General features: G+C 47.1%; 4 protein-coding genes across 10 annotated transcripts in view; 3 read left to right on the forward strand and 1 right to left on the reverse strand.

Moving 5' to 3' along the window:
- The window catches only part of nudcd3 (NudC domain containing 3), a 7,391-nt gene extending 6,181 nt beyond the window's left edge, over positions 1–1,210 (reverse strand). The window contains exons 1-2 of the mRNA XM_056290527.1: positions 844–1,210; positions 342–658 (exon numbers count right to left, since the gene is read on the reverse strand). Of these exons, the coding sequence (XP_056146502.1) occupies positions 342–658; positions 844–1,041 (515 nt within the window). The 5' untranslated portion in view covers positions 1,042–1,210. The remainder of the gene's footprint in view (positions 1–341; positions 659–843) is intronic.
- Positions 1,211–1,429: 219 nt separating this feature from the next.
- On the forward strand, positions 1,430–3,524 carry mrps24 (mitochondrial ribosomal protein S24). Of its 3 annotated transcripts, none has more exons than XM_056290528.1 (4): positions 1,430–1,494; positions 2,400–2,477; positions 2,666–2,777; positions 3,197–3,524. In XM_056290528.1, the coding sequence occupies exons 1-4, from the start codon at positions 1,453–1,455 to the stop codon at positions 3,478–3,480; spliced, it is 516 nt and encodes a 171-aa protein (XP_056146503.1). In that variant the 5' UTR covers positions 1,430–1,452; the 3' UTR covers positions 3,481–3,524. The 3 variants fall into 3 exon arrangements, with proteins under 3 accessions (XP_056146503.1, XP_056146504.1, XP_056146505.1); XM_056290529.1 differs by having other exon boundaries at positions 2,403–2,477; XM_056290530.1 differs by lacking the exon at positions 1,430–1,494 and adding an exon at positions 2,194–2,217 and having other exon boundaries at positions 2,403–2,477.
- A 9,762-nt stretch (positions 3,525–13,286) lies between these two features.
- LOC130121771 (cGMP-dependent protein kinase 1-like) lies at positions 13,287–50,089 on the forward strand. Of its 5 annotated transcripts, none has more exons than XM_056290654.1 (20): positions 13,287–13,482; positions 13,676–13,811; positions 15,782–15,848; positions 16,015–16,114; positions 21,107–21,220; positions 26,322–26,427; positions 28,372–28,435; positions 29,201–29,278; positions 29,827–29,921; positions 33,084–33,149; positions 35,646–35,720; positions 40,833–40,929; positions 41,062–41,201; positions 45,401–45,490; positions 46,450–46,591; positions 46,773–46,936; positions 47,424–47,546; positions 49,322–49,384; positions 49,498–49,564; positions 49,802–50,089. In XM_056290654.1, the coding sequence occupies exons 1-20, from the start codon at positions 13,287–13,289 to the stop codon at positions 49,901–49,903; spliced, it is 2,085 nt and encodes a 694-aa protein (XP_056146629.1). In that variant the 3' UTR covers positions 49,904–50,089. The 5 variants fall into 5 exon arrangements, with proteins under 5 accessions (XP_056146629.1, XP_056146633.1, XP_056146632.1 ...); XM_056290658.1 differs by having other exon boundaries at positions 13,700–13,811; XM_056290657.1 differs by having other exon boundaries at positions 13,287–13,478; positions 13,690–13,811.
- A 7,839-nt stretch (positions 50,090–57,928) lies between these two features.
- Positions 57,929–61,544, forward strand: stc1l (stanniocalcin 1, like). The gene is made up of 5 exons (XM_056290485.1): positions 57,929–58,040; positions 58,262–58,404; positions 58,504–58,611; positions 59,965–60,068; positions 61,250–61,544. The coding sequence occupies exons 1-5, from the start codon at positions 57,929–57,931 to the stop codon at positions 61,542–61,544; spliced, it is 762 nt and encodes a 253-aa protein (XP_056146460.1).
- The last annotated feature ends 10,545 nt before the right edge of the window (positions 61,545–72,089 follow it).

Raw genomic sequence — 72,089 nt, forward strand, 5'->3', positions numbered from 1 at the left:
TGCATCTTTTAAAAACATGGCAGCGTTGTAAGATGTGTTTGGTCACGCGTGCATGTGTGCGTGTGTGTCTGTCCACTAAGGCCTTTTCTGTATTTACTACTAAGAGAATAAAAGACAAAGGAAGCTGCGTTACATCTGTGGAGAGACAATGACACGTTTCATTTGTCACATACCTCAGCAATGTCTTTCAACATACTTTTTAAATGGAAGAGAGTGTTTCCTGTCCTTATAACCACCTGACAGAGAGCATTAGATGCAAAGCAACACGACCATATCACATCAGATTAAGCGAGACGTGGCCCATGAAAGGAACTAGAAACACAACAGATGTGGCTACTCACGGTTCTCCCGTGTCTGTGCTGACTCCAGCTGCTTGGTCTCGCCGGGGCCCCTGGGTAGGACTGCCGCTGCCGTGGGCCTGCCGCGGAGTTGTGGCTATACTCGGGCTCGCAGAGGAGGGAGGCTCCGTGGCGGCTGAGGGAGCCGCTTCTGTCCGAGGGGCTGCTGCGTCCTCTTCTGAGGCGTTGTCCTTCGGCTGTGACGCGACTTCCGGCTCTGGCACTGCGGGGGGCCCGCTTCTAGCCGGGCCCCTCGGCTGCGGCTCTCTGAGCTGCCTCTCTCTGTCCTGCTCGGCCTTCCGATCAAAAGTCCTGAACGTCTTTACAGGAAACAAGGCGTGACAACAACAGATTAGCAATGGGTTTCACCACACAACACACAACCCAACATCACACGGCTCACATCACCCGGGAAGCGTTTTCACAGAGGTGGCCGTTCAACCCTCAACGTACAGCTCAACGTACAGCTCAACGTACAGCTCAACGTACAGCTGGACGGAATCACCTTTAACACCATCTTCTCGGCGACACCGGGAGGGAAGCCCATGCGGTCGCTGGGGCCCGACAGCAGGCGAAAGAAGTCCGTCTTACGGTACAGGAACCCGAAGTAGACGTGGAGGAAGTCCTGGACGTTGCCGACATGCTGCAGGACGCCCAGCAGCGCGTTGTCGTACATCTCCGTCATCTCCAGCGGCGACGCCATTTGCTTCGCTCCGCGGCCACTTCCGCCGAGCTCGCGAGAGAGAGACCGTGCGCCGGAAGGCAACGGGGCGCGTGGTTAAACCGTCGCAAACAGCCGATAACGTGAGAGAAACGCACGGGCCGCTAGTCGCTCACCGTTACCTTCGCGAGACTGAGTTTACACATCCGGTTGCCGCACGTTAAACGTGTCCGGTGCACACGCCGGGTGAATCAGCCGTTCCGCGTTTCATCAGCCGACATCTAAATGCTAAATAAAACTAAATGAAACTTGTTTTGCCAGTTTTCCTCGCAAGTATTCAAAATACCCACCGAGCGCATGTTTTAACCGCAACGACAATGAAATCATGGGGGGCCGGCTGAGAGTATTTCCCATGATCCTTTGGGCTTTGTTTTGCGAAAGAAAGAAAAGAAGATGGCTGCGCCCTTGAGCGCTGCGAAGGCTTTGCCGTTATTGGTAAGGGCACACATTTATCCCTGCATGTGAGATGAAGCTTCAACACTCGGTTGGCTTTACTGTATACCTTGTGACTCGGAATTCCGTGTAATTACAGCATCTTTATGTCGTTAATAAACCACCACCACCTCGCCCGGACTAGCTGTGTGGCTAGCATGAGAGCTAAGGGTAGCTAACGCAGGGTTGTCTCGCTATTCCGCTTGGTGTTGACAGCCCGGTCTGAACATTCTGTCATGTCGACTATATTGCATGCGGGATTTGTTTTTCAGGACTGTAACGTCCATCATTGTATTTCTTCGTCTCCGTTTCACTGAAATACTTTATGCTCGACATCATCTCATAACCTACCAATTGAAATAATAATAATAAATTAAACTTATATAGCGCTTTTCTAATACTCAAAGACGCTTTACAATAAACGAGGTGAAACAAGACGACAGATAAACATAACACAGGCATACAGGGGTGGATGGGAAGGGGGCAGACATACAGGGGTGGATGGGAAGGGGGGCAGACATACAGGGGTGGATGGGAAGGGGGGCAGACATACAGGGGTGGATGGGAAGGGGGGCAGACATACAGGGGTGGATGGGAAGGGGGGCTACGAGAGGGAGAAGCAGCAGCCACACACGACGCCAGCAGTACTGTCAGACTTGGACAGTTACAAAAGAGAAAAATGTGAAAGAGACGAGCGCTGTTTGTTGAATTGAATGAATGCAACATGTACGAGGAGCTGACTCTAACGAACTGGTCCTCGGTCCTTATTTACAAATTGTTTGCGCTTGTTTATAGGCTAAAACGTATCAAATTACTAGTTAAGTGTCAGTATTCATCATAACCTGGCCTATTAGGTATGAAGAGGGGCTAAACTTGACACCTAAATAATTGTCCTGTTCCCTCCCCAGAAGGCCTACGCCAGAATTAGCATTTTATGCACCACTTCAGGGAATCGAGCCCTTCATCTCACTCCAGGATGCTGCAAGGTAAGGGTTTGTCTGAAAACATGTCAGTCTGGAAAGATAAAACACATGCGTCGTAGTAAAATTAGTTCAGTTTCTAAACTGAACTGATATATTTCTATCAATAACTGCCGTTCTGCTTCTCAATAAGACAGGAGCCCGCGTCTTGCAGGACTACAAACTCATTTTGACATCGTTTCTTTTGTATTTAGAACCAAGCAGCTCGTATCCGTGTGGGAAAAGGAGACAGACCTTTGACCTACGAACAAGCGTATCACCCTCATGACATAGCACACTATAAAGGATGGCTGTCCCAGCACACCAGTGAGTTTCTGTAAAAATCTTCATTGACGTGATTAATAACTACAAATGAAAATAGTCAGGTCTAGAAAACTCAAAAATAAAGGGGTGGATGCCAGCATGTTTGCTGACATGCCATTTTTAAAAACCTCCAGTAGATATCGATTTGCTGAAATACACATAGTTCACTGAAAACTGATAGTGAGCAGAGTCTTGGGGGTCACATGATGGACTTTAAGGTGGCAACAAAATTGACCAGTTACTGTGTTTTTGAATTCAAAAATCCGAGAAATGTTTCAATCACTACTACTCAGCAAGCTCTGGTGATACTTACAAGTCCTGACTTGTATGTGTTGAATACAGAGTTCACATTCTTCTGCTTTTAAAAGTAGTGTCTCATTGCAATTGTGTCCAAACGATTTTTCCATTTTCTTGCCCCTTAGGTAATCTACAAGGAGAGGAAGGAGCAGCTGAACGAACAGTAGAGGATGTGTTCATAAGACGCTTTATCTTTGGAACCTTTCATGGCTGTCAAGCTAATGAGCTTGTGATAAAGAGGCGGGGCAACATGCTTATAGTGTGTGCACTTATGCTGCAGAAATTACCACCGCAAAAGTTTTACTTCCTGATAGGCTATTCTGAGTCACTGCTGTCTCATTTCTACAAATGTCCTGTGAAATTAGAAATTCAGACACTGCAAGATAAGGCAGTTTACAAGTACCTCTAATGGATAATTTTGCTGAAAAGTAGTCATTAAATTGTTTTTCATTTGTTGAGCCTTGACTTTTGGTTTTTGTAAAGACACTTCCAGTGAAATTAACTTTTGGTTGGTCCTCTTTGGCAAAAAAGACCAATAGGTGAAAAGCATTTCTAGTGTTCCAAAGCAAGACACATATAATTGACATCCATCTTAAAGGTACGCTGTTGTCCTGGATAGCTTGTCCTTGCTCAGTGGTTTTAGTTTTATTATATGGCAGTTTTGTTTAAGAAGTGTAATAACACATTTAAATCCCTATGATTTGTATTGATGTTTTTCATAGTGCAATCATTCACATTAAGGCAAATGTGCCGTGTCAGTGCAAGAATTAAGGCAAAGATTAAAGTGTTCATTCATATAAAGTTATACCATGTGAAATTTATCTTTAATTCCTTTGAAACAATTTGACAATATATTTCTCACAACACACTTGATCAGCCTCACAATATAGCGATAAGCCAAAACATTTAAAACCACCTGCCTAATATTGTGTAGGTCCCGCTCGTGCTGCCAGAACAGCTCTGACCTGTCGAGGCATGGACTCCACAAGACCTCTGAATGTTTCCTGTGGTATTTTGTACCAAGACGTTAGCAGCAGATCCTTTAAGTCCTGTAAATTGTGAGATGGGGCCTCCATGGATTGGACTTGTTTTTCAAGCAAATCTCACAGATACTCAGATCGGATTGAGATCTGGGGAATTTGGTCAGTCTGTGGCTATGTAGCCCCATACACAGCAAGCTAGGATGCACTTAATGTTATGAACCTTGTCTGTCACAGCCAGCATGAACTTTTTCAGCAATTTATTTTATTTATTTATTTTTTATTTATTTTATTTTATGTTACTACTTTATTGATCCCCGTGGGGAAATTCTTCCTCTGCATTTAACCCATCCTAGCTGTGTAGCTAGGAGCAGTGGGCAGCCACTGTGCAGCACCCGGGGACCAACTCCAGTCTGTCTTGCCATGCCTCGGTCAAGGGCACAGACACGAGAGTTAACCCTAACATGCATGTCTTTCTGATGGTGGGGGAAACCGGGGCACCTGGAGAAAACCCACACAGACACTGGGTGAACATGCACTTCCACACAGAAAGGACCTGGGATGACCCCCCCCAAGGTTGGACAACCCAGGGGTTCGAACCTATGACCTTCTTGCTGTGAGGCGACAGTGCAAACCACTGCACCACCGTGCCGCCCACGCTAATTTAAGCTGCAGTCAATCAAATCAATGTTATTTGTATAGCCCGATATCACAAATTAAAAATGTGCCTCAGTGGGCTTAACAGCAACACAACATCCTGTCCTTAGACCCTCTCATCGGATAAGGAACAACTCCCTAAAAAAAAAAAACCTTTCACAGGGAGACAAAATAGGAGGAAACCTCAGGGAGAGCACCAGAGGAGGATCTCTCTCCCAAGATGGACGGCGTGCAACGGATGTTGTGTTTACATTAGCTGCTGTGTGGGATGGGACCAGACGGGCTAGCCTTGGCTCCCCACATGCTCCCCACATGCTCCCCACGTGTTCCCTTGCTGCCTAATGTATCCCACCCCTTGACAGGTGCCATTATAATGAGATAATGTTCACTTACCTGTCAGTGGTTTTAATGTTTTGACTGATTGATGTATTTTTTTTTTCAAGCTTGAAAAAGCCCTTTAGCAAAAACTGTAAAACTTGATCAATTACAACAAATCATCATAAATCATACCAGTAATATCTAATCTTCATAGTGAAACGGCTACACTACTGTATCCATCTCTAACTTGGAGCAATGAAGCAGTTGTAGGATAGGCCAAATGACTTCACATGGCTTCCTTTTCTCCTTCCATCACACCATTTATCCTCCCGAGTAAGTCTGCAAACACGAGACATTGTAAGATCCACTTTTAAGAGACTGAGCAGTCAACCTCTGCATAGGTTCACTCAGAGACATTACATCAAAAGAGCGACCCCTATGGGCCAGAAACGGGTTTGGTACCATGTGTTTGTGGACAACTTTGTTCGTTCAGATTTTTTTTAGATAGTATATTTCACAGAGAGATTCCAGCATCATTAATGGGCTCTTTAAAACGTATAATGTTTGCAGTTCTCAAACCACTGTACTTTGCAGAACGTAAAACAGGCTCCCAGCGCAGTTTATCTGTGAATACACATTACTTTGCTACCCATGGATCAGCTGCAGTTTCCACAGAGCTTCACGTGTGTTGAGAGACAACATTTAAACTCCTGGCACTGTAAGATGTACAAGTGCCACTTAGAAAAACGTTTACCACAATTACAAAACTACAGACATGCCTGCTGTACAAGTTGCCTTTGGGGGGTCCACATGGTCAGATTTATTTTTGTCCCCATCAGACTGAAAATATGGATGTCCCCGTAACCACAAGGCTGACAGATTCATTGATTACCCCCCCCCCTTGTCTCCCCAATTGTTCTTGGCCAATTACCCCGCTCTTCCGAGCCGTCCCGGTCTCTGCTCCACCCCCTCTGGGAAGCTGCAGACTACCACATGCCTCCTCCCATACATGTGGAGTCACCAGCCACTTCTTTTCACCTGACAGTGAGGAGTTTCACCAGGGGGACGTAGCGTGTGGGAGGATCATGCTATTCCCCCCCCCGAATAGGTGCCCCTACCGACCAGAGGAGGCGCTAGAGCAGCGACCATGACACATATCCACATCCGGCTTCCCACCCACAGACACGGCCAATTGTGTCTGTAGGGACGCCCGACCAATGCGGAGGTAACACGGGGATTCGATCCAGCGATCCCCGTGTTGGTAGGCAATGGAATAGACCACCACGCCACCCAGACGCCCCAGTGATTACCTCATAGTGTCGTGGCAGCTGCTAGCCTTGCAAGACTGCAGCTTGATTAGTCAGGTAACTCACAAGAGCTGGCACTGTGGCTGGCCTGTGGGCCACCATCATCCTCCCATTCAGACCACACACAGCTTAAAAAGCATGAACGGGACCTCGTAGCTAAAGGTATCGATCAGGATCAGGGAGGCTGCCAAGAGGTCTATGGCAACATTTAAGGAGCTACAGGTATTCCTGGCAAGTACCCTACATGTGACAACATTCTCTTTTGGCTAAGTTTTGCAAAAAGATTGATCCAGTCTCCAAAAACCAGATGGAAAAATGTGTTGTGGTCTGATGAGACCAAGGCTGAACTTGTTGGCCATAATGCCAAAAGGTATGTTTGGCACAAGAACAGCACAGCACATCACCAAAAGAGCACCACACCCACAGTGGAGCATGGTGGTGGTGGCAGCATCAGTGTAACTCCCCCGAGGCACGGCGAACACAAGTAGCTTTCTTGAACAGGTTTAATGAAGTCTCCAAATCTCCATCAACACCGTGAAAACTATATACATGAAACAATACAATTAGCACAATTAACATAGAATCAGACCGCACATAACGTGGGCTACACATAGCGTACGCAACGTACCTCGTTGGCTGCATGCCAGAATGCGGGAATTGACCGCGGCCCACCCGAAAGTCCACGCGTCATCCCGCTAGGAAGCAGGCGGAAGTGCGCGACCGGAAAAGAAGGCGAAAACACGTCTCCCAAACAACGCGAGACCAGACCCAAACGCACACATGGAAATAATCACAAACAAATCAAACCATGTGTCACCCAACAACCAACGAACAAACAACGTACAAAACCAACCATGGAATCAACCATTGATATAAACTGTATGCACCATTATGACTACATTTACAATCAGGCTTTGGGGCTGCTTTTCTTCAGCCGGGACTGGGGTTAAGTCAAGCTCGAGGAATCGTGAATAGTCCCAAATACCAGTCGGTTTCGGCCCCAAATCTTCACGCGTCTGCAAGAAAGCTGAAGATGAATTGGAATTTCACCTTCCATCACGACAATGACCCAACGCACACATCCAAGCCTACAAAGGAATGGCTTCACCCGAAGAAGATCAACGTTCTGGAAAGGCCCAGCCAGATCCCAGACCTGAATCCTGTTGAAAATCTGCAGGGTGCATTTTCTACACAGCAAAGTGTGTTTGTTCAACTCATGGTGTGTGCCTTGGTGTATATGTAGGCACACTCCAGCCCTGTCTGAGGGGCTATTTGTTGTGTAACTTCAGGGAACAGTGTGTGTCTGCCCTGCTGTCAACCTCAGCTGTGTGTGAGTCTGCTGACTGCCTTGTCCTGCTGCCGGGCTTCTGCCTCGCTCTGGACTGGGAGGGGTCCTTTGCCTCAGAGGACAATTCTGGCATGACTACAGCAGTCAGGTTTCAGAAAAAGTTCTATATTCTGTGATTTGTTTTTCATGTGTTTATTTCCCTCGGCTGCCATCAAAATAATAATAATAACAATAATAATAATAATAACAATAATAATAATAACAATAATAATAATAACAATCAAGAGAATCACCTCATCCACCACTGGCATCTAAAAGACTGTCACATTCGACCACAAAGGTAAGTCGCCAGTTGACCTCTTTCTATGTCCCCCTCTCTCCTGTATTGTTTTACTCTCTCTCTCTCTCTCCTGTATTGTTCTACTCTCTCTCTCTCTCTCCTGTATTGTTCCACCCTGTCTCTCTCTCCGAGTATTGTTCTATTCTCTCTCTCTCTCTCTCCTAGTATTGTTCCACTCTGTCTCTCTCCTAGTATTGTTCCACCCTGTCTCTCTCTCCTAGTATTGTTCTATTCTCTCTCTCTCTCCTAGTATTGTTCCACTCTGTCTCTCTCCTAGTATTGTTCCACCCTGTCTCTCTCTCCTAGTATTGTTCTATTCTCTCTCTCTCTCCTAGTATTGTTCTATTCTCTCTCTCTCTCCTGTATTGTTCCACCCTGTCTCTCTCTGCTAGTATTGTTCCACTCTGTCTCTCTCTCCTAGTATTGTTCTACTCTCTCTTTCTCTCCTAGTATTGTTCCACCCTGTCTCTCTCTCCTAGTATTGTTCTACTCTCTCTCTCTCTCCTAGTATTGTTCCACTCTGTCTCTCTCTCCTGGTATTGTTCTACTCTCTCTTTCTCTCCTGTATTGTTCCACTCTGTCTCTCTCTCCTAGTATTGTTCTACTATCTCTCTCCTAGTATTGTTCTACTCTCTCTCTCTCCTAGTATTGTTCTACTCTCTCTCTCTCCTAGTATTGTTCTACTCTCTCTCTCTCCTAGTATTGTTCCACTCTGTCTCTCTCTCCTAGTATTGTTCTACTCTCTCTTTCTCTCCTAGTATTGTTCCACCCTGTCTCTCGCTCCTAGTATTGTTCTACTCTCTCTCTCTCTCCTAGTATTGTTCCACCCTGTCTCTCGCTCCTAGTATTGTTCTACTCTCTCTCTCTCTCTCCTAGTATTGTTCCACTCTGTCTCTCTCTCCTGGTATTGTTCTACTCTCTCTTTCTCTCCTGTATTGTTCCACTCTGTCTCTCTCTCCTAGTATTGTTCTACTATCTCTCTCCTAGTATTTATTTACCCTGTCTCTCTCTACTAGTATTGTTCTACTCTGTCTCTCTCTCCTAGTATTTATTTACCCTGTCTCTCTCTCCTAGTATTGTTCTACCCTGTCTCTGTCTCCTAGTATTTATTTACCCTGTCTCTCTCTCCTAGTATTGTTCTACCCTGTCTCTCTCTCCTAGTATTTATTTACCCTGTCTCTCTCTCCTAGTATTGTTCTACCCTGTCTCTGTCTCCTAGTATTTATTTACCCTGTCTCTCTCTCCTAGTATTGTTCTACTCTGTCTCTCTCTCCTAGTATTTATTTACCCTGTCTCTCTCTACTAGTATTGTTCTACTCTGTCTCTGTCTCCTAGTATTTATTTACCCTGTCTCTCTCTCCTAGTATTGTTCTACCCTGTCTCTGTCTCCTAGTATTTATTTACCCTGTCTCTCTCTCCTAGTATTGTTCTACCCTGTCTCTCTCTCCTAGTATTTATTTACCCTGTCTCTCTCTCCTAGTATTGTTCTACCCTGTCTCTCTCTCCTAGTATTTATTTACCCTGTCTCTCTCTCCTAGTATTGTTCTACTCTGTCTCTGTCTCCTAGTATTTATTTACCCTGTCTCTCTCTCCTAGTATTTATTTACCCTGTCTCTCTCTCCTAGTATTGTTCTACTCTGTCTCTCTCTTCTAGTATTGTTCTACCCTGTCTCTCTCTCCTAGTATTTATTTACCCTGTCTCTCTCTCCTGGTATTGTTCTACCCTGTCTCTCTCTCTTAGTATTTATTTACTCTGTCTCTCTTTCCTAGTATTGTTTTAATCTGTCTCTCCTGGTATTGCTCTACTCTCTTTCTCTCCTGGTGTTGTTTTACTCCCTCTCTCTCCCTCTCTCTCTCTCTCCTCTAGTATTGTTTTACTATGTCTCTCTCCTAGTATTTATTTACTCTGTCTCTCTCTCCTATTATTGTTTTACTCCCGCTCTCTGTCTCTCTCTCCTGGTGGTGTGTTACTCTCTCTTTCTCTCCTCGTATTGTTTTACTCTCTCGCTCTGTCTCTCTCTCCTAGTATTGTTTTACTCCCTCTCTCCCTCTCTCTGTCTCTCTCTCCTTGTATTGTTCTACTCTCTCTCTCTCCTGGTGTTGTGTTACTCTCTCTCTCTCTCTCCTAGTATTGTTTTACTCTCTTTCCTGGTATTGTTCTACTCTCTCTCTCTCTCCTGGTATTTTTCTAGTCTCTCTCTCTCCTGGTATTGTTCTACTCTCTTTCCTGGTATTGTTCTACTCTCTCTCTCTCTCCTGGTATTGTTTTACTCTCTCTCCTGGTATTGTTCTACTCTCTCTCTCTCCTGGTATTGTTCTACTCTCTCTCTCTCTCCTGGTATTGTTCTACTCTCTCTCTCTCCTGGTATTGTTCTACTCTCTCTTTCTCTCCTGGTATTGTTCTACTCTCTCTTTCTCTCCTGGTATTGTTCTACTCTCTCTCTCTCTCCTGGTATTGTTCTACTCTCTCTCTCTCCTGGTATTGTTCTACTCTCTCTCTCTCTCCTGGTATTGTTCTACTCTCTCTCTCTCTCTCCTGGTATTGTTCTACTCTCTTTCTCTCCTGGTATTGTTCTACTCTCTCTCTCTCTCCTGGTATTGTTCTACTCTCTTTCTCGCTCCTGGTATTGTTCTACTCTCTTTCTCTCTTGGTATTGTTCTACTCTCTCTCTCTCTCTCTCTCTCTCTCCTGGTATTGTTCTACTCTCTCTCTCTCTCCTGGTATTGTTCTACTCTCTCTCCTGGTATTGTTCTACTATCTCTCTCTCTCCTAGTATTGTTTTACTCTCTCTCCTGGTATTGTTCTACTCTCTCTCTCTCCTGGTATTGTTCTACTCTCTCTTTCTCTCCTGGTATTGTTCTACTCTCTCTCTCTCTCCTGGTATTGTTCTACTCTCTTTCTCTCTCCTGGTATTGATCTACTCTCTTTCTCTCCTGGTATTGTTCTACTCTCTCTCTCTCTCTCCTGGTGTTGTGTTACTCTCTCTCTCTCTCTCCTGGTATTGTTCTACTCTCTCTCTCTCCTGGTATTGTTCTACTCTCTCTTTCTCTCCTGGTATTGTTCTACTCTCTCTCTCTCTCCTGGTATTGTTCTACTCTCTCTCTCTCCTGGTATTGTTCTACTCTCTCTCTCTCTCTCCTGGTATTGTTCTACTCTCTCTCTCTCTCCTGGTGTTGTGTTACTCTCTCTCTCTCTCTCTCCTAGTATTGTTCTACTCTCTCTCTCTCCTGGTATTGTTCTACTCTCTCTTTCTCTCCTGGTATTGTTCTACTCTCTCTCTCTCTCCTGGTATTGTTCTACTCTCTCTCTCTCCTGGTATTGTTCTACTCTCTTTCTCTCCTGGTATTGTTCTACTCTCTCTCTCTCTCCTGGTATTGTTCTACTCTCTCTCTCTCTCTCTCTCTCTCTCCTGGTATTGTTCTACTCTCTCTCTCTCTCCTGGTATTGTTCTACTCTCTCTCTCTCCTGGTATTGTTCTACTCTCTTTCTCTCCTGGTATTGTTCTACTCTCTCTCTCTCTCCTGGTATTGTTCTACTCTCTCTCTCTCCTGGTATTGTTCTACTCTCTCTCTCTCTCCTGGTATTGTTCTACTCTCTCTCTCTCCTGGTATTGTTCTACTCTCTTTCTCGCTCCTGGTATTGTTCTACTCTCTTTCTCTCTTGGTATTGTTCTACTCTCTCTCTCTCTCTCCTGGTATTGTTCTACTCTCTCTCTCTCTCCTGGTATTGTTCTATTCTCTCTCTCTCTCTCTCCTGGTATTGTTCTACTATCTCTCTCTCTCCTGGTATTGTTCTACTCTCTCTCTCTCCTGGTATTGTTCTACTCTCTCTCTCTCCTGGTATTGTTCTACTCTCTCTCTCTCTCCTGGTATTGTTCTACTCTCTCTCTCTCTCCTGGTATTGTTCTACTCTCTCTCTCTCTCCTGGTATTGTTCTACTCTCTTTCTCTCCTGGTATTGTTCTACTCTCTCTCTCTCCTGGTATTGTTCTACTCTCTCTCTCTCTCTCCTGGTATTGTTCTACTCTCTCTCTCTCTCCTGGTGTTGTGTTACTCTCTCTCTCTCTCCTAGTATTGTTCTACTCTCTCTCTCTCTCCTGGTATTGTTCTACTCTCTCTTTCTCTCCTGGTATTGTTCTACTCTCTCTCTCTCTCTCCTGGTATTGTTCTACTCTCTCTCTCTCCTGGTATTGTTCTACTCTCTTTCTCTCCTGGTATTGTTCTACTCTCTCTCTCTCTCTCCTGGTATTGTTCTACTCTCTCTCTCTCTCTCTCCTGGTATTGTTCTACTCTCTCTCTCTCTCCTGGTATTGTTCTACTCTCTCTCTCTCCTGGTATTGTTCTACTCTCTTTCTCTCCTGGTATTGTTCTACTCTCTCTTTCTCTCCTGGTATTGTTCTACTCTCTCTCTCTCCTGGTATTGTTCTACTCTCTCTCTCTCTCCTGGTGTTGTGTTACTCTCTCTCTCTCTCTCCTAGTATTGTTCTACTCTCTCTCTCTCCTGGTATTGTTCTACTCTCTCTTTCTCTCCTGGTATTGTTCTACTCTCTCTCTCTCTCCTGGTATTGTTCTACTCTCTCTCTCTCCTGGTATTGTTCTACTCTCTTTCTCTCCTGGTATTGTTCTACTCTCTCTCTCTCCTGGTATTGTTCTACTCTCTCTCTCTCTCTCCTGGTATTGTTCTACTCTCTCTCTCCTGGTATTGTTCTACTCTCTCTCTCTCCTGGTATTGTTCTACTCTCTCTCTCTCTCCTGGTATTGTTCTACTCTCTTTCTCTCCTGGTATTGTTCTACTCTCTCTCTCTCTCCTGGTATTGTTCTACTCTCTCTCTCTCCTGGTATTGTTCTACTCTCTCTCTCCTGGTATTGTTCTACTCTCTCTCTCTCCTGGTATTGTTCTACTCTCTCTCTCTCTCCTGGTATTGTTCTACTCTCTTTCTCTCCTGGTATTGTTCTACTCTCTCTCTCTCTCCTGGTATTGTTCTACTCTCTCTCTCTCCTGGTATTGTTCTACTCTCTCTCTCTCTCCTGGTATTGTTCTACTCTCTCTCTCTCTCCTGGTGTTGTTCTACTCTCTCTCTCTCCTGGTATTGTTCTACTCTCTTTCTCTCCTGGTATTGTTCTACTCTCTCTTTCTTTCTCTCTCGGTATTATTTTACTTTGGCTCTTTCCATGGAGCAGTTTGTGTATGTGTAAACACATTAGTTCTGCAGAGTTACACATTCCACACTGCATTCTCCCTGCATGTCTTTCTGTCTGTCTTTGCCCCTGTCTTTTTGTGTAGCATTTTTGTGCGTGTGTGTTGGCCATGGCCGGGTCTGGGAGCATGGGCACGCTGAGGGATCTGCAGCTAGCCTTGCAGCTGAAGACTGAGGAGCTGAGACAGCGAGACACCCTGATCGACGAGCTGGAGTTGGAGATGGACACTAAAGACGACCTGATCAGACAGCTGCAGACGGAGCTGGACAAGCACCGCAGCCCCTCACATCACTCACCCAACTCCGTGGATGCATCAACTGCTGGTTTGTTGAGATGCACAATGGGCCTTCTACCTATGGCAGAACGTCATACACGGCTTTCAAAAAAGAATCATTGGCTTAGGAAATGGTGCACCAAACATTTCACAACAAATGTCACCACAACAAAAGACTGTTGCAAGTGAAAGTAAAGTTGCGGGTGCGGCATGACCAGCTTGTTTGTGTGTGTTGTCATGAGGCACAGTGCTGCAGTCTGCAGGAGCACCGGATGAGCCTCAGCGTACCAAGAGACAGGCTATTTCTGCAGAGCCCACTGCACTGGACCCCTCCCAGCTTTCACATGTTACACTCACCAGCTACAGCAAGGGCAAGGAGTGAGTAAACCACTCACACACACACACACACACACACACACACACACACACACACACACACACACACACACACACACACACCCACATGAAAATTAAAAGGAGGAAGAGCTTCATAGGTCAGTGTGAGGATGTGGATAAATGTGTCAACACTTGCAGAGATGTGGTGTGCGTGTGACTGACATACCTGACATAGGTATGTCAGTCACATGCACCTGACATAGTGCAGACCATACACCTGACATAGTGTAGACCGTACATCTGACATAGTGTTGACTGTATACCTGACATAGTGTAGACCATACACCTGACATAGTGTAGACCGTACACCTGACATAGTGTAGACTGTATACCTGACATAGTGTAGACTGTATACCTGACATAGTGTAGACTGTATACATGACATAGTGCAGACTGTACACCTGACATAGTGTAGTGTAGACCGTACACCTGATATAGTGTAGACCATACACCTGACATAGTGCAGACCATACACCTGACATAGTGTAGACTGTACACCTGACATAGTGTAGACTGTATACCTGACATAGTGTAGACCGTACACCTGACATAGTGTAGACTGTACACCTGACATAGTGTAAACTCTACGCCTGACATAATGAGTTGTAACACATACCGTTTCCCCCAGCCCACAGCAGAGAAACACAAAGACAACAACATATATCTGAAAACTACATCAACACACATATAGTATCTAAACTAACACACATACCCAAACTAACACACATACCCAAACTAACACACATATCCAAACTAACACACATATCTAAACTAACACATATATCCAAACTAACACATAAATCTAAACTAACACACATACCCAAACTAACACACATACCCAAACTAACACACATATCTAAACTAACACATATATCCAAACTAACACATAAATCTAAACTAACACACATACCCAAACTAACACACATATCTAAACTAACACACATATCCACACTAACACACATATCTAAACTAACACACATATCTAAACTAACACACATATCTAAACTAACACACATATCCACACTAACACACATATCCAAACTAACACACATATCTGAACTAACACACATATCCAAACTAACACACATATCCACACTAACACACATATCCAAACTAACACACATATATCCAAACTAACACACATATCTAAACTAACACACATATCTAAACTAACACACATATCCAAAGTAACACACATATCTAAACTAACACACATATCTAAAGTAACACACATATCCAAACTAACACACATATCCAAAGTAACACACATATCCAGGAGAGTGAACACCAGCCAGGATGACTGTCGGAGCTGCCGGTCTGCATGAGTTAGCGGTTAGCTTGGCCTGCCCCGCTTCTGCGTCCTGTCAGACCGCCCTCGGTGTTTCCTCTTTGGACACAGCAGACCAAGGTCTCCCAGCTGATCCAGCACCAGCTCCCCCAGCCATCAAACCAAGACACAGTTAGACACAGATGTGGACAAAGACACTGCGTGGACGGTACTGGCTGGGGCCGCCACAAACGTGAATTCATGCTGCCATCTTCCATATACTTCATACTTCCTTCCATCCATCCATTATCAAACCGCTTCTCCTGCTCTCAGGGTGGTGGGGATGCTGGAGCCTATCCCAGCAGTAACTGGGCGGCAGGCGGGGAGACACCCTGGACAGGCCAGCCGACTTGATGTAAAGCCAGTAGTTTTACAGTGATGTTTTACCTGGAAAGACTATGACAGCATCAGGTCAAAGCTGAGACTGTGTGGTGGTCCTGTGTTAGCCTACTTGGTATACATACAGTGCACTGGGATTACATGTGCAGTGTAGCTGGACTATATTTGTGTGTTTGTGTGACTGTGACTCATGTGCATGCGTTGTCAGTGAGCAGGGCCTCGCTCCCCCACGTGACCACCCTGCACACACATGGCTAAAGACAGTGATTTCTCGGCCCATGTGCAGGTCTAGGGAGCTGATCCAGAGGGCCCTGCTGGAGAATGACTTCATGAAGCACCTGGAACATGGACAGGTAAATTCTACACCACATACTGCTATTTCCGTTTCTCTGCTGCTATTTGCATTTCATTTCTTGTTCTACTTTTCTACTTTTCATTAAAACATAAAATACTGGCGACATGTAACACTGAGGTCAGTCTTGAATTGCCCGCCTGTTGATCAGACGCGTTTGTGTGCAGATTCTGACCATTATGGACTGTATGCACCCAACCAGTCTTGCCCAGGGCTGCTGTGTCATCCAGGAGGGAGACGATGGCTCGATAGTCTATGTTCTGGAGGGTAGGACGCTCCATGAGAACCGCACACCACACACACTGCTGAGGTGGATGCACACAGCTAGCCACGAATACTCACAACATGAAGCAAGATAGAATAGAGTGGATACAAGCTGCTGAAATGAGTTTCCTCCGTAGGGTGTCTGGGCTCAGCCTTAGAGATACAGCGGCGCCCCCAGAATTTTTTCATAGGGGTGGCCAAATGGGGCCATGGAAAATCTTGGGTCTGGCACACCAAAACCAAAAGCCATGACTGAATTTCAGGAATTGTGTGTGAATGTTCTCATTCATCCAGGTCATGGTTATCCAAAGGAGTTGAATCGAGTGCAACTGGACTTGGTATACACTACCGTTCAAAAGTTTGGGATCACCCAAACAATTTCGTGTTTTCCATGAAAAGTCACACTTATTCACCACCATATGTTGTGAAATGAATAGAAAATAGAGCCAAGACATTGACAAGGTTAGAAATAATGATTTGTATTTGAAATAAGATTTTTTTTACATCAAACTTTGCTTTCGTCAAAGAATCCTCCATTTGCAGCAATTACAGCATTGCAGACCTTTGGCATTCTAGCTGTTAATTTGTTGAGGTAATCTGGAGAAATTGCACCCCACGCTTCCAGAAGCAGCTCCCACAAGTTGGATTGGTTGGATGGGCACTTCTTTGAGCAGATTGAGTTTCTGGAGCATCACATTTGTGGGGTCAATTAAACGCTCAAAATGGCCAGAAAAAGAGAACTTTCATCTGAAACTCGACAGTCTATTCTTGTTCTTAGAAATGAAGGCTATTCCATGCGAGAAATTGCTAAGAAATTGAAGATTTCCTACACCGGTGTGTACTACTCCCTTCAGAGGACAGCACAAACAGGCTCTAACCAGAGTAGAAAAAGAAGTGGGAGGCCGCGTTGCACAACTGAGCAAGAAGATAAGTACATTAGAGTCTCTAGTTTGAGAAACAGACGCCTCACAGGTCCCCAACTGGCATCTTCATTAAATAGTACCTGTTAGAGCCTGTTTGTGCTGTCCTCTGAAGGGAGTAGTACACACCGGTGTAGGAAATCTTCAATTTCTTAGCAATTTCTCGCATGGAATAGCCTTCATTTCTAAGAACAAGAATAGACTGTCGAGTTTCAGATGAAAGTTCTCTTTTTCTGGCCATTTTGAGCGTTTAATTGACCCCACAAATGTGATGCTCCAGAAACTCAATCTGCTCAAAGAAGTGCCCATCCAACCAATCCAACTTGTGGGAGCTGCTTCTGGAAGCGTGGGGTGCAATTTCTCCAGATTACCTCAACAAATTAACAGCTAGAATGCCAAAGGTCTGCAATGCTGTAATTGCTGCAAATGGAGGATTCTTTGACGAAAGCAAAGTTTGATGTAAAAAAAATCTTATTTCAAATACAAATCATTATTTCTAACCTTGTCAATGTCTTGACTCTATTTTCTATTCATTTCACAACATATGGTGGTGAATAAGTGTGACTTTTCATGGAAAACACAAAATTGTTTGGGTGATCCCAAACTTTTGAACGGTAGTGTATATCCGTGAAGACGTTTCGCCTCTCATCCAGGAGGCTTCCTCAGTCCTCAGCCTTTCCGACTAGACCAAGCTAGTCTGACTGGCTGCTGATGAGACTCAGATATTTATCCTCTTTGGAGTCGTTATCAGAGCTATAGATGTCCATGGCTCTTTGTGTCCCGATGTTTACCAACGCCCGTCGCCATCGGAGTTATTGACTTGCATTTGTTTAGCAGCAACGGTGGTTGGGGGTGTTAGTTTGGAATTCATTGTTCAGTGGTCATGAGAGTGGTTGGAGCCGTTAGTCAGCGACTGTTGTTCTTGGAGGCTAGGCTTCTTGAGTCTCCTGGGTAGAGATGAAAGGACGGCATTGTAAGTGGGAGATAGGTGGTGTCGCAGACCTCCTCCTCTGTTGAGGGATGGTTTTCCCAGTTTCACATAGATGGCTTCCTTCACCCCTCTTTCAAACCATCTATCTTCCCTGTCCAAAATGTGTCCGTTGCTGTCCTGGAAGGAGTGTGTCTTCTCCTTTAGGTGTAGATAGACTGCTGAGTCTTGTCCTGAGGAGTTTGGCCTTCTGTGTTGGGCCATCCGTTTGTGTAGTGGTTGTTTGGTTTCTCCTATGTATAGGTCAGTGCAATCCTCATTGCATTGTACAGCATACACCAGACTGCTTTTCCGGGTGTGTGGTACACGGTCTTTGGGATGAACCAGTCTTTGTCGGTGTGTTGCTGGGTTTAAAGTATACCGGGATGCGGTGTTTGTTGAAAATTCTCCTGAGTTTCTCGGAGACCCCAGAAACATACGGGGTGACTGTCTCTATTCCTTTCCTCCTCGTCGCTCACCTGGTTGGTCTTTCTGGAACGGCGGGTACATCGGTACACAAAACATCAGTACACAAAAGAGCCATGGACATCTATAGCTCTGACAACGACTCCTAGAGGTTAAATATCTGAGTCTCATCAGCAGCCAGTCAGACTAGCTTGGTCTAGTCAGAAAGGCACGAACTGAGGAAGCCTCTTGGATGAGAGGCGAAACCGTCTTCACGGATACATACCAAGTCCAGCTGCACTTGATTCAACTCCTTTGGAATTTCAGGAATTGTGTTCTGCTGTTGCAGTATACTGCATAGGCTAGCTGAAAACTCAATATGGGAGGTAAGGAATCGTATACTGAAATACTTTGGTTTCTTGTTTTTTTAGTTAATGTTACTAAATATCTGATGTGCATAGACTAATACCGGTACAGTTAACATTTTGAGTTCCACAACAGTTCTGTTTTAATGTGTTACGTATCTATTGTAATGTGTTGGACGAGTCATTGTTATGTTGTATATCTCCAAAAATGAAAAACAAAACAACAATACAAAGCTAGAATCAGCTGCTGCCAGAGGCAGGCTGTGCACCAGGGAGGGAGTGTGACACAGTGACGGGCTGGCTGCCTGGTGGTTCAGGCATCTGATCAGGATGCCTCCTGGGCGCCTTCCTCTGGAGGTTTTCCGGGCACGTCCAACTGGGAGGAGACCCCGTGGTAGACCCAGAAGGTGCTGGAGGGACTACATGCCCAATCTGGCCTGGGAATGCCTTGGGATCCCCCAGGAGGGGCTGAAGGGCGTTGCTGGGGAGAGGGATGTCTGGAATGTCCTACTTAGCTTGCTGCCACCCTGACTGTACCCCGGAGAAGCGGCTGATGATGAGATGAGATGAGATGAGATGAGATGAGATGAGATGAGATGAGATGAGATGAGATGAGAAGAGATGAGATGAGATGAGATGAGATGAGAAGAGATGAGATGAGATGAGATGGGATGAGATGGGATGAGATGAGATGAGATGAGATGAGATGGGATGGGATGAGATGAGATGAGATGGGATGAGATGAGATGAGATGAGATGAGATGAGATGAGATGAGATGGGATGAGATGAGATGAGATGAGATGAGATGAGATGAGATGAGATGAGATGAGATGGGATGAGATGAGATGAGATGAGATGAGATGAGATATTATAGGGGTATTTTGGTAGGTTGGAAGTCACTTGTGCAGAGTTGTGAAGACTGTTGAATGTGGGCGTGGAGGAGAGTGGGGGTTGGACCCTGTAATGCACTGCTTAGCCTGGTTAAGGTGTCATAGAACTGAAAGAAACACTGGTGAGGGAAAGTGCCCACCGGATAACCCCAACGACACGCTGACCCTGTCACAGTTAGATCTGGTGGTGGTTCAGAGAAGAGTGCTGCTTCTGAGATGAGCCGGTAGATGTGTGATGGTGTAGTGTGATGCAATCAGGGATTATTGGTTGTGGGGTCGTACGCCGGTTGTTTTGATAAATGTTCATGGAAGACTTTGGCACAAAGGACTTTCAGATCATATGCTGCACATCGATGAATACCCATTTGATTCGAAGTCCACGGCACGATTCCAGCAAATGGCTTTTCACATTCGGCTCCCTCTCCCACCTTCCCAAGTCACCTTTCGTCACAAAATAATGTAGGGATTCCATAAGAAAAAGGGAAAGAAATTGAAAAAGTATTCTCGTAAGTAAGTATTCTTGCCCTAGTGTTCAACCAGGCTACGCAAGGCCAAGCTGCCATGCCGAGCTAGACTGGATAGTCCTGTCGGTCTCTGCATGCGCTACTGCCCAGACAGCATGGTCATCCCGAGCACCAAGAGAAATAAGAGACATGTTGGACGACTGGAAAGACGCCATTTTTAAAAATATTGTGGCACATTCAGGGGCAGCCGGGAAGTGAGCCTGGGTCGCCTGCGCTAACCAGTCAACTAAAGGGTCCAACCCGTTAGCCAAGGGCTAGCAAGTCCGCACGTCCGTGGTAGTTACACTACCCCCCTTCTTCCGGAAGGGCGTCCCCGCGCTTCAGTATACCAGCTCCCTCACGCACGCGCTTCCAGTGGCCTCACCGTCTCACATCCCACTTCTGACACCGATGTAGGGAATTCTGGGGGCAGCCGGGAACCACCACAGCCGGGACGCGAACCCGGGTCGCCCGCACCACGGGTGACTGCGCTAAGCAGTCACCTAAAGACCCTTTAAGCACAGTCGCCCGTGGTGCGGGCGACCCGGGTTCGCGTCCCGGTGGCGGCGGTCCCCGACTGCCCCCCGAATTGGCTACAATATGTTAGGTGGTGACGGTGGTGGTCATGACGGAGCTCACAAAGTTCCCCGTGGGAGAGAAATCGATGCTGTGTGCAAGGTGACACAGTCACCGCTTCGTGTATTCCTCTAGCTCTCTAATCCTGCTGGCCTGCATCACAACCAAACACATGGGGGGGGGGGGGGAGAAATGTGCTCCACCTCCTCATGTCACCGAGACGTGTCATCTGTTCCCGCCAGCCCGCTAAAGATTCATTCATTCATCAAGTCATGCCTCACTTTTATCTGTGATTTCTTTTTCTGTGCATGATTTTATGTGTGTGTGTGTGTGTGTGTGTGTGTGTGTGTGTGTGTGTGTGTGCGCAGAGGGAAAGGTGGAAGTAACTAAAGAAGGAAAAAAGCTGTGTACCATAAATCCGGGGAAAGTGTTCGGGGAACTTGCTATCTTGTATAACTGCACACGCACAGCAACTGTTACAGGTAAACACACACACACACACACACACACACACACACACAACTGTCATTCCACACAGCGCTACCATCTGTCACAGAAAGGTGAGTCAGTTCATCTGGACACAACGATTACTGAGAGAAACGTTTCACCATCATCTAAGTGACCTCTTCAGTCTCACCTGACTGCAGGTACCCCCACCCTTATAAACAATACAGTGGCTGCAGGTACCCCCACCCTTATAAACAATACAGTGACTGCAGGTACCCCCACCCTTATAAACAATACAGTGGCTGCAGGTACCCCCACCCTTATAAACAATGCAGTGGCTGCAGGTACCCCCACCCTTATAAACAATATAGTGGCATAACGACCCAAACCAATGACCAGTTTTGTGATCAACCATTAACTAGAGGTAGAGTGGCCATGTGTACTGTTCACAGAGGTTTTGGGAATAGTTGCAATCACAGCATTGTAAGATGGTGACAGATGTACTCTTACCCCCTCCCCCCCACCCCGGGGTTCAGGGATGGTCGTTCCCTCTTCACATAGATGGCCTCTTTGACTCCCTGTTCAAAGCAGCGTTCCTCCCTATCAAGGATGTGCACATCCTCATCCTTGAAAGAGCGGCCACTGGCCTGTAGATGGTGTAGACTGTGTAGAAGGTGTAGACTGTGTAGATGGTGTAGACTGTGTAGATGGTGTAGCCTGTGTAGATGGTGTAGCCTGTGTAGATGGTGTAGACTGTGTAGAAGGTGTAGACTGTGTAGATGGTGTAGACTGTGTAGATGGTGTAGCCTGTGTAGATGGTGTAGCCTGTGTAGATGGTGTAGCCTGTGGAGTCCTGGTCTGACGTGTTAGCTCTCCTGTGTTGTGTCATCCTCTTGACCAGTGTCTGTTTGGTTTCCCCGATGTACAAGTCCCGGCAGGCCTCCTGGTACTTAACCGTATGGGGTGCCCAATGTAAACATTAGGTTAGGTGCCGAGTGTAAACGCCAGCTTTGCACCCCGCCCCGCCCCTGACCGTGGATCAGTAGGTGAGATGAGGTGAAAGGACTCAAACTTGGCCGGTTCTCTCCAGATAGCAGATATAGAGCGGATGGTTGTTGCAGGTGTGCAGGCTGCTCTTCAAGGTGCAGTTCCACCGGTACCTTTCACACCATTAGTGGTAAGTTCATTAGTTTTAGTTTTAACTTCTTAAAGCATTCTGAAGGGAGTTACTGTTAGCTAACCTAACCAGCTAGCTACCGTTTGTCAGTGTGGTTCGGGTGCTAGCTAAGGTTTTGTAATCCACTGTAAGGACTTTCTGAAGCTATGTTTCAGAAAGGTGACCTAAAGCACCCATAATCCAGTTAGTGGTTATCAGTCACAAACATCCATATATGACTAAATGTGGGGAGGAAAGTGAGGCGAATAGTGTAGCGAATTCAGGACCTGGCTGCCCCTGATGTCGCTACACTGGTGTCAGAAGTGGGATGGTGAGACCGTGAGACCACCAGAAGCGCATGCGCCCGAAGGAGGGGGGTAGTGTAACGACGGGTCTCCCCCTTTGGCGGACTGGTTAGCGCAGTCGCCCGTGGTGCGGGCGACCCGGGTTCACATCCCGGCTGCGGCGGTTCCTGGCTGCCCCCCGAATTCGCTACAGTGTTAACCTAGCCTAACTTGTGCGTTCGGCAGCCCATGTTCCAGCCCGGATAAGCACACCTCCAGAAGGTTTCTGTCAGTAAACGTCGTGTCCAGGTGAAGTGATTCCACACTGTGCTGCTCTTACCTGGCTCGTCCAGCAGGCATAGAGACGCTACCGTCTCGCTTTCTAGTACATGTGTTCCTCTTGTAACCAGGTTAAAATTAATGTTTTTATTTTATTTTGTTTGAGTATGAAATATCACCAAATCCTGTCTGTGTGCTGTTATTTGTGTTTACTACATTTTATTTTATGTCATTATTTACTTTTATGTATGTTTTCCAACGACCGTCATATACGTGTACTGTCGCTTTAAGAGAGAGGTCCTGTGGGTACACGGAAGAGGGAACACGGGAGAGGCCATTTTTGTTTTGTGGGAGGAGTCTCAAGCAGCGATCGAGCCGAGCCACGCGTGTTTCTTACCGTAGGACAGTTTTGCTGGTTGAGGAGAACGTAACCTTGAGTATCCCTGTAAGAAGATACTGCAAGCTGTGGGATAAAATACTTGTTTATCCTTTCTTACATCGGAGTCCCGTGGACGGTTTCTCCTTCTAATGCACACGAGTGGAGTCCGGGCAGTGGTTGAACTTCGACCCCCACGTCCGTAAGAAACACCGCTCCAGCTGGAGGACTGGACGTTTGTCGAAGGGTTTGAAACCAAAATAAATGGCAAGGCGGGCCAAATAGAGTCCTGTGTGTCCCCCCTCCTTCCTTGATCATGATGATGATGATGATGATGAGAGACTGAGGGACCCCCCCAACACCTGGGGCCCCAGCAGGCTGACCAGCATAGAACAGCATAGGACTGCCCCCGTTACACTCTCTAGTCACTTAGTCACTGCTACAGCTACAGATTTAAAGGTGGGCTGAAGGTAAGACAGCAAGCCACCTGAACTCAGTGACTGGCTGATCATTAATGTGGCCTTTGATTATCGTTGTCACACAACAGTCTGTCTTCACCACTGTCGTCTTTACGCTCTGCCTCTTCCTTCCTCTTCGCTGTTGCAAATGTCACATATGTACTCTCTCATGTTATAGAAATGTTTCAGCCTATTGATTGTGGCGTGTGCGTGTTTGTGTGTTTGTGCGTAACTGCTGAAATAGAGCAGGATAATTGTGTGCCGTGTATCTTGCATCACAGACCACATGTTAAAAGTTCTTGCACAAGTAATTTTTGAAAAGTTCTTCATCCATAACGATCATTGTAGGCTCCGTGGTTCTGTGTTTTTCAGCAAGCGCTTCACAAATATTTTGACTTGAATTTCAAGGGCAAATAAGCCTTAAGGTCACATTTTCCATTCTTCTCTTTCCTCTTTCAATCGACGCCATTCTGTCACTCACCGCCATTCAAGTCTGTGCCAGAAACAGGGAAGTAGATAAAGTTAATAACACAAACGTAATCAGTGCTAATAACAAGGGAGCAATTAGAGATTTTAGTATTTGGATCAGAGAGAGAATCAAGGATCATTCAGGTGACACACCTGAGTCTACAAATCAAGGTCCTTAGTAGAGATTATTGGTTGACTAATAGACTTAGGTGTGTAACTGCTTGGTTGGAACAAAGATCTGCGCCCACACTGGCCTGGCCATGTTGCCCACTGGATCCTGTTGCCCATCCCTGATCTAGATGCTCACGGCTTCAGCCACGTTCTGACTGAAGCTTTCAGCCAGGAGAAGATGTCGTCAGGTGGCATCCAACTTTCCTCAGACATCTCAACCCTGAACCACAATGTCCTCCAGTTGGCGGATCGGCAGTGATGGCCAGTCACTGCCCATCTCCTCCTGGCTTCCAGCTCATTTCCTCCCGCCTGTTCCAGAGCCAACAAGAGACTCTTTCCGCTGCCTCCTCCAGCCTCCTCCTCAGCTGTGACTGTGCAGGGAAACCCCTGCATCCAACCTCGACTGGAAGTAGCCATGCCTGAAACCCTTTGTCCCTGCATTGTTGGACCAGGTCCTGATACTTGGAGGGCTTCCTCGCCGAGGCCTCTTCACATCTGTCTTCCCATGGAACTGTCAGTTCTATCAAGATGATCCTCTTCGCCTCCTCTGACCATATGACTATGTCAGGCCTCAGGAATGTTTGGACAACCTTGGGAAAGTGTGGTTCTCTTCCCAGGTCCACCCTCATCTCCATGATAGTGCCAGCTGCAGGAGGTTCTTCTTGGTCTTCTTGGAGGAAGGTGGCTTCTCCCACCCCCTCGATGAACTGGATGGATGGGGCTCGTCTCACTGGGTCTGACGTTTTTTCCATCTTTCCTGCCCCAAGTTGTCAGCCAGTGCTCTTAGGACCTTGTCATGATGCCATCTGTATCTCCCCTGGCTGAGTGCAATCTTGCACCGTATCAGTGTGTGCGTCAAAGTGCCTCTCTCTCCATATAACTTGCACATTGGGTCCCCCTCTTCCCCCACCTGTGCAGGTTTGTTGGTGTTGGAAGAATGTCGTACACTGATGGGAGCAGGAAAGAGATGTGAAAGGGTTCCAGTCTCCAAAGTTCAGACCACGTGACTTCCGCTTTGACAGGTCCTACTCTGTCCAGGCTTCTTGTGATCCATGTTCCATGGCCCATGACCTTCGTCATCCCTCCTCCTGGTGTCGGGCCTCGGCTTGGGTCTGCTCTCCCCCATTGCTGGAAGTGGGTGGTTCCGAGTCCTTGTCTCCCCGTACACGGGTTCCTGATGATGTCCTTCAACTTCAGCATGCTTTCTGCCAGTGCCACTGGTGTGTCAGCTGTCCACAGGATGAGAGTGTAGTGATGTCTGTAAAGTCAAGGGCAACCCCCATTTCTTTCTTTTGGTATATCTTCAGCCTTGACTGATATCAAACTCTGGGCCATTGACAGGCAGAGAAAAAAGGGTTCATGATAAATACATGAAGTGAGCTGTCTGAGTAGCGTACTGGTCTATTTCATTGCCTACCAACATGGGGCTTACCAGTTCGAATCTCCATGCTACCTCCGGCTTGGTCGGGTGTCCCCACAGACACAATTGGCCATGTCTGCGGGTGGGAAGCCAGATGAGGGCATGTGTCCTGGTCGCTGCACTAGCGCCTAAATACATGAAGTGAACGAATGAAAACAGAAACTAGGAGGAGGACAAGAAAGGGACTTGGAAGGGGAAAAGCATCGACAAGAGAAGAAATATGAAGTCTGTCATGTTGCGTTGCAGCATAAAGGTACTTGCATTTTCAATGTGAAAATTTGATGGAAACAAGTTGCAAAACAAAGATTTTTCATGACGCTGGAATAAGGGAACATTACCATTATTTCAGACAAATTTCCAAGCACTTATTTTGCAATACCAATACTGTGTGTGTGTGTGTGTAATATACAACATGTTTGTTCCATGCATCTGCTCTGCTAATTGGAGGATGAGAGTGGAGAACGTAGTGATGTCTGTGAAGACAAGGACAACTCCCTCCTTTCTCTCTTTTGGTATATCTTCAGCCTTGACTGACATCAAACTCTGGGCCATTGACAGACAGCGGTTTCAGACCATAATGATGAGGACTGGTCTGATCAAACATGCTCAGTACATGGAGTTTCTGTGCAGGTACATAACCAAGTTCAGACCCCTTCACTTTTTCAACACTTCATTGAGTTGTAGATTTAATGCTAAATAGATAAAATTGCCATCTTTACCCATCATTCTACTGTGGGGGTGCAGGAATGAGGAGACGGAGAGGTCGAGTCGAGTCAATTCCGTTTACTCGCCACACAAAACGACACCGATACAGCACAATCTCTCCTGGCAACCAGCTAACCAACCGCTAGGCTGCTGCAAACATGGCTCCACCCCGGAAGCTCTAAGCAGTGCCTACGTCAGCACTCTGAACGTCTGCCTTAAAGGAGCAGCAGCCCCTGGGGAATCTACCCTCAATTGTGTATCACCACACTTCACTCAACAACCCATAATGCCTAAAAAAACGTGTTTTTAGAAATACTTGAACATTTATTTAAAAAAAAACTGAAATCTCTCATTTACATAAAGAGCCTCTGCTGTGGCAATCCAAATTGTGGTCAGGTGCCTCCTGTTTGCTTAAATTATCCGTGAGATGTGTCTAGAACTTGACGGGAGTACACCTGTGGCAAACTGAATTGACTGGACATAATGTAGAAAGGCACACCTGGGTATATAAGGTCCCATAATTCACACCGCATGTCAGGCCAAAAACCAAGCCATGAAGTCCAAGGAACTCTCCGTAGACCTCTGTGATAAAGTTGTGTCGAGGCATAGATCAGGGCAAGGGTATAAACCATTCCCAAGGCCTTGAGTGCTCCCAGGAGCACAGCAGCCTCAATAATTGCGACATGGAAGACGTTTGGAACCACCAGGACTCCTCCTAGAGTTGGCAGTCTGGCCGAACTGTGTGAACATGGGCAAGAAGGGCCTTGGTCAGGAAGGTAACCAAGAACACAACATTCACACTAAAAGAGCTTCGGAAGGCCTCCGCAGAGATGGGAGAACCTGCCGGAAGGACGAATAATCTCAGCAGCAATCCATCAATCAGGCATTTATGGCTAGATGGACGCCACTCTTTAGTGAAAGGCATATGACAGCCCTTTAAAAGACTCTGAGAGCATGAGGAAAGCAATTCTCTGGTCTGATGGGACAAAAATTGAACTTTTTGGGCAGAACTCAAGCACTATGTCTGGTGAACTCCAGGCACTGCCCATCACCTGGCTAATACCATCCCTACGATGAAGCATGGTGGTGGCAACATCATGCTATGGGGTGCTTCTCAGTGGCAGGGACAGGGGACCGGTCAGAATTGAGGGAAGGATAAATGCAGCCAAATACTGAGAGGCCCTTGAAGAAAACCTGCTCCAAATGCACGTGACCAACCTCAGACTGAGGATGACCTTTCACCTTTCAGCATGACAATGACCTGAAGCATACAGCCAGGACAATGCTGGAGTGGCTTCAGGACACGTCTCTGAATGTCCTTGAGTGGCCCGGACAAAGCCCAGTCTTAAACCCCATAGAATATCCGTGGAGAGACCTGAAGATGGCAGTTCACAGACACTTCCCATCCAATAGGCCAGGGCTTGAGAGGATCTGCCAGGAAGAATGGGATAAACTGCCCAAATCACGGTGTGCAAAGCTGGTAGAGACTTACCCAAGAAGACTCGAAGCTCTGATTGCTGCCAGAGGGACTTCTACAAAGTACTGGAGTAAGGGTCAGAGTACTTATTTAAATGAAAGATTTCAGTTTTTTAGTTGTGATACATTTGGAAAGTTTTCTAAAAACGTGTCCTCACTTTGTCATTACGGTTTACTGAGTACATATTGACAGGCAAAAAGGGCAATTTTATCCATTTAAAATTCAATCTACAACACAATAAAGTGTGCAAAAAAGTGAAGGGGTCTGAATGCCATCTGAATCCGCTGTAGATTATAATTATTCAATTTTTGTTGCACTGTCATATTTCAACATAACTTCTACACATTATAACTCGTATCTCTCCCTAAACCCTACCCCCCCCCCGACCCCAGTGTCCCCTCATTTCAGTCGCTGCCTGAGGATGTTCTCAGTAAACTGGCTGATGGGTTGGAGGAGGTGATCGTCATCATCATATATATATATATACACACACTTGTACACAGTTACTTGTACACACATACACATAGAACCAGATACCACACAAATATATACAGATACACACCTAACATGTAACATGTAAGACAGTAGGAGCCAAATGTCTCCCGGTGGTTAATAATTAATGTTTTAATTCAATTCAATACTTTAGGTAACTGCTTTCTTTACGTATGTACTAAGTTTTCTGTGTGGTCTTAGATAGGTGCATGTCTCTTTAAGAACTGGAGAAGGGTGTTCCTGGGTTGCCTAGATGGAGGAGTGGAGCCACGCGGTTTTTCTGACCGTGCATAGCCTCTGTGTATTCGTGCTTTGTGTATACGTGTATTAGGTCAGGTTAAAAGTTATTATTTCATGGATGCAATTCATTATTTCATTGTGTGCCTTCAAGCAAGTTTAAACGAATACTTAAAACGCGAAGGAAGAATCAGTCTTGGACCAAACAGACCAGTGGACCAGCGTCAGCCATAAGGCTCTTGTCTTTTCTTTAGTTTATCAGGACGGCTACAGCAGCCCTTACAAGTACCGTCAGAAGCACTGAGTATTCTTGTGCTGTATGACTAGAATCAATTCCCATAGGGGATTAGACCCTTAATTTAGCCAAGGAAGTGTTCCTTTAATCTTCTGTTTACATCCTTTGCTTTGGTTGTACGGGTCCATTATTAGACATTTTTTTTCTCTAATAAGCCAAGGCCTTCTAAAACCCGTCCGTCTAATCTCCCTCCTCAGACTCATTACAGTGAGGGCGACTACATCATCCGTCAGGGAGCCACCGGAGACACATTCTTCATCATCAGTGAAGGGCAGGTGAGGAAGAGCTTAAGAGGATGACAACAGAATGAAGAGGGGATTATGAGAAATATTGTGGGTGAGAAGTGGTGGCTATGAATAGGGGAGGAAATGTGAGAGCACTTGGAAGTTGCAGTTTCCACAGCTTTGGATGAGACTTTAGCCTCTCGTTTATATCATAGACATCTCACTGTAGGATGACTCAACAACATGGCTCCACACCCAGCAAGGCAGTGGTGAAAAGGTTTGCCATCCAACAGAAAGACTGACTCAGAAAAAGGGTACAAATTGGATTTAAGAATTTATTGATTTTTTTTCAAACCGAGCACACAACTAAGTTATATTGTTTTACACTGTTTGGCAGCCAACTGCATGGAGCAGGCACGTAAAACCAGCCTAATATTGTACACAGGGAATAAAATGTCATCATGACTACATCACAATGAAGTCGCTTGTAAAAGTGTGCGTTTTGTGGAAGGATGGAGGTACCCTCTTTTTTCTACCTCATGGCATCATGGTCATGAAAGTTAGGAACCAGTCACCTCCACAGTATCTTGTGCCCACAGGTTAAGGTTACTCAACAGAAATCTGACAACGAGGAGCAGATGTTCCTGAATACTCTCTCCAGGGGGGAATGGTTTGGCGAGCAGGCTCTGAAAGGGTACGCAACATACACTCACAATTTATATAACTTATAGTGTACAAACACTTACTCTTCAAAAACTTAATATATCATTCAGGTGTAAGTTTACATTAATGTAAACAACTGTCCCCCAAACTAAGAAATCAAACAGCGCAAAGTTCAAATACAAAATGTAAGCAGAAGAATGAAGCATGAAGAATTTATTCTACATTGATGAGAAGTTGACTGTTGTGTGTGTGCTTACGCACTGAATGGCAGTTTGGCATATCTGGCCTACTTGGAGTCTCTGGGTGGTGTCCTCGATAGGGTTCCACCTGGGGACTCTATCGTTCTGCTGGGGGATTTCAACGCTCACGTGGGCAACGATGGAGAAACCTGGAGGTGCATGATTGGGAGGAATGGCCTCCCTAGCAGCGAGCGGTGCCTTGTTATTGGACTTCTGTGCTAGTCATGGATTGGCCATAACAAATACTATGTTCGAACGTAAGGTAGTTCATAAGTGTACTTGGTACCAGAACACCTTAGGCCAAGATCGATGATAGACTTTGTGGTTGGATCATCAGATCTGTGGCCATATGTTTTGGACACTCGGGTGAAGAGAGGAGCAGAGCTGTCAACTGATCACTACCTGGTGGTGAGTTGGATCAGATGGCGGGGAAGACTGCCAGACAGACCTGGCAACCGCAAACGTGTAGTGAGGGTGAACTGGGAACATCTGGCGGAGGCCCCTGTCCATGAGGTCTTCAGCTCCCACCTCCAGAAGAAGTTTCATGTATTCCGAGGGAGGCTGGGGTCATGGAGTGTGAGTGGGCCATGTTCAAAGCCTCTATTGCAGATGCGGCAGGTAGGAGCTGTGGTGATAAGGTCATCAGGTCCTGTCAAGGTGGCAACCTAAGAACCCACTAGTGGACACCGGCGGTGAGGGAAGCTGTCAGGCTGAAGCAGGGGGCCTTTCGGGCTTGGTTGGCCCAGGGGTCTGCTGAAGAAGTAGGTAGGTACCGGGAGGCCAGAAGGGCTGCAGCTTCAGCAGTCACAGAAGCAAAAGTTCAGGTGTGGGAGTTCGGCGAGGCAATGGAGAAGTACTTTTGTTTGGCCTCAAGGAAGTTCTGGTGACTTAGGAAGGGGAAGCAGTGCTTGACTCAGGTTGTGTTCAGCTGGGGAGGGGAACTGCTGACCCAGACTGGGGATGTTGTCAGGCAGTGGAAAGAACACTTTGAAGAGCTCCTGAACCCGGCTAACACGTCCTCAGTGGAGGAGGTAGAGTCTGAAGACTCGGGGAAGCCCCACCCATATCCCTGGCAGAGGTTTCTGAGGTAGATAAGAAGCTCCTCGGTGGCAAGGTGCCAGGTGTGGATGAGATCCCCCTGAGATGCTGAAGGCTCTGGACATTGTTGAGCTGTCTTGGTTGACATGCCTCTTCAGTGTTGCGTGGAGGTCGGGGACAGTACCTGTGGAGTGGCAGACTGAGGTGATGGTTCCCATATTCAGAAAGGGGGACCGGAGGGTGTGCTCTAATTATCGGTGCATCACACTGCTCAGCTTCCCTGGGAAAGTCTACTCGAGGGTGCTGGAAAGGAGGCTCCGACTGATTGCGGAACCTCGGATCCAGAAGGAACAATGTGGATTCCATCCTGGTTGTGGAACAACAGACCAACTCTTTACGCTTGCGGAAGTGCTGAGGGGGGCAAGGGAGTTTGACCAGCCAGTGTACATGTGTTTCATGGACTTGGAGAAGGCTTACGACCGTGTACCCCGGGGCATTCTCTGGGGGTTACTGCAGGAGTATGGAATACCAGGGCAGTTGCTACAAGCCATTTGGGCCTTGTATAATCAAAGTGAGAGCTGTGTTCACATTCTCGGCACTAAGTCAAGCACGTTTTTGATGTGTATCGAACCCTGCCAAGGTTGTCCCTTGTCCCCGATTCTGTTTGTGATATTCATGGACAGGATCTCAAGGCGCAGCCAAGGTGAGGAGTGTGTCCGTTTTGGGAACCTCAAAATTGCATCTCTGCTCTTTGCAGATGATGTGGTTTTGTTGGCTTCATCAGAACGTGACCCCCAGTGTGCACTGGGGCGGTTTGCAGCTGAGTGTGAAATGGCCGGGATGAGAGTCAGCACCTCCAAGTTTTAGGCTCTACCTCAAAAAAAAAAGAAAGAAATTCTCTACCGCAAAATGGTGTATTGCTCCCTCTGGGTTGGGGATGAGTTGTTGCCTCAAGTGAAGGAACTCAAGTATCTCGGGGTCTTGTTCACGAGTGAGGGTAGGATGGAGCAGTAAGGCAGACATTATACCGGACCGTTGTGGTAAAGAGGGAGCTGAACCGGAAGGCACATCTCTCAGTTTACCATTCAACCCTCACCTATGGTCATGAGCTTTGGGTAGTGACTGGAAGGGTGAGATTGTGGATACAAGCGGCTGAAATGAGTTTCCTCCGTAGGGTGTCTGGGCTCAGCCTTAGAGATAGGGTGAGGAGCTCGGACATCCAGCGGGAGCTCAGAGTAACGCTGCTGCTCCTTCATGTTGAAAGGAGCCAGTTGAGGCGGTTCGGGCATCTGATTAGGATGCCTCCTGGGCGCCTTCCTTTGGAGGTTTTCCGGGCACGTCCAACTGGGAGGAGACCCCGGGGTAGACCCAGAACTCGCTGGAGGGACTACATGTCCAATCTGGCCTGGGAACACCTTTGGATCCGCATGAGGAGCTGGAGGGCATTATTGGGGAGAGGGACATCTGGAGTGCCCTACTTAGCTTGCTGCCACCACAACCTGACCCCGGAGAAGTGGCTGCAGATGAGATGAGATGAGATGAGATGAGATGAGATGAGAGGTAGTTAATTTCAATGAAGTGCTAACATGATGGAGGAGATGATGGGGTACAGGTTTCCTTTTTTTGTTGTTGAAAAAAACGTGATTACATCGAAGGGAAAGGAGGGGATAAAATGTTCAGAAGTCGAGATAAAATATTTCCCCACCAAATGAACTGCAAGCTCGACAGTCTTATAAGGTTGGAAGTAACGTCTTCACAAACACATGCAGACAAAGGTAGCGTAGGCATACCCATGGTAGGCAAATTGTGTTTCAAGATTGATGCTCACCATTAAACCAATCAGTCGTTTAACATACACAGTGGATGTTGTGTACAAACATGCGTTTCTGTATGACCCCTTTCCTTCTACCCTTCAGGGAAGACGTTCGCACAGCCAGCGTCACAGCTCTGGGAGATGTCACCTGTCTGGTCATTGACAGAGAGTGAGTGGTTCAACAGACCTATTAGGTTTGGAAAGTATAGACAAAATCAAACTTCACAATATATGTTACTGAATACCTAAATATTCATCATGCGATCATGTTTTTAGGACGACTGTTGGTGCTTTCATAAGATATTTACATGCAAGAAAATTATGAGAAATGTTCATAAGTGATGTGGATATGATGACCCAGCAGGTGGAGGCATTCCTCGTTCATTTCACTCAGCTACAGCAGTCTAATAAGTTCACAGAGCGTTGAATCAGTTCATCTGCACACAGCTTTTATTGACAGAAACGTTTCATCATCATCTAAGTGACCTCTTCAGTCTCACCTGACTACAGATACCCCCACCCTTATAAACAATACAGTGACTGCAGGTACCCCCACCCTTATCAACAATACAGTGACTACAGATACCCCCACCCTTATAAACAATACAGTGACTGCAGGTATCCCCACCCTTATGAACAATACAGTGACTGTAGGTATCCCCAACCTTATAAACAATACAGTGCCTGCAGGTACCCCCACCCTTATAAACAATACAGTGACTGCAGGTACCCCCACCCTTATAAACAATACAGTGACTGTAGGTATCCCCAACCTTATAAACAATACAGTGACTGCAGATACCCCCACCCTTATAAACAATACAGTGACTGCAGGTACCCCCACCCTTATAAACAATACAGTGACTGCAGGTATCCACCCTTATAAACAATACAGTGACTGCAGGTATCCACCCTTATAAACAATACAGTGACTGCAGGTATCCACCCTTATAAACAATACAGTGACTGCAGGTACACCCACCCTTATAAACAATACAGTGACTGCAGGTACCCCCACCCTTATAAACAATACAGTGACTGCAGGTGTCCCCACCCTTATAAACAATACAGTGACTGCAGGTACCCCCACCCTTATAAACAATACAGTGACTGCAGGTACACCCACCCTTATAAACAATACAGTGACTGCAGGTGACAGTGACTGCATGTACCCCACCCTTTAAACAATACAGTGGTATAAAGACCCAAACCAATGATCACTTTCATATGTAAATATGGGTGTGACCATTAACCAGAGTTACAGTGGTCATGTGCACTATTCACAGAGGATATGGGAACAGTTGCAATCACAGCATTGTAAGATGTTGACAGATGTACTCTTACCCCCCACCCCACCGGTTCAGCGATGGTTGTTCCCCCCTCTTTGACTCCCCGTTCAAACCAGCGTTCCTCCCTATCAATGATGTGCACATTCTTATCCTTGAAAGAGTGACAACTGGCCTATGGATGGTGTAGACTGTGTAGATGGTGTAGACTCTGGAGTCCTGATCTGACGTGTTTGCTCTCCTGGGTTGTGTCATCCTCTTGGCCACTGTCTGTTTAGTTTCCCAAACAGGTCGTTGGTTTGGGTTGTTGTGCCACTGTATTGTTTATAAGGGTGGGGGTACCTGCAGTCACTGTATTGTTTATAAGGGTGGGGGTACCTGCAGTCACTGTATTGTTTATAAGGGTGGGGGTACCTGCAGTCACTGTATTGTTTATAAGGGTGGGGACACCTGCAGTCACTGTATTGTTTATAAGGGTGGGGGTACCTGCAGTAAATGTACTGTTTATAAGGGTGGGGATACCTACAGTCACTGTATTGTTTATAAGGGTGGGGTACCTGCAGTCACTGTATGGTTATAAGGGTGGGGGTACCTGCAGTCACTGTATTGTTTATAAGGGTGGGGGTACCTGCAGTCACTGTATTGTTTACAAGGGTGGGGGTACCTGCAGTCACTGTATTGTTTACAAGGGTGGGGGTACCTGCAGTCACTGTATTGTTTACAAGGGTGGGGGTTTATAAGGGTGGTTGAGGCTGAAGAGGTTACTTAGATGGTGATGAAAAGTATCTGTCAATAAAAGTTGTGTCCAGATGAACTGATTCAACTTCCCTGGATTATGGATAATGGCCCCTGGATTATGGATTATGGCTCCTGGATTATGGATTATGGCCCCTGGATTATGGATTATGGCTCCTGGATTATGGATTATGGCCCCTGGATTATGGATTATGGCCCCTGCATAAAGGCAGTCTGATATGTTCAGCAAACTGTACTGTCTTACTGTAATGCGGCTTGTAAGAGCAGGGAAGGACAACTTTTACTGATATCACATTAACCAGACTTTCAGACGACATCTAGTCGCCGGTCACACTATTGTAATGATCACGGATGAATAGGCCCGCTAGCCCTGGGCTAACGGGTCGAACCCTTTAGTCGACTGGTTAACGTTGTCGCCCGCAGTGCGGGAAATCCGAGTTCACGTCCCGGCTGTGACGCTCCGGCCGAGCTGCCCCCCGAATTCACCACAGTATAAATATTATAATTTATATATTATATATGATACATAGCATATTTACTATCATCATGTCACACTGCAAATCCTTGTTCTGCTGATGTGGGTTTTCTCGCTGCATTCTCACGAGTTGCTTGTTTCTCTGCAGGTCTTTCAAGCAGCTGATTGAAGGGCTGGATGACGTCAGCAGTAAACACTATGACAGTGACGAGCTGAAGGCGAAGTGAGTTCACCAGCTCATACCCACACCACACCTCATACCCACACCTCATACCCACTCCACATACCCACACCACACCTCATACCCACACCACACCTCATACCCACACCTCATACCCACTCCACATACCCACACCACACCTCATACCCACACCACACCTCATACCCACTCCACATACCCACACCACACCTCATACCCACACCACACCTCATACCCACACCTCATACCCACTCCACATACCCACACCACACCTCATACCCACACCACACCTCATACCCACACCTCATACCCACACCACACCTCATACCCACACCACACCTCATACCCACACCACACCTCATACCCACTCCACATACCCACACCACACCTCATACCCACACCACACCTCATACCCACACCACACCTCATACCCACACCACACCTCATACCCACACCACACCTCATACCCACACCTCATACCCACACCTCATACCCACACCACACCTCATACCCACTCCACAGAAGCTCATACCCACACCACAGCTCATACCCACACCACACCTCATACCCACACCTCATACCCACACCACACCTCATACCCACACCTCATACCCACACCACAGAAGCTCATACCCACTCCACACCTCATACCCACACCACAGCACCTCATACCCACACCTCATACCCACACCACACCTCATACCCACACCACAGAAGCTCATACCCACACCACAGAAGCTCATACCCACACCACAGCTCATACCCACACCACAGCTCATACCCACACCACACCTCATACCCACACCACAGCTCATACCCACACCACACCTCATACCCACACCACACCTAATACCCACACCACAGAAGCTCATACCCACACCACAGCTCATACCCACACCACAGAAGCTCATACCCACACCACACCTCATACCCACACCTCATACCCACACCACACCTCATACCCACACCTCATACCCACACCTCATACCCACACCTCATACCCACACCACACCTCATACCCACACCACACCTCATACCCACACCACAGAAGCTCATACCCACTCCACACCTCATACCCACACCACACCTCATACCCACACCACAGCTCATACCCACACCACACCTCATACCCACACCACAGCACCTCATACCCACTCCACACCTCATACCCACACCACACCTCATACCCACTCCACACCTCATACCCACACCACACCTCATACCCACACCACACCTCATACCCACTCCACACCTCATACCCACTCCACATACCCACACCACAGAAGCTCATACCCACACCATAGCTCATACCCACACCACACCTAATACCCACACCACAGAAGCTCATACCCACACCACACCTCATACCCAAACCACAGAAGCTCATACCCACACCACAGCTCATACCCACACCACACCTAATACCCACACCACAGAAGCTCATACCCACACCACAGCTCATACCCACACCACAGAAGCTCATACCCACACCACACCTAATACCCACACCACAGAAGCTCATACCCACACCACACCTAATACCCAAACCACAGAAGCTCATACCCACACCACACCTCATACCAACACCACACCTCATACCCACACCACACCTCATACCCACACCACACCTCATACCCACACCACACCTCATACCCACACCACACCTCATACCCATACCCTCCCCTCATACCCACACCACAGCTCATACCCACACCACAGCAGCTCATACCCACACCACAGCTCATACCCACACCACAGAAGCTCATACCCACACCACAGAAGCTCATACCCACACCACAGCAGCTCATACCCACACCACAGAAGCTCATACCCACACCACAGAAGCTCATACCCACACCACAGAAGCTCATACCCACACCACAGAAGCTCATACCCACACCACAGAAGCTCATACCCACACCACAGAAGCTCATACCCACACCACAGCTCATACCCACACCACACCTCATACCCACACCACACCTCATACCCACACCACAGCTCATACCCACACCACACCTCATACCCACACCACACCTCATACCCACACCACAGCAGCTCATACCCACACCACAGCTCATACCCACACCACAGCTCATACCCACACCACAGAAGCTCATACCCACACCACAGCTCATACCCACACCACAGAAGCTCATACCCACACCACAGAAGCTCATACCCACACCACAGCTCATACCCACACCACACCTCATACCCACACCACAGAAGCTCATACCCACACCACAGCTCATACCCACACCACACCTCATACCCACACCACAGCAGCTCATACCCACACCACAGCAGCTCATACCCACACCACACCAGCTCATACCCACTCCACAGCTCATACCCACTCCACAGCTCATACCCACACCACACCTCATACCCACTCCACAGCTCATACCCACTCCACAGCTCATACCCACTCCACACCTCATACCCACACCACAGCAGCTCATACCCACACCACACCTCATACCCACTCCACAGCAGCTCATACCCACTCCACAGCAGCTCATACCCACTCCACAGCACCTCATACCCACACCACAGCAGCTCATACCCACACCACACCTAATACCCACACCACACCTCATACCCATACCCTCCCCTCATACCCACACCACACCTCATACCCACACCACAGCAGCTCATACCCACACCACAGCAGCTCATACCCACACCACACCTCATACCCACACCACAGCTCATACCCACACCACACCTCATACCCACACCACAGCTCATACCCACACCACACCTCATACCCACACCACACCTCATACCCACACCACACCTCATACCCACACCACACCTCATACCCACACCACAGCAGCTCATACCCACACCACACCTCATACCCACACCACAGCTCATACCCACACCACAGCTCATACCCACACCACACCTCATACCCACACCACTGCTCATACCCACTCCACAGCAGCTCATACCCACACCACACCTCATACCCACACCACAGCTCATACCCACACCACACCTCATACCCACACCACAGCTCATACCCACACCACACCTCATACCCACACCACAGCAGCTCATACCCACACCACACCTCATACCCACACCACAGCTCATACCCACACCACACCTCATACCCACACCACACCTCATACCCACACCACAGCTCATACCCACACCACACCTCATACCCACACCACAGCAGCTCATACCCACACCACACCTCATACCCACACCACAGCTCATACCCACACCACACCTCATACCCACACCACACCTCATACCCACACCACAGCTCATACCCACACCACACCTCATACCCACACCACACCTCATACCCACACCACACCTCATACCCACACCACAGAAGCTCATACCCACACCACAGCTCATACCCACACCACAGCTCATACCCACACCACAGCTCATACCCACACCACACCTCATACCCACACCACAGCTCATACCCACACCACAGCTCATACCCACACCACACCTCATACCCACACCACACCTCATACCCACACCACAGCAGTTCATACCCACACCACACCTCATACCCACACCACACCTCATACCCACACCACACCTCATACCCACACCACACCTCATACCCACACCACACCTCATACCCACACCACACCTCATACCCACACCACACCTCATACCCACACCACAGCAGCTCATACCCACACCACACCTCATACCCACACCACACCTCATACCCACACCACAGCTCATACCCACACCACACCTCATACCCACACCACAGCTCATACCCACACCACACCTCATACCCACACCACACCTCATACCCACACCACACCTCATACCCACACCACACCTCATACCCACACCACAGCAGCTCATACCCACACCACACCTCATACCCACACCACACCTCATACCCACACCACAGCTCATACCCACACCACACCTCATACCCACACCACACCTCATACCCACACCACAGCTCATACCCACACCACAGCTCATACCCACACCACACCTCATACCCACACCACACCTCATACCCACACCACACCTCATACCCACACCACACCTCATACCCACACCACACCTCATACCCACACCACACCTCATACCCACACCACACCTCATACCCACACCACAGCTCATACCCACACCACAGCTCATACCCACACCACACCTCATACCCACACCACTGCTCATACCCACTCCACAGCAGCTCATACCCACACCACACCTCATACCCACACCACAGCTCATACCCACACCACACCTCATACCCACACCACAGCTCATACCCACACCACACCTCATACCCACACCACAGCTCATACCCACACCACACCTCATACCCACACCACAGCTCATACCCACACCACACCTCATACCCACACCACAGCAGCTCATACCCACACCACACCTCATACCCACACCACAGCTCATACCCACACCACACCTCATACCCACACCACACCTCATACCCACACCACAGCTCATACCCACACCACACCTCATACCCACACCACACCTCATACCCACACCACACCTCATACCCACACCACAGAAGCTCATACCCACACCACAGCTCATACCCACACCACAGCTCATACCCACACCACAGCTCATACCCACACCACACCTCATACCCACACCACAGCTCATACCCACACCACAGCTCATACCCACACCACACCTCATACCCACACCACACCTCATACCCACACCACAGCAGTTCATACCCACACCACACCTCATACCCACACCACACCTCATACCCACACCACACCTCATACCCACACCACAGCTCATACCCACACCACACCTCATACCCACACCACAGCAGCTCATACCCACACCACACCTCATACCCACACCACAGCTCATACCCACACCACACCTCATACCCACACCACAGCAGCTCATACCCACACCACACCTCATACCCACACCACACCTCATACCCACACCACAGCTCATACCCACACCACACCTCATACCCACACCACACCTCATACCCACACCACAGAAGCTCATACCCACACCACAGCTCATACCCACACCACACCTCATACCCACACCACAGCTCATACCCACACTGACTCGTAGAAATGTCACATTGATAATGGGTCTCCCTGTCGTCTCGTTCTCTCTTCTTAGACTGCAGGCGGAGGAAGTGTTTTTCTCCTCTGTTTCCCTCAGTGACATCACAACCGTCTGCATTCTGGGAGTGGGAGGCTTCAGCCGGGTGGAGTTGGTGTGTTCCCAGTTGGAAATTGGTTGAAATGTGTTTGGACGCAAACGGTGTTTCTGTGTTTGCATACAGTGTGCTTGTGTGTGTGCTTGTGTGTGTGCTTGTGTGTGTGCTTGTGTGTCTATGGCTGATCAGGTGCAGCTGAAGAACGAGCCCAGCCGCTCGTTCGCCCTGAAAGTGCTGAAGAAGCGCCACATCCTAGACACCAGTCAACAGGACCACATCTTGTCGGAGCGCCGCATCATGATGGACGCTCACAGCCCCTTCACCATCAGGTGGGGTCAGGCTTCTGACCACTGCTGAAACAGAAGACTGAGTATTATTACTTATCACACCAGGTGCTGAACATAGTTCTGATACAGAAAACTGAGTATTATTACTTATCACACCAGGTGCTGAACATAGTTCTGAAACAGAAGACTGAGTATTATTACTTATCACACCAGGTGCTGAACATAGCTCTGAAACAGAAGACCGAGTATTATTACTTATCACACCAGGTGCTGAACATAGTTCTGAAACAGAAGACCGAGTATTATTACTTATCACACCGGGTGCTGAACATAGTTCTGAAACAGAAGACTGAGTATTATTACTTATCACACCGGGTGCTGAACATAGTTCTGAAACAGAAGACTGAGTATTATTACTTATCACACCAGGTGCTGAGCATAGTTCTGAAACAGAAGACCGAGTATTATTACTTATCACACCAGGTGCTGAACATAGTTCTGAAAGAGAAGACTGAGTATTATTACTTATCACACCAGGTGCTGAACATAGTTCTGAAAGAGAAGACTGAGTATTATTACTTATCACACCAGGTGCTGAACATAGTTCTGAAACAGAAGACTGAGTATTATTACTTATCACACCGGGTGCTGAACATAGTTCTGAAACAGAAGACTGAGTATTATTACTTATCACACCGGGTGCTGAACATAGCTCTGAAACAGAAGACTGAGTATTATTACTTATCACACCAGGTGCTGAACATAGTTCTGAAATAGAAGACTGAGTATTATTACTTATCACACCGGGTGCTGAACATAGTTCTGAAACAGAAGACTGAGTATTATTGCTTATCACACCAGGTGCTGAACATAGTTCTGAAACAGAAGACTGAGTATTATTACTTATCACACCAGGTGCTGAACATAGCTCTGAAACAGAAGACCGAGTATTATTACTTATCACACCAGGTGCTGAACATAGTTCTGAAACAGAAGACCGAGTATTATTACTTATCACACCAGGTGCTGAACATAGTTCTGAAACAGAAGACTGAGTATTATTACTTATCACACCAGGTGCTGAGCATAGTTCTGAAACAGAAGACTGAGTATTATTACTTATCACACCGGGTGCTGAACATAGTTCTGAAACAGAAGACTGAGTATTATTGCTTATCACACCAGGTGCTGAACATAGTTCTGAAACAGAAGACTGAGTATTATTACTTATCACACCAGGTGCTGAACATAGCTCTGAAACAGAAGACCGAGTATTATTACTTATCACACCAGGTGCTGAACATAGTTCTGAAACAGAAGACCGAGTATTATTACTTATCACACCAGGTGCTGAACATAGTTCTGAAACAGAAGACTGAGTATTATTACTTATCACACCAGGTGCTGAGCATAGTTCTGAAACAGAAGACTGAGTATTATTACTTATCACACCGGGTGCTGAACATAGCTCTGAAACAGAAGACTGAGTATTATTACTTATCATACCAGGTGCTGAACATAGTTCTGAAACAGAAGACTGAGTATTATTACTTATCAGACCAGGTGCTGAACATAGTTCTGAAAGAGAAGACTGAGTAGTATTACTTATCAGACCAGGTGCTGAACATAGTTCTGAAAGAGAAGACTGAGTGTTATTACTTATCCCACCAAGTGCTGAGCATAGTTCTGAAACAGAAGACCGAGTATTATTACTTATCACACCAGGTGCTGAACATAGTTCTGAAAGGGAAGACTGAGTATTATTACTTATCACACCAGGTGCTGAACATAGTTCTGAAACAGAAGACTGAGTATTATTACTTATCACACCGGGTGCTGAACATAGTTCTGAAACAGAAGACTGAGTATTATTACTTATCACACCGGGTGCTGAACATAGCTCTGAAACAGAAGACTGAGTATTATTACTTATCACACCAGGTGCTGAACATAGTTCTGAAACAGAAGACTGAGTATTATTACTTATCACACCAGGTGCTGAGCATAGTTCTGAAACAGAAGACTGAGTATTATTACTTATCACACCGGGTGCTGAACATAGCTCTGAAACAGAAGACTGAGTATTATTACTTATCATACCAGGTGCTGAACATAGTTCTGAAACAGAAGACTGAGTATTATTACTTATCATACCGGGTGCTGAACATAGTTCTGAAACAGAAGACTGAGTATTATTACTTATCACACCGGGTGCTGAACATAGTTCTGAAACAGAAGACTGAGTATTATTACTTATCACACCGGGTGCTGAACATAGCTCTGAAACAGAAGACTGAGTATTATTACTTATCATACCGGGTGCTGAACATAGTTCTGAAACAGAAGACTGAGTATTATTACTTATCACACCGGGTGCTGAACATAGTTCTGAAACAGAAGACTGAGTATTATTACTTATCACACCAGGTGCTGAGCATAGTTCTGAAACAGAAGACTGAGTATTATTACTTATCACATCAGGTGCTGAACATAGTTCTGAAACAGAAGACTGAGTATTATTACTTATCACACCGGGTGCTGAACATAGCTCTGAAACAGAAGACTGAGTATTATTACTTATCATACCAGGTGCTGAACATAGTTCTGAAACAGAAGACTGAGTATTATTACTTATCACACCAGGTGCTGAACATAGTTCTGAAACAGAAGACCGAGTATTATTACTTATCAGACCAGGTGCTGAACATAGTTCTGAAAGAGAAGACTGAGTGTTATTACTTATCCCACCAAGTGCTGAGCATAGTTCTGAAACAGAAGACCGAGTATTATTACTTATCACACCAGGTGCTGAACATAGTTCTGAAAGAGAAGACTGAGTATTATTACTTATCACACCAGGTGCTGAACATAGTTCTGAAAGGGAAGACTGAATATTATTACTTATCACACCAGGTGCTGAACATAGTTCTGAAACAGAAGACTGAGTATTATTACTTATCACACCGGGTGCTGAACATAGTTCTGAAACAGAAGACTGAGTATTATTACTTATCACACCGGGTGCTGAACATAGCTCTGAAACAGAAGACTGAGTATTATTACTTATCACACCAGGTGCTGAACATAGTTCTGAAACAGAAGACTGAGTATTATTACTTATCACACCGGGTGCTGAACATAGCTCTGAAACAGAAGACTGAGTATTATTACTTATCATACCAGGTGCTGAACATAGTTCTGAAACAGAAGACTGAGTATTATTACTTATCACACCGGGTGCTGAACATAGTTCTGAAACAGAAGACTGAGTATTATTACTTATCACACCGGGTGCTGAACATAGCTCTGAAACAGAAGACTGAGTATTATTACTTATCATACCAGGTGCTGAACATAGTTCTGAAACAGAAGACTGAGTATTATTACTTATCACACCGGGTGCTGAACATAGTTCTGAAACAGAAGACTGAGTATTATTACTTATCACACCGGGTGCTGAACATAGTTCTGAAACAGAAGACTGAGTATTATTACTTATCACACCAGGTGCTGAGCATAGTTCTGAAAGAGAAGACTGAGTATTATTACTTATCACACCAGGTGCTGAACATAGTTCTGAAACAGAAGACTGAGTATTATTACTTATCACACCAGGTGCTGAGCATAGTTCTGAAACAGAAGACTGAGTATTATTACTTATCACACCGGGTGCTGAACATAGTTCTGAAACAGAAGACTGAGTATTATTACTTATCACACCGGGTGCTGAACATAGCTCTGAAACAGAAGACTGAGTATTATTACTTATCATACCAGGTGCTGAACATAGTTCTGAAACAGAAGACTGAGTATTATTACTTATCACACCGGGTGCTGAACATAGTTCTGAAACAGAAGACTGAGTATTATTACTTATCACACCGGGTGCTGAACATAGCTCTGAAACAGAAGACTGAGTATTATTACTTATCATACCAGGTGCTGAACATAGTTCTGAAACAGAAGACTGAGTATTATTACTTATCACACCGGGTGCTGAACATAGTTCTGAAACAGAAGACCGAGTATTATTACTTATCACACCGGGTGCTGAACATAGTTCTGAAACAGAAGACTGAGTATTATTACTTATCACACCAGGTGCTGAGCATAGTTCTGAAAGAGAAGACTGAGTATTATTACTTATCACACCAGGTGCTGAACATAGTTCTGAAAGAGAAGACTGAGTATTATTACTTATCACACCAGGTGCTGAACATAGTTCTCGCTCCTCTCTGCAGACTGTATCGAACATTCAGAGATGCCAAATATCTCTACATGCTGCTTGAGGCCTGCCTAGGAGGGGAACTTTGGACACTGCTGAGAGACAGGTATCTGTGTGTGTGTGTGTGTGTGTGTGTGTGTGTGTGTGTGTGTGTGTGTCTGTGTGTGTCTGTGTGTGTGTGTGTGTGTCACATCTCCATGTGTATTTGACTCTGGAAGACTGTTACTATAAGTCATAAGCACCTTTAGCCTTTTTTTTTCTTCCATTTTTCTCCCCAGTTGTTCTTAGCCAGGGCAGCACAGTGTTGCAGTGGTTAGTGTGGTCGCCTCTCAGCAAGGAGGTCCTGGGTTCGAGCCCCGGGATAGTCCAACCTTGGGGGTGTTCCCGGGTTGTCCTCTGTGTGGAGTTTGTATGTTCTGCCGTGTCTGCTTGGGTTTCCTCCCACAGTCTAAACACATGTAGGTCAGGTGAATCAGCTGTACTAAATTCTCCCTAAGTGTGAGTGTGTGTGTGTGTGTGGTGGGGGGGGGGGCTGGCGGGCTGTCCGGGGTGTCTCCCCACCTGCCGCCCAATGCCTGCTGGGATACGCTCCAGCATCCCCGCGACTCTGAGAGCAGGATAAGCGGTTAGGATAATGGGTGGATTGTTCTTAGCCAGTTACTCCACTCTCCCGAGCCGTCCCGGTCTCTGCTCCACCCCCTCTGCCCATCCGGGGAGGGCTGCAGACTACCACATGCCTCCACCCATACATGTGGAGTCACCAGCCACTTCTCTTCACCTGACAGTGAGGAGTTTCACCAGGGGGAGGATCACGCTATTCCCCCCACTTCCCCCTCCCCCCTGAACAGGTGCCCCTACTGGCCAGAGGAGGCGCTAGTGCAGCGACCAGGACACATACCCACATCCGGCTCCCCACCCGCAGACACGGCCAGTTGTGTCTGTAGCCTGACCGAGCCGGAGGATTCGAACCGGCCACCCCGTGGTGGTAGGCAACGGAATAGACCACCACGCTCCCCGGACGCCCTTGTACCTTCAAGCCTTAATGTTTACGTGTGTCTCCTTCAGGGGCTCCTTCGATGACGGCACCACCCGGTTCTACACGGGCTGTGTCATCGAGGCTCTGGCCTTCCTGCACTGCAGAGGGATCATCTACAGAGACCTCAAGCCTGAGAACATCATACTCGACCATCGGGGATATGCCAAGCTGGTATCCAAACATGCCACCGAATTACCTTCTTTATATGCAGAAGCTAGAAAACACACACACACACACACACACACACACACACACACACACACACACACACACACACACACACACACACACACACAGGCTACCAGGCGTGGGAAACGGTGCAGGAAATGTCTTCAGTGTTTTGCTTCTTCAGGTGGACTTTGGCTTTGCTAAGAAGGTGGGTCTGGGTAAGAAAACATGGACGTTTTGTGGGACTCCGGAGTATGTGGCCCCTGAGATCATCTTGAATAAGGGCCACGACAGTTCAGCTGACTGCTGGTCTCTAGGAATCCTGATCTATGAGCTCCTCAGTGGCAGGTACCGGGGGGTATTTTCTAGAACAACACACATGCACATGGTTCTTCAGCACTATGCCAGCACGGTTCTGGAGCCAACATAATGTCCAGATGACACTTAATTCCTCCAGCTAATTTCCCAGACCAGAAAGACTTCATGGTCTTGATGGTTTCGATAACCAGGTCACGGGACTGAAACAGCTCCACCAGTGAACTAGTCAAAACTTGTGCAACTTGTCAATTGTGGAGTTGAATAGGAATTATTGGCATCTTGAAACTTTGTTCTTTCTTTTTTATTTTAGATTAATTATCTGGATGTAACCTTGTCATTTACAAACTGAAAACACATTACTTTTGGCGGGGAAATAAGAACTGATCTATCTCAATTTCCCAACTTCAGCCCGATTTCCCCTCGCGGAGGAATTAAGTATTGTGATTCTGATTCTGATTCTGATCTGTGTGTGTGTGTGTATGTGTGTGTGTCTGCCTGTCTAATGGTCCATCTTTAGTCCTCCATTCTCAGGATCTGATCCGATGAAAACCTATAACATCATCCTGAGAGGGATCGACATGATAGAGTTTCCAAAGAAGATCACCAAGAATGCCGCTAACCTCATCAAACGCCTCTGCAGGTGATCCACAAAGCCGGTCCGACCAAGCAGCCTTTCCAAACCAGCCAGAGGATCCTGTGCTCCACCTGCCCCCCTCTGAGCGTGGGTGTTTGTACAAACCCCAGGTCCAGTGAAGTTGGGACGTTGTGTAAAACGTGAATAACAACAGAATACAATGATTTGCAAATCCTTCTCCACCTATATTCAATTGAATGCACTACAAAGACAAGGTATTTAATGTTCAAACTGATAAACTTTATTGTTTCTTGCAAATATTCCCTCATTGTGAATTTGATGCCTGCAACACGTTCCAAAGAAGCTGCGACAGGGGCAACAAAAGACTGGGAAAGTTGAGGAATGCTCAAAAAACACCTGTCTGGAACATTCCACAGGTGAACAGGTTAACTGGAAACAGGGGAGTGTCATGATTGGGTATAAAAGGAGCATCCCCGAAAGACTCAGTTGTTCACAAGCAAGGATGGGGCGAGGTTCACCACTTTGTGAACAACTGTGTGAGCAAATAGTCCAACAGTTTAAGAACAACGTTTCTCAACGTACAACTGCAAGGAATTTAGGGATTTCATCATCTCCAGTCCATAATGTCATCACAAGATTCAGAGAATCCGGAGAAATCTCTACACGTAAGCGGCAAGGCCGAAAACCAACATTGAATGCCCGTGACCTTCGACCCCTCAGGCGGCACTGCATTAAAAACCGACATCATTGTGTAAAGGATATGACCAGGTGGGCTCAGGAACACTTGGGAAAACCATCGTCAGTTAACACAGTTGGTCGCTACATCTACAAGTGCAAGTTAAAACTCTCCCATGCAAAGCCAAAGCCATATATCAACACCACCCAGAAACCCCACCTGCTTCTCTGGGCCGAGCTCATCTGAGATGGACTGACGCCAAGTGGACAAGTGTGCTGTGGTCTGACGAGTCCACATTTCACATTGTTGTTGGAAATCATGGACGTCGTGTCCTCCGGGCTAAAGAGGAAAAGGACCATCCAGATTGTTCTCAGCACAAAGTCCAAAAGCCAGCATCTGTGATGGTATGGGGGGGGGGGGGTGTTAGGGCCCATGGCATCATGGGTAACTTGCACATCTGTGAAGGCTCCATTAATGCTGAAAGGTCCATACAGGTTTTGGAGCAACATGTGCTGCCATCCAAGCGACGTCTTTTTCAGGGACGTCCCTGCTTATTTCAGCAAGACAATGCCAAGCCACATTCTGCAGGTGTTCCACCAGCGGGGCTTCGTAGTAAAAGAGTGCGGGTACTGGACTGGCCTGCCTGCAGTCCAGACCTGTCTCCCATTGAACATGTGTGGCGCATTATGAAGCGCACAATACGACAACGGAGACCCCGGACTGTTGAGCAACTGAAGTCGCACATCAAGCAAGAATGGGGAAGAATTCCACCTACAAAGCTTCAACAAGTAGTGTCCTCAGTTCCCAAACGCTTATTGGGTGTTGTTAAAAGGAAAGGTGGTGTAACACAGTGGTGAACATGCCCCTGTCCCAGCTTCTGTGGAATGTGTTGCAGGCATCACATTCAAAATGAGTGAATATTTGCAAAAAACAATAAAGTTTATCAGTGTGAACATTAAATATCTTGTCTTTGTAGTGTATTCAATTGAATATAGGTGGAAAAGGATTTGCAAATCATTGTATTCTGTTTTTATTTACGTTTTACACAACGTCCCAACTTCAGTGGACTTGGGGTTTGTATGTATTAGCTTGTATGTATGCATGTCTGTACGTGGGTTTGTGTGACGGTGTGCTTTTTCTCCAGGGATAACCCATCAGAGAGGCTTGGAAATCAGAAAAGTGGAGTGAAGGACATTCAGAAACACAAGTGAGACAGAAGAGATGTTTATGAGAACTAAGAATATCTCCCTTGATAAGAGTCCACCTGTACTATGAACGCTGCTTTCAGGAGATGATGATGAGGTCATCCTTCATCTTTAGGTGGTTTGAGGGTTTTGACTGGGAAGGCCTTCGCCAGGGAACCATGGACTCTCCCTTTACACCCAGAGTGGGTATCTTTATACCTATATCCTAAATCCTAAATCCTAAATCCTATATCATATATATATATATATATATATATATATATATATATATATATATATATATGTGTGTGTGTGTGTGTGTGTGTGTGTGTGTGTGTGTGTGTGTGTGTGTGTGTGTGTGTGTGATATATATGTGTGTGATATATATGATATATATGATATATATATATATAACATTTTATATTTTCTTCTTGTGACAGGTGGATGGACCACTGGACAACAGAAACTTTGACTATTTCCCTGAGGACACTGAAGACCCTCCTGCTGATGAAGAGTCTGGTTGGGATTTGGAGTTTTATTAATTTGTGTGTGTGTGTGTGTGTGTGAGCTATCAGTCCACTGGGTAGTCAAAGGTTGCATGTGGTGTGGGTGAAGGAGAGCTAGAGCCCTCTTAGAAACAGGTAAATCTCTCGTTCAAGTCACAGGGCTTTGCAACAAACTGTAAATAATTTAGATTTTCAATTATAACCCAAACCCACGTTGTAGAGCTGAAGCACACGTTTGATGCTTATTAACACATAACCGTCACAACATATGGAGTCCAGACTTGGTAGACTGTAATCTGACCGTACCTCGTTGTTTCTTAGAGTATTAATACACAGGGTCAGCTGCTAGAGAGGCAGACCTCTCCCCGTCTGTCTGCAGGCCCAGCCGGACCTTCAGAGGCCTGTTTCTGTTGTAAAGGTGGATGCCATCCAACCTTGAGTCAAAGCTACGTAGCATGCGGTGTTTTCCAAACCCGGTTTTCAGTAGCTTTCACCCATTTTCTGTGTGCTTCCACACCGACATCTTCAAATACGTTGCAGCTGCCGAAAATGACATTAAACGAACGGTTTACATGCACTTTTCTTGAGGGGCAGCGCTGTTTTTTCTTTCCCTTTCCCCCCACCCAAACATGCTCATGTTTATTTACACTTACATTTCATGAGGAAGATGTACTTCTTTTCAGAGTAGTACAAATCTGAAAAATATTTTAATTCGACCGTAGCCGGCTTTCTTTCCAAGTGGAGTCTCACATGTGCCTGGGAACGTGTTCTCTATGCTGATGACAGCCTCCTGTTATTCGGGTTTAAGTGGGGGATTAAAGGAGTTGTGTGTCACAGAGGGGCTCAGTTTCACTGTTTGTATTCAGCATTAATTAACGATGCCCAGATTTGTAAATTGAGGAACTGAAGGTGAACTTTACAAATGACTGCCTGCAAATAAATGAAAACACTTCAAAATGTCCTTCTTGTTTTCCTCGGACTGCTGTTTGCAACTTGAAGACAAAGAAGGCAGCAGCAGCAGGGAGGGAGGGAGGGGGTTTAACAATGTGACTGCTAGCACAAATGAACGTGTTGGAAAAGGAAAGTTAATGAGAACTAGACCAGGACTGTTTCCCGTGTGACAAACATCAGAGCTGTGTTAAAGATGCTTATCTGTAACTATACTGACCTGAGGGTAATGAAGTCAGCCTAGTGCTGCGAGGTCTGCTGGGTAAACCAGGCCACCTACAGTCATGACTAACCAAGTAGATGCAGACACTGAGATAAGACACACCGTTTTTTCCACATTAACGCCAAAGCATTCCTGAAGCTTCCTGCGCCGGCGTAGCAGCTGGTAAGTGGCTAAGATGTGCTGTGGATAAATCACAGCAAAACAATGAAGGACATCAAACCTCTGAGAGCATATTCAGGCACTGCTTCGCTGAATCGGAATCAGCAACCGAACTGCGGCGTCAGGCTGCAGTGGCGGATCTGGGTTCATTTCACCCGTCTGTCCATTGTTGTGCAGAGCAGGAGCGCCCGTCATGGCCTCAGCCAGACCCACACACAGTTACTCAGGAGTCAGGACTCCACAACACTTCAGCTCACCTCATGCACACAAGTCAGGACTCCACAACACTTCAGCTCACCTCATGCACACAAGTCAGGACTCCACAACACTTCAGCTCACTTCATGCACACAAGTCAGGACTCCACAACACTTCAGCTCACTTCATGCACTTGTGTGCATGAAAGGAAACGAAACGCCGTTTCCCCCAGCCCACAGCAGTGCAGCACAAACACACAAACACATCCAAAAAACTGCAAGAACACACACATCCACACTAACACACACAGCCAAACTAACACACACATCCACACTAACACACATATCCAAACTAACACACACATCCAAACTAACACACATATCCAAACTAACACACATATCTAAACTACCACACATATCCACACTAACACACATATCCACACTAACACACATATCCACACTAACACACATATCCACACTAACACACATATCCAAACTAACACACATATCCACACTAACACACATATCCAAACTAGCACACACATCCACACTAACACACATATCCAAACTAGCACACACATCCACACTAACACATACATCCAAACTAACACACATATCCAAACTAACACACATATCCACACTAACACACATATCCAAACGAACACACATATCCACACTAACACACATATCCACACTAACACACATATCCAAACTAACACACATATCTAAACTACCACACATATCCACACTAACACACGCATCCACACTAAGACACACATCCACACTAACACACACATCCACACTAACACACATATCCAAACTACCACACATATCCAAACTAACACACATATCGAAACTAACACACATATCCAACCTAACACACAAATCCACACTAACACACATATCCACACTAACACACATATCCACACTAACACACATATCCAAACTAGCACACGCATCCACACTAACACATACATCCAAACTAACACACATATCCAAACTAACACACATATCCACACTAACACACATATCCACACTAACACACATATCCACACTAACACACACATCCAAACTAACACACACATCCACACTAACACACATATCCAAACTAAAAAAGGCCACTGTCCAGGAGAGTGAACACCAGCCAGGATGACTGTGGGAACCGCTGGTCTGCATGGGCTAGCAGTTAGCTTAGCCCGCCCCGCTTCCGCACCATGTCAGACCGCCCTCGGCGTTTCCTCCTCGGGCACAGCTCCTGGCAGGGTCATGGTCCCCGGGCCCACCCGACGAAGCAGACCAAGCTCTCCCAGCCGATCCAGCACCAGCTCTCCCAGCCAGACACCCTCGACGCACCTCCCCACACTCCTCACGACGACACCAAGAACACCGCAGTCAACACCAGGCGAGGCCGCCGCCAGACCGCCCTGTTATTGGAACTGCTGGTCTGCATGGGCTAGCAGTTAGCTTAGGCTGCCCTGCTCTCCCAGCAGGTCCAGCGCCAGCTCTCCCAGCCATCAAATGAAGACAGCATTTAGACGCAGAGTCAAGTCAAGTCAATTTTATTTGTGTAGCCCAATATCACAAATTACAAATGTGCTTCAGTGGGCTTTACAGCAACACAACATCCTGTCCTTAGACCCTCTCATCTGATAAGGAACAACTCCCTAAACAAAAACCCTTTAACAGGGTGGACAAAGACATTTTCACACGGAAGTAGATAGATGTAGATGTAGATACATGTACATATAGATAGATTTAGATGTAGATACATGTACATATAGATAGATTTAGATGTAGATACATGTACATATAGATAGATTTAGATGTAGATAGATGTAGATGTATCGACGTCTACATCTATCTACATCTACATCTATCTACACCTACATGATGTAGGTGTACATGTATGTAGATGTAGATACATGTACATGTATGTAGATGTAGATACATGTACATGTAGATGTAGATGTAGATACATGTAGATACATGTACAGTGCATCCGGGAAAGTATTCACACCCCTTCACTTTCCCCACATTGTGTTATGTTACAGCCTTATTCCAAAATGGATTAAATTCCTTTTTTCCTCATCAATCTACATACAATACCCCATAATGACAAAGTGAAAAAGGTTTTGTAGAAATTTTTACAAATTTATTAAAAATAAAAACTGAAATATTGCATGTACATAAGTATTTACACCCTTTACTCAGTACTTGGTTGAGGCACCCTTGGCAGTGATTACAGCCTCAAGTCTTCTTGGGTATGAAGCTACAAGCTTGGCACACCTATATTTGGGGTATTTCTCCCATTCTTCTCTGCAGATCCTCTCCAGCTCTGTAAGGTTAGATGGGGAGCGTCGCTGCACAGCTATTTTCAGGTCTTTCCAGAGATGTTCAATGGGGTTCAAGTCTGGGCTCTGGCTGGGCCACTCAAGGACATTCACAGACTTGTCCCGAAGCCACTCCTTCGTTGTCTTGGTTGTGTGCTTAGGGTCGTTGTTGTGTTGAAAGGTAAACCTTCGCCCCAGTCTGAGGTCCTGAGCACTCTGGAGCAGGTTTTCAGCAAGGATCTCTCTGTACTTTGCTCCATTCATCTTTCCCTCGATGCTGACTAGTCTCCCAGTTCCTGCCACTGAAGAACATCCCCACAGCATGATGCTGCCACCACCATACTTCACTGTAGGGATGGTATTAGCAAGGTGATGAGAGGTGCCTGGTTTCCTCCAGACGTGACGTTTGGCATTCAGGCCAAAGAGTTCAATCTTGGTTTCATCAGACCAGAGAATCTGGTTTCTCATGGTCTGAGAGTCCTTTAGGTGCTTTCTGGCAAACTCCAAGCGGGCTGTCATGTGCCTTTTACTGAGCAGAGGCTTCCGTCTGGCCACCCTACCATAAAGGCCTGATTGGTGGAGTGCTGCAGAGATGGTTGTCCTTCTGGAAGGTTCTCCCATCTCCACAGAAGAACACTGGAGCTCTGTCAGAGTGACCATCGGGTTCTTGGTCACCTCCCTGACCAAGGCTCTTCTCCCCCGATTGCTCAGTTTGGCTGGGCGGCCAGCTCTAGGAAGAGTCCTGGTGGATCCAAACTTCTTCCATTTACGAATGATGGAGACCACTGTGCTCCTCGGGACCTTCAAAGCTCTAGAAATGTTTTTGTACCCTTCCCCAGATCTGTGCCTCGATACAATCCTGTCTCAGAGGTCCACAGACAATTCCTTTGACTTCATGGCTTGGTTTCTGCTCTGACATGCACTGTCAACAGTGGGACCTTATATAGACAGGTGTGTGCCTTTCCAAATCATGTCCAATCAGTTGAATTTACTACAGGTGGACTCCAATCAAGATGTAGCAACATCTCAAGGATGATCAGTGGAAACAGGACGAACCTGAGCTCAATTCTGAGTGTCATAGCAAAGGGTGTGAATACTTATGTACAGGCAATATTTCAGCTTTTTATTTCTAATAAATTTGCAAAAATCTCTACAAAACCTTTTTCACTTTGTCATTATAGGGTATTGTGTGTAGATTGATGAGGAAAAAATAGGAATTTAATCCATTTTGGAATAAGGCTGTAACATAACACAATGTGGGGAAAGTGAAGGGGTGTGAATACTTTCTCGGATGCACTGTAGCTGTAGATACACGTAGGTGTAGATGTAGATTAGTTTAGTTTTTTGTGTATTTGACAGGGACAACGCACAATTTTACAATTGCACCACAGTTAGCCGGCAGCTAGTCTGCATCTGCAGTGCCTGGGCAGGCAAACAAACAACAATTAATACAGAAGTAAAAACATAACAATACATAAGAAAACTATTGGACAGGCAGACAAAGAACAATCAAGACAAAATGAAAACATGACAATACATCAGAAAACCAATCTCAAAAGTCATAAATACAATCTGATCTATTTAAACCAGTGGATATAAATAGTAATCTGGCCTATATGACAACAACATAATGAATATGGATTTCATCTATTCAGCAACAATAAGTATAATTAGTAAACTGACCTGAAACATCAATAAATAACAATCTGACCTAAACTATGACAACAGCTATAAAAATCAGTCTGGCCTGTTCAGTGGCAGGAAATATAAATGACACACAGTCTACGGTCAGGTCTCACCTGGGCTGGTTCCACCCAGAACCCCAGGCTGCTCCTGACTAAGAAACATATAGCAACTAACTACTCCGAATAAAAAGTACAACAAAAAGCCTGAGTGACATCTAAAACATGTGCAAAATATTAAAGCGAGGATATTTATTTGTGATTACATGTTTGTGCTGAATTTAACCAACGCTTAAGACGCTTTTTAAACACCGCAAAGCTGGCTGACTCTCAGACATTAGGGGGGGAAGGGAAGTCCACTTTCCACCACTTTTGCTGAAAAGGCTGATTGACCAAAAGTAGTCTTCCTAAACTGTGGTACCCAAGCTCCCCTTGAAGCTGCTCTGGACCTGACTCTTATAGTTCTGTCACTTCTGTAGATGTACATACATGTAGATGTAGATGTAGGTACAGGTAGATGTAGATGTAGGTACAGGTAGATGTAGATGTACATATATGTAGATGTACATACATGTAGATGTAGATGTAGATACATGTAGATGTACATACATGTAGATGTAGATATATGTACATGTAGATGTAGATATACTATGTAGATGTAGCTGTAGATACATGTAGATGTATATGTAGATGTACATGTAGATAGATGTAGATAGATGTAGTTATTTGTATATGTACATACATGTAGATGTAGATATATGTAGATGTAGATGTAGATACATGTAGATGTAGATATATGTAGATGTAGATACATGTAGATGTAAACGTGGATAGATGTAGCTGTAGTTATTTGTATATGAAGATACATGTAGATGTACATACATGTAGATGTATCTAGATGTAGATGTGGATGTATCTAGATGTAGATGTAGATACATGTAGATGTAAATGCAGATAGATGTAGATGTAAATGTAGTTATTTGTATATGTACATACATGTAGATGTAGATATATGTAGATGTAGATGTATATGTAGATACATGCAGATGTAGATAGTATATGTAGATATACTATGTAGATGTAGCTGTAGATACATGCAGATGTAGATAGTATATGTAGATATACTATGTAGATGTAGCTGTAGATACATGTAGATGTAGATATATGTAGATGTACATGTAGATACATGTAGATGTACTATATATAGATGTAAATGTAGATACATGTAGATGTAGTTATTTGTATATGTAGATACATGTAGATGTACATGCATGTACATGTAGATATATGTAGATGTAGATACATGTAGATGTACATACATGTACATGTAGATATATGTAGATGTAGATACATACATGTAGATAGATGTAGATGTAGATGTAGATACATGTAGATGTAAATGAAGATAGATGTAGATGTAGATGTAGATACATGTAGATGTAGATATATGTAGATGTACATGTAGATACATGTAGATGTAGATATATGTAGATGTACATGTAGATACATGTAGATGTAGTTATTTGTATATGTAGATACATGTAGATGTACATACATGTACATGTAGATATATGTAGATGTAGATACATACATGTAGATACATGTAGATGTAGATGTAGATACATGTAGATGTAAATGTAGATAGATGTAGATGTAGTTACTTGTATATGTATATACATACATGTAGATGTAGATATATGTAGATGTAGATGTAAATACATGTAGATGTAAATGAAGATAGATGTAGATGTAGTTATATGTAGATACATGTAGATGTACATACATGTACATGTAGATATATGTAGATGTAGATGTAGCTGTAGCTGTAGATGTAGATGTAGATGTAGATTAGACAAATCAAGAAGGACGACGCTACTGAAGACCTCTTTGGAACTGATTTCAGACCCAAATCGCTCAACAGTGAGCTGGAATCTGCGCGAGAGACCTGGATGGGATTCGGTCTGGCATGAAGTTGCGCCACCGCATCTGCACGGCAGCGCTTCTGTCCACGGGGCTCTGTACTGCACGCGACAGGGAGGACAACCAATGGCTGATCAGCGTCTCTTCTTCACGGAGCACGCCAGAAGAATGACAGCAAGCGTCACCGGAGTCCCAACTTCACCTGCCCGCTTGCCACTCCGGGGAAGTTACCCGACCTCCTTAGACCGCGTGGCGCTCTCGCGGAGCCTCTATCTAGCGGCAGGATCCGGTTTCATGGCGCAACATGAGGTTCCTTTAATTAAAAGCAACTGAGAGCATTGGTGACTTATAAAATATCCAGAAAAAGCCCCGAGCGCATGGAAAACTGCGAAGCCTCCGGGTTCTCACGCCGTGTGGAATTTCTCAATTAGCGCACTGGGCTGTTGGAGCTGAGGCGGCCCGGCGCCGCCTGATTGGCCGGTCCCGCAGTGGGCTTGTCCCGCTCCACACCGACCCCGCATAAATACTGCGGAGGAGCGACTACCGAGGACAACCGAGAGGGAAGGCACCAACTGCGGAAGCGTCGTCTGCGTCTTGGGACAACATGTTGGCAAAGCTCACTGTGATGGCTCTGGTGGTGCTGGGCGCCGCCGGGTTCGACTTGGTGCCGGAGGAGACGGCGCCCCGCCGGGCGCGCTTCTCCAACAACAGCCCGTGTGAGTGGCGTCTTGCTCGATGCTTTCCTCCTCAGTAGTTGTTGGCTATTTCAGGCAGTTTACCGACCGCACATAGCCTCCTTGGCACACTTCTCTTGTTGTAGTTTTAACCTCTGCATGCATACGCAGGAGTCCTGCACGCGTCTTTTTGCAGCGCACCCGTCCCCAGACCCGGTCCCGCCACCTGTGACACTGTGTTTTGTGTTGTGTTGTGTGCGCAGCGGACGTCGCCAAGTGTTTAAACGGCGCCGTGGCCGTGGGCTGCGGAGTGTTCGCGTGTCTGGAGAACTCCACCTGCGACACCGACGGCATGCACGACATCTGCCAGCTCTTCCTGCACACCGCGGCCACCTTCAACACCCAGGTACACCGCGCTGCCCCTGACCGGCTAGCCCGCCCTTTGCCTTTGCGCCACTTGCCCCCTTGATTAGACGCTCCACCCAATCCGTGTGTTTTTGCGCAGGGTAAAACGTTCGTGAAGGAAAGCCTGCGCTGCATTGCCCAGGGAGTCACCTCGAAAGTCTTCCAGACCATAAGGCGCTGCAACGTCTTCCAGAGGATGATCGCTGAGGTGCACATACAAGCGTGCGCACGCGCACGCACACGCACACGCACACACTCAAGCATGTGCACGATCCTTTTCCATGTTCGGTTCCATGTTCTAACGGGTTCTGTTAGAACACAGAAACATGTTCTAACATGGAACGGAACATGGAACAGAACATTTTTCTATGTTCTAACAGGTTCTGTTAGAACACAGAAACACGTTCTAACATGGAATGGAAAGTGTTTCCATATTCTAACACGTTTTGTTAGAACACAGAAACACGTTCCAACATGGAATGGAACATGTTTCCATATTCTAACAGGTTCTGTTAGAATAAAGAAACATGTTCTAACATGGAATGGAACATGTTTCCATGTTCTAACAGGTTCTGTTAGAACACAGAAACATGTTCTAACATGGAACGGAACATGGAACAGAACATGTTTCTATGTTCTAACAGGTTCTGTTAGAACACGGAAACATGTTCTAACATGGAACAGAACATGTTTCCATGTTCTAACAGGTTCTGTTAGAACACAGAAACATGTTCTAACATGGAACGAAACGTTGTAACATAACCTGTTAGAACACATGGAAACATGTTGCAACATGGAACAGTCTAACAGAACCTGTTTGTCATGTCCATGTTCTAACATGGAACAGAACATGTTTCTATGTTCTAACAGAACCTGTTAGAATATGGATACATGTTGTAACAGAACCTGTTAGAACACATGGAAACATGTTCCAGCATGGAACAGTCTAACAGAACCTGTTTGTCATGTCCATGTTCTAACATGGAACAGAACATGTTTCTATGTTCTAACAGAACCTGTTAGAATATGGATACATGTTGTAACAGAACCTGTTAGAACACATGGAAACATGTTCCAGCATGGAACAGTCTAACAGAACCTGTTTGTCATGTCCATGTTCTAACATGGAACAGAACATGTTTCTATGTTCTAACAGAACCTGTTAGAATATGGATACATGTTGTAACAGAACCTGTTAGAACACATGGAAACATTTTCCAGCATGGAACAGTCTAACAGAACCTGTTTGTCATGTCCATGTTCTAACATGGAACAGAACATGTTTCTATGTTCTAACAGAACCTGTTAGAATATGGATACATGTTGTAACAGAACCTGTTAGAACACATGGAAACATGTTCCAGCATGGAACAGTCTAACAGAACCTGTTTGTCATGTCCATGTTCCAACATGGAACAGAACATGTTTCTGTGTTCTAACAGGTTCTGTTAGAACACAGAAACATGTTCTAACATGGAATGGAACATGTTTCTATGTTCTACCAGAAGCGGCTTGTCATGGTAGACCGTGTTCCGTGTTCTAACGTGTCGGTCTTGTGCAGGTCCAGGAAGAGTGTTACAGCAGCCTGGATATCTGCACCGTGGCTCGCACCAACCCTGACGCCATAGGAGAGGTGGTGCAGGTGCCGGCTCACTTCCCTAACAGGTAAACACACGTTCCACGCCCCTGTTGCTCTGCAGCCGGATGCCGGGACATTCCCGGCGTCTCTGCGGTGTGGCCCAGACAGCTTCGGCCTCGACACGGCATCACAGAACCAAACACCATACGATCTGTTTTGTTTCTACGGCGGAATAGATGAGCGGGGCTGTTTGCAGTACTTCCCCGGAGACGAAACACAAGAACACTTGTATCGGGTTTAAGCGCAGGCCTTCCTGAGCTTCCCAGCACAAACATCTGCCCCCTTCTTAGAATAACGTGGAGAAATGAAAGGAATACCTCCACTTCATTATCGTTCAACATGGATTCAATCAGCGCTGCTTTGGCGAGTTCCTGCAAAGTGCTTTTATTGGCTCTTTAAAATGGGTTTTTTTTTTAACATCCTTGCAGTTTCAGTTGTGGCACAATTTCAGTCCATGACATGGACCTACCATAAACAGACCTTTCAAAAACAGTTACTAAATCAAAGTCCAAATATTCATAATGTGGCTGTACTTTAAACCATCAGCACTCGGTGTACCTGGCTACACTGTCAATTCTGAAAGTTCAGCTTACTTTAAAAAAGAGAGGAACCTGATTACACTTGGGAAAGGTAAGTACATGAACTTAATTGGGTCAAGTTCACTTCACTTTTACAATTTGCAGCGATATGTGTAACATGTGGCGGCACGGTGGCGCAGTGGTTAGAGCGGTCGCCTCACTGCAAGAAGGTCCTGGGTTCGAGCCCCGGGGTGGTCCGACCTTGGGGGTCGTCCCGGGTCGTCCTCTGTGTGGAGTTTGCATGTTCTCCCCGTGTCTGTGTGGGTTTCCTCCCACAGTCCAAACACATGTAGATCAGGTGGATCGGCCGTACTAACTTGTCCCTAGGTATGAGTGTGTGTGTGTGTGTGTGTGTGTGTGTGGGGGGGGGGGGGTGATGGTCTGGCGGCCTGTCCAGGGTGTCCCCCCACCCTCTGCCTATTGACTGCTGGGATAGGCTCCAGCATCCCCGTGACCCTGAGAGCAGGACAAGCGGTTTGGATGGTGGATGGATGGACGTGTAACATGTAAATATGCAATAGATGCATGGTGTCAGTGTTTCTGAGGTGTGTGTGTGTGTGTGTGTGTGTGTGTGTGTGTGTGTGTGTGTGTGTGTGTGTGTGTGTGTGTGTGTGTGCGTGGCTCCTCAGGTACTACAGCACGCTGCTGCAGTCTCTGCTGGCCTGTGACGAGCAGACGGTGGCGGCCGTCAGGGCTGGCCTGATCTCCAGGCTGGGCCCAGACCTGGAGACCTTCTTTCAGCTCCTTCAGAACAAGCCGTGTGTTACCGACTCCAACGCTGCGGCGCACGACAACCCTGCCAGCTGGAGGAACATGCCGGTCTTCAACATCCAGCCCAGCTTCAGAGGCAGAGACCCCACACACTTGTTTGCCAGAAAGCGATCTGTTGATGACAAGGAGAAAGAGTATGAGGGGCAGAAGTAGACACACATATACAAGTTTCAACACAATTCACACACACACGCACACACACACACTCTTCCATATCTGACTTGTGTTTTCGCCACCAGCACATAAACTTGCATGCAGTTTTGAATAGTACCGCTCTACTGACCTACACCCACGCACACCGCCACAGAAACACACACTGCGTCACGCCACTCAGATTAGTCACATGATTACACATCCGAATAATGACTTAGATGGTGATTTTAGGGGATACTTACTGTTTAGATATTACTATGTGGACTTATACTTGATGAGGTGTAATGGGGAACCATGCATGTGACACGTCATCGCTCACCGCCACCCAGCCGAGCAGTCCGTGACGCTCCGGGCCGTCCAGCGCTCATCCCGCCGAGTCCGTCTCCTCATCCGGTGTTAATTTATGAGGCGGTCATGCTGGTGTGACGTGTAGTGTGAGGTTGCAGAGTCGTGCAGCCCATGCCGCTGCTCCTGGAGGATGCTGCCGTGCTGGTCACGGCCTCCGAGGCGCCGCTGGCGAAGCCGCTGCCTTCCCGTCGCTGTCAGACTCTACGTCACAGACTCTACGTCACTGCACAGGACTTGAGTAGTTGTATTTTTTTACATGTTCGACGCGAGTTTACCGTGTCAGGAGGTGGGGGTGCATGATTTCAAATCTGATGAGACGGAAACCAAAGTAGAAGTCTGGTACTCTGCTACGGAGGTTGTTTGTGTTAGAAATAAATGAAGTTCTGTAGTTGATTCTGGCTGATGGGGCTTTGTTTAGTGATATTAACTGATTTTGTTTTGTTTACAATATATGATTAAAATAATGAGCAAATGCCCAAGAGAGTTTACTTTGACACATATGTCTGTAAAAACAAGCAAAAACAAACCAGATCTTCATGAATAACAAGATCGATCATTTCACTGCACACTGATAAAGATGGAATATAAGCGGAAGAACCAGAGGAAGAACAAGCTGAGCAAAGACCTCCGCCTTCTGCTGGTGGAGAGCTGCTCAATACAGACAGGCCAGTGGACTGAGATGTGAACACCAGCATGGAACCAGGTTATGATGGGAACGGCTCATGGACCACTAGTCAGAATCAGAAATCAGACACACTTTATTTGTAAAGCAACGTGTTTCCCCCAGCCCACAGCAGTGCAACACAGGCAAAAACATGTATCCAAAAACTACAAGACCTACAAGAACACATATATCCTATCTAAACTAAAAATAAAACACCTTCCAGGAGAACGAACGCCAGCCAGGATGACTGTCGGAACTGCCTGTCTGCATGGGCTAGCAGTTAGCTTAGCCTGCCGTGCTTCGGCTTCCTGTCAGACCACCCTCGGTGTTTCCTCTTCGGGTGCAGCTCTGGTCAAGGCCGTCGTCCTTGGGCCCACAGGACGCAGCAGACCAAGCTCCCTCATTTGATCCAGCACCAGCTCTCCCAGCCAGACACCTTTGACACACCTCCCAGACACTAAAAACAAGATCAAGGCTAGGTGAGGCCGCTGCCAGACCGCCCTCGGTGTTATGGGAACTATCGGTCTGCATGGGCTAGCAGTTAGCTTAGCCTGCCCCGCTTCCGCGTCCTGTCAGACCGCCCTCGGTGTTATGGGAACTATCGGTCTGCATGGGCTAGCAGTTAGCTTAGCCTGCCCCGCTTCCACATCCTGTCAGACCGCCCTCGGTGTTATGGGAACTATCGGTCTGCATGGGCTAGCAGTTAGCTTAGCCTGCCCCGCTTCCGCGTCCTGTCAGACCGCCCTCGGTGTTATGGGAACTATCGGTCTGCATGGGCTAGCAGTTAGCTTAGCCTGCCCCGCTTCCACATCCTGTCAGACCGCCCTCGGTGTTATGGGAACTATCGGTCTGCATGGGCTAGCAGTTAGCTTAGCCTGCCCCGCTTCCGCGTCCTGTCAGACCGCCCTCGGTGTTATGGGAACTATCGGTCTGCATGGGCTAGCAGTTAGCTTAGCCTGCCCCGCTTCCACATCCTGTCAGACCGCCCTCGGCGTTTCCTCTTCGGGCACAGCTCCAGGCAGGACCATGATCCCTGGGCCCACAGGACCCAGCTGACCAAGCTCTCTCAGCCATCAAATTAAGACAAACTTAGACGCAGACGTGGACAAAGACACTACATGGACAGTACTGGGTGAGGCCGTTGCAAACGTGAATTTCCGCAGCCATCTTCCCACTCCGGGAAGGAGTCATGTTGAGGCTGCGGCCACCACCTAGCTCTTATTCGATGCTAGGCATACCTCCTAAAATGTGTTTCTAACGGTTAAATTTGGTTGATTTTCCTTACCTTGGAAACAGTTTTTCGGAAACTGACTAATACACCATTATCCCTGGTGTTAAAGGATACAGCACTGTGATAAGAATGATGCCTTGCATTACACTATGTGAAAAAACGAGGGGAGAATTCGTCCTCTTGTGATTTGAAACGGAGGTTAAACACTCGTGCATAGTTTTATGAAGACATCATGTGATAACAGATGTTTGCTAATTGTGCTTGAATGTCAGCTTCAATTAAATCAGCTTTTAATTTAGGGTCGAAAAATACTGTTGAAATAGCCTACTTGTGAAATTAAGCCTCTCCAAGTCTGAGGCCATGGTTCTCTACCGGAAAATGGTGGATTGCTCCCTCCAGGTTTGGGATGAGTTGTTGCCTCAAGTGAAGGGTCTTGTTCACGAGTGAGGGTAGGATTGGTGCAGCATCAGCAGTAATATGGACATTGTACCGGACCATTGTGGTGAAGAGGGAGCTGAGCTGGAAGGCAAAACTCTCAATTTACTAGTCAATCTTCATTCCAACCCTCACCTATAGTCATGAGCTTTGGGTAGTGACCGAAAGGGTGAGATCATGGATACTGAAATGCGTTTCCTCCATATGGTGTCTGGGCTCAGCCTTAGAGATAGGGTGAGGAGCTCGGACATCCGGAGGGAGCACGGAGTAGAGCTGCTGCTCCTTCGGGTCAAAAGGAGCCAGTTGAGGTGGTGATGGCATCTGATTAGGATGCCTCCAGGACGCCTTCCTTTGGAGGTTTTCCGGGCACGTCCAGCTGGCAGGACACCCTGGGGTAGACCCAGAACTCGCTGGAGGGGCTGCATGTCCAATCTGACCTGGGAACTTCTTGGGATCCCCCAGGAGGAGCTGGAGGATGTTACTGGGGAGAGGGATGTCTGAAGTGCCCTACTTAGCTTGCTGCCACTGTGACCCGACCCCGAAAAAACGGCTGATGATGAGATGAGATGAGATGAGATGAGATGAGATGAGATGAGATGAGATGAGATGAGATGAGATGAGATGCAATCACAGCATTGTAAGATGGCGAAAGATGTCCAGATGAACTGATTCAACCCTTTGTGATTTTCTTACCTGGATTATTAAGCATGCGTAAAGACAGTACTAATAATAGTTAAGGACTATAATAGTAATGGTAATTGCAGTAGCAGGAGTATTAGCAGTAGGAATAGACTTCTGAGTCGCTGTGGAAGAAGGTCTCCTACTGGTCCACAGTTCCTACATATGCTTCATATATACCCTCTCCTGAGGTCTGCTGTTATAGTAATATTCCATCAGTTCCAGGTTCTCAGCCCTTGTCCACGAATGTCTTGTTCCAGCAGCCCCTTTCTCATCAGTTTGTCCTGGTTCCTCAACACCTTACGTGGACCTTGTTAACCAAGACGACACCCGAGCCAGTATTATTAATGTTACTCTCACTTATGTCTGATGTGGTTAGCATTGAGAGTCTAAGCCACAGAATCTTACTGGAAACTAATACCAATCCCTGGTCTCTGGCAGGAAAGCCGTTGTTCATACCAACTGAGCTATCCAACTGCTTTCCAGAAAACTGCCTACCCTAGCTGTAATGCTGCTGCTACTACTACTACTACTACTACTACTACTATTACTATTTTAGTCTTTGACTATTACTAGTACTAGTAGTAATTATCATTAATGTTCTTACTACAAACCCCAGGTCCAATGAAGCTGGGACGTTGTGTAAAACGTGAATAAAAACAGAATACAATGATTTGCAAATCCTTTTCGACCTCTATTCAATTGAATGCACTACAAAGACAAGATATTTAATGTTCAAACTGATAAACTTTATTGTTTCTTGCAAATATTCACTCATTTTGAATTTGATGCCTGCAACACGTTCCAAAGAAGCTGGGACAGAGGCAACAAAAGACTGGGAAAGTTGAGGAATGCTCAGAAAACACCTGTTTGGAACATTCCACAGGTGAACAGGTTAATTGGAAACAGGGGAGTGTCATGATTGGGTATAAAAGGAGCATCCCTGAAAGGCTCAGTTGTTCACAAGCAAGGATGGGGCGAGGTTCACCACTTTGTGAACAACTGCGTGAGCAAATAGTCCAACAGTTTAAGAACAACGTTTCTCAACGCACAACTGCAAGGAATTTAGGGATTTCATCATCTCCAGTCCATAATATCATCACAAGATTCAGAGAATCCGGAGAAATCTCTGCACGTAAGCGGCAAGGCCCAAAACCAACACTGAATGCCCGTGACCTTCGATCCCTCAGGCGGCACTGCATTAAAAACCGACATCATTGTGTAAAGGACATTACCACGTGGGCTCAGGAACACTTGGGAAAACCATCGTCAGTTAACACAGTTGGTCGCGACATCTACAAGTGCAAGTTAAAACTCTCCCATGCAAAGCCAAAGCCAGATATCAACACCACCCAGAAACACCGCCGGCTTCTCTGGGCCGAGCTCATCTGAGATGGACTGACGCAAAGTGGACAAGTGTGCTGTGGTCTGACGAGTCCACATTTCACATTGTTTCTGGAAATCATGGACGTCGTGTCCTCTGGGCTAAAGAGGAAAAGGACCGTCTAGATTGTTATCAGCTCGAGTCCAAAAGCCAGCATCTGTGATGGTATGGGGGGGGGGGTGTTAGTGCCCACGGCATCATGGGTAACTTGCACATCTGTGAAGGCTCCATTAATGCTGAGAGGGACATACAGGTTTTGGAGCAACATATGCTGCCATCCAAGCGAGGTCTTTTCCAGGGACGTTCCTGCTTATTTCAGCAAGACAATGCCAAGCCACATTCTGCACGTGTTACAGCAATGTGTGGCGCCTTATGAAGCGCACAATACGACAACGGAGACCCCGGACTGTTGAGCAACTGAAGTCGTACATCAAGCAAGAATGGGGAAGAATTCCACCTACAAAGCTTCAACAAGTAGTGTCCTCAGTTCCCAAACGCTTATTGAGTGTTGCTAAAAGGAAAGGTGGTGTAACACAGTGGTGAACATGCCCCTGTCCCAGCTTCTTTGGAACATGTTGCAGGCATCAAATTCAAAATGAGTGAATATTTGCAAAAAAACAATAAAGTTTATCAGTTTGAACATTAAACATCTTGTCTTTGTAGTGTATTCAATTGAATATAGGTCGAAAAGGATTTGCAAATCATTGTATTCTGTTTTTATTCACGTTTTACACAACGTCCCAACTTCACTGGAATTGGGGTTTGTACTATTATAGTATTTGACTATTTCTAACGCTATTACTATTATAGGGTTTTACTATTTCTATAAGTATTACTATTACTACTACTACCACAATTATTATTACTATTATAGTCCTTGACTATTATTAGTACTGGCTTGAAGCATGCTCAATAATCCATGTAAGAAAATCACAGAGGGTTGAATCAGTTCACCAGGACATCTGTACGACATATGCAGCAACAGATGTCCATCTGTCACCATCTTACAATGCTGTGATTGCAACCTTTTTCCAGTCCTCCGTGAATAGTACACATGGCCATTGTAACTCAATTTAATGGTCATGGTAATTTGCATATGAAACTGGTTTTCAGTCGTTATGTCACTGTATTGTTTATATGGGTGGGGACACCTGCAGCCAGTTTAGATGGAAGTGGTCACTTAGATGATGATGACACGTTTCTGACAATAAACGTTGTGTGTAGATTAACTGATTCAACTTTCTGGGATTTTCTTACCTGGATTATTACTTTTTTACACATACTACAAGCTATCTCTGGCAGCACTGCTAATTTAGCCATAACACAATGTGTGAAACACCGCTGAATAAACTATAAAACATCTTGGCCATGTTGTAGGTAATAAGTCCCTTGACCTTGACGTGTATGAAAACGCCCCTGCTCCTATAATACACCCCACTCACCAGCCACCATCATTCGTATGGCATTGTTCTTCTTTTCTAAAATCTGGGTTATCACACATCACGAATGTTTTATTTCATTTCAAACACGAGGTTTGAGTCATACTTCAACATATACAACTGTCCTTGCTGGCCAGAGTAGAGGCCTGAGCAGAGGTTCCTATTCTAACCCAGCTGGAGGGAGATAAATGGCTAGAAGAGTTAACTCTCAAACACTGTCACGATGATCACAATCACAATCTGGTGCCCACACAGCTGAAACAGCTCGGGAAGAGTGAACCTTTAGCCCTTCCAGGGTAACTGTCCCCAAAGAGGAATAAGCCAAGGCGATAGCCTCCACAATTCAATAAGATAACCAGCTTTTAGATGGGGCTTTATGAAAGGATTGGGAACCAAAACATTTTTGGTTTTGCTCTGTGTCCCTCGCTGGGCAGATAGCACCTTTCTCCTGGTCTAGGATTAGACCAGGTCTGGGATCCTGGTCTAGGATTAGAGCTGAGTGTGTTAGGGTTTGTGGAAGACCCCAAGCGCACAACACCAGACAGAGATGGGGTTAGCCGAAACTGGTGTACTTTATTACTTGCTCGTACAACGGTCAACACAGGAGGGCAATGAGCGACTAAGAAAACAGGAAGTCCAAGGAAAAAACTCACGGGTAAATCCAAACTGGGAACACGGCAGGATACTTCCATAGGGAAACTTCACAAAGAAAACAGTAAACCAAGGGCTGAGATAAACTCGGAGAGAAATGCACCGGGAGGGAAGAGTAACCACTCCTGCGAGGAGGTTACGGCATGAACTGACAACGGGCTCTGGGAGACCAGCAAACTTAAGCCCAGCCCTGACGGCTAAGCCCGGCCCTGACGAGCTGATTGGCTGCCGGCGCGGGGTGGGTGAGCCACGGCGTGAGGTGGGCGAGCTGTAACAGTACCCCTCCTCCACGGGAGCCACCAGGCGACTTGCCCGGATTGTCGGGATGGGAACAATGAAACTCAGTGAGCAGCCCAGGGTCCAGGATGAGCTGGCGGGATACCCAGCTACATTCCTCCGGACCGTAGCCTTCCAAGTCCACCAAATACTGGAACCCCCGGCCTCGGCGCAGGAGCTGGGCTTCTTGGCGGCCACGCACCGGAGGGCAGACTCCACGCTCTGGTTCATCCTCTCCGTCTGCCTGTTAGTCTGTGGGTGATATCCAGAGGAGAGACTAACAGAGGCACCCAACCCCTTACAAAAGGCCCGCCATACCTGGGAGACGAACTGGGGCCCTCGGTCCGAGACGACATCCAGGGGAAGGCCATGGAGACAGAACAGGTGGCTCGTCAGGAGGTCCGCCTCTCAGAAGCCGATGGGGGTTTGGGGAGGGCCACCAGGTGCACTCCCTTACTGAAGCGGACCACCACTGTCAGGATCACAGTGTTACCCTGGGAGGGAGGCAGTCCGGAGACAAAATCCAATGCCACATGGGACCAGGGCCGGCTTGGAGTTGGGAGGGGCTGCAGCAGACCCGCGGGTGCCTGGTGAGAGGCCTTACTGCGAGCACAGACGGAGCAGGCCCTTACGAAGTCCCTGACGTCATTCCTCATGGTGGGCCACCAGAAACGCCGAGCCAGGAAGGTGAAGGTGCGGTGGACACCCGGGTGGCAAGCAAACTGACTGGCATGGCCCAACTGAAGAACCCGGGACCAGACTCAGTCCGGGACGGACAGATGGCATGGAGGCACGTGGCTCAGGGCAGGATGGGAGGGCAACGCCTGCCTTACCACGGTCTCGATGCCCCAGGTAACCACGCCAACCATCCTGGCCTCAGGAAGGATGGGAGCCGGCTCCTCTGTAGCTGGCTCCCTCCTCGGGTGTTGTCGGGACAGGGAGTCTGCCTTCGTGTTGCGGGATCCGGGGCGATAAGTCAGCGTGAAGTCAAACCGACTGAGGAAGCTGGCCCACCATGCCTGCCGACCATTGAGGCGCTTGGTTGCCCGGATGAACATCAAGTTCTTATGATCAGTCCAGATGGTTCCGCCCCCTCCAGCCAATGGCGCCACTCCTCCAGAGCAGCCACCACTGCCAGCAGCTCCCGGTTCCCGACATCGTAGTTCTCCTCGGCGGGGAGGAACCGGCGAGAGAAGAAGGCGCATGGGTGGACCTTCTGGTCAGACGCTGACCGCTGGGAGAGGACAGCCCCCAACCCGGTGTCCGAAGCGTCCACCTCCACGATGAACTGCCTCTTGGGGTCGGGGTGGAGCAGGACCGGGGCGCTGGTGAACCTCTCCTTGAGGGACTGGAACGCAGAGCGGGCAGCCGGGGACCAGATGAACGGCTGGAAGGGGGAGGTCAGCCTGATGAGAGGTTCTGCCACGCAGCTGTAGTTCCTGATGAACCTCCGATAGAAGTTTGCAAACCCGAGGAAACTCTGTAATTCTTTCCGGGATGTGGGATCGGGCCAGTCCACCACCGCCTGGATCTTGCGGGGGTCGGCCCGGGTCTGTCCCCTCTCAACGACGAAGCCCAGGTAGTCAATGGAAGGGGAATGGAACCGGCACTTCTCTGCCTTGACGAAGAGCCGGTTCCGGAGGAGACGTTCGAGTACCCGGCGGACATGCTGGACATGTTCCTTGAGGGTCCTGGAGAAGATGAGGATGTCATCGAGGTAGACCACAACAAACTCGTCGAGCATGTCGCGGAGAATGTCATTCATGAGAGCCTGGAATACCGCCGGGGCGTTGGTGAGGCCGAACGGCGTGACCAGGTACTCATAATGACCCCGGGGCGTCTTAAAGGCTGTCTTCCACTCATCCCCCTTCCGGATCCGGACCAGATCATAGGCACACCGGAGGTCAAGCTTAGTGAAGACAGTAGCCTGGGTGAGGGGCTCAAGGGTGTGGAACTCATGAGAGGAAGGGGGTACTTGTTCTTGATGGTTATCTCATTGAGTTGGCGATAGTCAATGCAGGGTCGGAGGCCCCCATCCTTCCTCTTCACGAAAAAGAATCCAGCTGCCACCTGGGAGGACGAGGGCCGAATGAGCCCCGCTGCCAAGGACTCGGAGATGTACTCGTCCATCGCAGCCTTCTCGGGGATGGTCAGACTGTACAGACGACTGCTGGGAAGGGGTGCTCCAGAGTTGAGGTCGATAGCACAGTCATAAGGCCGATGAGGAGGAAGAGATTGGGCCCGGGTCTTGCTGAAAACCTCACCTAGCTCATGGTACTCAGGGGGAACAGAGGAGAGGTCGGGAGGCGGGGTACTAGGGGCACGTCGGGGGGATGGGCCAGGAGCAGCCTGGTGACATTGGACATGACAGGAGGAGCTCCACTCCATGATGGTACCGGAGGCCCAGGCGATGTGTGGCTCATGCTGCATGAACAAAGGGGCGCCCTAGGATCACAGGGATTAACGGGGACTGGATGATGAAGAACCAAAGTCTCTCCACATGGTTCCCTGCTATGGTGAGAGAGAAAGGGTGGGTGCGTTGGGTGACGCTGGCCAGGCAGCGCTCGTCCAGCGCGAAGGCCTCCATGGGCTTCTCCAGCGTCTCTAGCCTGGGCAGCAAACTCTGAGTCCAGGAAACACTCATCAGGTCCTGAGTCGAGGAGTGCACCCACTGTGAGCTGCTGGTCAGCCCAGGCCAGGGTAACGCTAACCAGATGGTTCTGTGGGGCAGGACGGCGGGAACAGGAAAGTCGGCTCACTAGGATCTCCCGGGGCCCCAGTGAGCCTAGTCTTTTGGCCGAGTGGGGCAACCGCTGATCAGATGTCCCTTCTGGCCGTAGTAGAGGCATTGACCCGCCTTGAACTGGGCCTCCCGTTCGGCTGGACTAAGGCGCGTGCACCCCAAGTGCATAGGTTCCTCCCCCATCGTGGTCTGGGGCGCGGAGGGAGAAACGGCCACACGGAAAGTGGGGCGAGCAGGAGTAGGGGTCCTGTCAGGAGTGCTGGACGACTGGGGAATGGACGGGAATCCACTCAGGGCTCGCTCACGCCTCCTCTCCCGGAGGCGTCCATCGATGCAGATAGCGAGTTTGATCAGGTCATCGAGAGAGGTGGGCTCCTCCCGGGTGGCTAGCTGGTCCTTGACAGCCTCGCTGAGACCTCTCCGGAAGGTGACCCGAAGTGACTGGTCATTCCAGCAGCTCTCAGCTGCAGCCAGCCTGAACTCCACTGAGTAGTCTGTGACACTGCCACTGCCCTGCTGGATACTGCTCAACCGAGCACCAGGGTCCTGGCCACAGACTGGATGGTGGGAAACCTTCCGTACTTGCGCCACAAAGACCTCGTAGGTGAGGCAGAAACTGGCCCTCATGGACCAGGAAGCAGTGGCCCACTGAGCTGCTCGGCCTGTGAACAGGTTGGTCACATAAGAGACACGGGC

This window comes from Lampris incognitus, chromosome 12 (genome assembly GCF_029633865.1).
Source record: "Lampris incognitus isolate fLamInc1 chromosome 12, fLamInc1.hap2, whole genome shotgun sequence".
Lineage (NCBI taxonomy): Eukaryota > Metazoa > Chordata > Actinopteri > Lampriformes > Lampridae > Lampris > Lampris incognitus.

What these genes read in the sequence shown, in the direction of transcription:
- stc1l (XM_056290485.1), top strand. Translation starts at nt 57,929, where the DNA reads ATGTTGGCAAAGCTCACTGTGATGGCTCTGGTGGTGCTGGGCGCCGCC. An exon ending in CTTCTCCAACAACAGCCCGT is followed by an intron (nt 58,041 to 58,261) that starts GTGAGTGGCGTC and finishes TTGTGTGCGCAG; the next exon opens with CGGACGTCGCCAAGTGTTTA. An exon ending in TCCAGAGGATGATCGCTGAG is followed by an intron (nt 58,612 to 59,964) that starts GTGCACATACAA and finishes GGTCTTGTGCAG; the next exon opens with GTCCAGGAAGAGTGTTACAG.
- mrps24 (XM_056290528.1), top strand. Translation starts at nt 1,453, where the DNA reads ATGGCTGCGCCCTTGAGCGCTGCGAAGGCTTTGCCGTTATTG. An exon ending in CGAAGGCTTTGCCGTTATTG is followed by an intron (nt 1,495 to 2,399) that starts GTAAGGGCACAC and finishes TTCCCTCCCCAG; the next exon opens with AAGGCCTACGCCAGAATTAG. An exon ending in ATGGCTGTCCCAGCACACCA is followed by an intron (nt 2,778 to 3,196) that starts GTGAGTTTCTGT and finishes CTTGCCCCTTAG; the next exon opens with GTAATCTACAAGGAGAGGAA.
- LOC130121771 (XM_056290654.1), top strand. Translation starts at nt 13,287, where the DNA reads ATGGGCACGCTGAGGGATCTGCAGCTAGCCTTGCAGCTGAAGACTGAG. An exon ending in TATGAGCTCCTCAGTGGCAG is followed by an intron (nt 46,937 to 47,423) that starts GTACCGGGGGGT and finishes GTCCATCTTTAG; the next exon opens with TCCTCCATTCTCAGGATCTG. An exon ending in CTCATCAAACGCCTCTGCAG is followed by an intron (nt 47,547 to 49,321) that starts GTGATCCACAAA and finishes CTTTTTCTCCAG; the next exon opens with GGATAACCCATCAGAGAGGC.